We start from the raw sequence: 69484 nt of genomic DNA, 5'->3' as shown, positions 1-69484 counted from the left end.
GCCACTCTTCCCCCAGTCTGCAGCACTGAAGGGGTTGTTGTGACCCAAGTTACTCTTGGGCTGGGTTAACCCACACATAAATATTATTGATTAAACTAGTTGTAGTGAAAGAGCAAAATGTATTGATCCAACTGGATGTGTCAGTTCCTGATGAGGGAAGTTAGGGAGTTTAGTGTCCCTAGACTGAATTAAAACTTTGTAAATAACCCCTCAGGCAATAACATGCAAGTCAGTGCAGGAAGCCAGAAGAAAACAATTTAAAAATTACTATGCTTGAGGTTGCAAATACCAGCTTAAACAAGACTTAGTTGTTGAAAACATACAACTCCATGAAGAGACTCTGAGAATTCCACTTAAATGCTGGCTCTGGTTTTCATAAATAGAGGTGAAAGCTAGAGAAGCTCAGCTAGAGGTCTCAGCTCAAAGATGAACTTCCAAAAGTAAAACTGCAGAAATAAGCAAATATTTAAAAGGATGGAAGTTGTAGTAATTCCTGGAGAATATGATGAAGTCGTCTCCTCCAAGGAGTGTGGAAAAGGTGTTATTTCTTAATCAAAAAGGCTGAGTTGTGCATCATGGCAGATGTGTTTTGCAGCAAGGAGAGGGCACTGAAAAGGGACTGTCCCCACAGACTGTCTGCACACACTCTGCTCACTTGAGATCTCAGAGTCTTTGCAAAGAGAAGATCTGGACACAGCAGCCAGACAGAAACAGGAATAACAAAGTCATGTCCTCTTCCAAATTATGCATGATTATTTTTGGTAGACATTTCTGATAAGGACCCCGATTCACAGCCCTCCCCACATATCAGAAAATATCAGTGATTTTGATATATGGTACCAAACACAACCCAGTATTCATGTCCACACAGCTCCAAACACTGAGACATTTTACCTCTCAAAATAAACCACTACATAGTGGCATACTGGTTATTCAGAGAAATTCCCTTGTTCCTACAGATTCAGAATGTTCTTTATTTTTTCTCCATGTGGAAAGTAAAAATGAAGTTGTAGGACATTCTCACTGGGTACATCAAAACTCATACCCTGTTTCCTGCCAACAGGGGGAACTTGTTTTCTAGATATGTCCATATTTACATCAAATACATATAATAGTTTCATGGTGAGTTCATTTTTTTGCTTGAAGTTTCGTATAACCTTTCAGAAATGAGTAGGTATCAACTTCATCCTTCCGTCTGCCTCACTTCATGACTACTTTATTAAATTGAAAGTAAGTTTCACAAAGCAGTTCTAAAATATGATTCCCCCAAATCTGGGTCTGTCAAGATGTATAAACTTGGGCTGTTGTGAACAGATCATATGGCTTGATCTGATGTGCAGGAAGACGGTGATGAGCACAACTTGCTATTGTTAAACAACACATGAATAATGCACTGGGTTTGGGATCCGTCAGCTCTTCTGCTTTTAATCATTCATTTTCTTTTCTTCCATTTCGTAACTGGACTGTTGATGTAATCCTACCCCATGTGAATGCTAAGTTGAGGGTTTCACAATAAATGAGATGCCATCTAAACCAGCATGAAAGAGCCACACAGTGTAAACTAAGGTACCCAAAAGAGCTGGCAGAGGACCGGGCTCCTGATGTAGCCAGTGGAGTCTCCAGTAATTAAATAATAATTACCAATTAAATTCTCAGCAAAATGTTTTAATCTTGTCCTCGGTCTCCTTGCTTGCCTGAAGAAAGGCAGTGTTTTATTTCAGTAGGGAGGGGATGGACCATGAAACAAGTGGGAAAGCAGGAGATCTGGCTGGGACTGGGTGACATCAGGCTCCTTGAACTGAGCCCACTGCCGTGGTTTGACCAAGAAAGACCAAAAAGAAACATTAGGTGAGATGACTGCAGAGCACAGGCCAGGAATTCAATCAAGTAAGGGTTTTATCAGAATAAAAACTCTATTTGAGAACTTTAAAACAGTCTATCCTCATCCAGTGGTTGCACCTTGAGGATCTAAATGTTTACACTCAGGATAAGAGCAAAACCTTTGGGCAACATCTGTACCAGGGAACAAAACACTTTGTTTTCAAAGCTGATGAGGTTACTTCTTGCTTCGAACAATCCTGGGCTCGTTTTAGCCAACCTGTGCCTGGACAGTGCCAGCTGGCCCAGCCCAAGCCAGTGCCAGGAGCTGTTCTGTGAATTTAGCAAGGTGAGCAGTCAGATTCCAGCCTCTTTGTGGTGATCTGGCACTGTTTGATTGTAAACCAATACAATGGTTTTGTGTACTGGATTGTCATATTGTCAGTTTTACAGACTGTCATACTGTCAGAATGTGGCCATTTTCTACTTTCTGCCACAGGATCTGTGGCTGTGGCTACTCTAGCAGACATTTCTCCCTGTCCTTGTTCTGCCCAGGTGCCATAGAATCCCCTCCAGGTCCTGGCCATGCCCCTCCTGGCTACTGCAAAATTAACCCTGTCCTGGCCAGAACCTGGACACTCCCCCAGAATGCTATCAAACAGTAACCTCTCTTTCTCCCACAGGCTACACTGAATTGACCAAGCTGTTTGAAACTCTCAGCAGTGGGCATGTTTTTGAGACATCACCTCTTCCCTGTTTTATTCCGTCCTGGTAAAAGAACTTCCTAACACTATATATATACTACCTTCCTATGCTGAGTCTTGCCTATACACCCCTGGCTGGAGAGCATCTCAACAACCACCCACATTCATTCAGCTGGATCTCCTCAGCTGAGGGAGGTTCAGTGAAGGACACCTGCACTGAGCAGCTCATGAGCAGCTGCTGGATGTCAGTAGTTGGGTGGTGTCTTTATCTCAGAACTGTGTGAAACTTTGAACAAAAAGGAACAACTATTGTGGAATCTCCATGCTTGGAGATATACAAAAGCCTCCTGAAACTAAAGGCTTTTAAAGTCTCCCAGATTTCTAAATTTAGGCTGTTACTGCTCTGCTAGATGCACCTAAATTCCACCTAAATCACACTTGAGATGCCTCCATGCTCTTGTGAATTTTAGAATTCCTTATCACAGAATCACAGAATGGTTTGGGCTGGAAGGGACCATAAAGACCATCTAGTTCCAGCCCCCTGCCATGGGCAGGGATGCCACCCACTAAACCAGGTTGTTCATTATGGTGATTTTAGGCTCCTATATTTTAAGGAGAAGGAAATCACAGGGGCAAGGTGTTCCTGTGGCTGCTTGCCACGTCAGAGCTCTGGAGAGTCACAAAATGACCTCAGAGGTTGGTTCTCTCACTACACTGGACTGGAGCATCCTCTAGATGCATCCACTGGCATCCACTGGAGCAGCTCAGACTGTCCTGTCTTCAGTGGTGTGACTTTGACCCTGCTGAGCCCTTGCAGCAGACACCTTTCCTCTAACACTTCAACTCAGAGAGCCCTGCCCCAGCCTTGTGGCTCCCAAACTCAGCCATAAAGCTGGAAAACAGAACTCCCAACCTTCCTTCCTTTCCTGCCCACTCAGCCTGGCTTTATTTCCCAGGGCTGCTGATGGTTGAAGAACAATTGGTTTTGCTCATCTGAGGGGATTTGTGTTGTGAATTTTCCCGACAAGCCAAGGAGCAGAAGGGTGGGAGAGGAGGGGTGGGAGGAGAGATGCTCTGCCAGCCAGGCAGGCGGGATTGCTCTGGCAGCAGCTCTGCCTGGCTTTCACTCTGCCTCCCAGGGGGAAAGCCTTCCTCTCACTCCAGGCTTCTCCCCTGCCACACCAGAGGCAGGACAAGGAGGCAGCAGAAGGGTCCCTGCACTGCCAGCACCCAACACCAGCTCTCACCTGCAGCAGGCAAACCATGAGGACGAGCTCCTTGCACCTGCAGCGTCTTCACCTTTGATTAAAAACCTTCACTCACCTCCACAAGGCACCATGGAGGAGCAGTACATTTCCAAACTCCACCCAGTAGTGGATTATGGAGCTGGGGTCTTTCTTCTAATCATAGGTGAGTGCACAGCCTGTTTGCTTGGAGCCAGGGAACAGGTCAGGCAGAAGAACCTGGAGGGAAATGTCAGCAAGTGTTTCCCCACAGGTTCCTCTGCTTAGTGCCTTGGAGCTGGTTTGCAGCCAGGATTAATCTCCATGCTTGGATTTGAAATCTTGTTTTGATGCTGATGAATGGCCAGCACAAATTTACCTCTGTGGCATCACAAATATTCAAAATAAGTTGTCTGTCACTTTCCATGGCATCTCAGCCCTGAGAACTGAACCAGGGCAGCTCAATCCATGGGACTGGTCAGGGAAAGCAGCTGTGGGCTGACCCTTGGTGGGGGAAGTGTCACTCTGCCGTGTCTTTGTAGGATGAACTGCTACAGAACATCAGAGTGTTTCCAAATAGCAGTTCTGGGTTTTGCAGCAGCCTGTTTGCCCTGCTGCAGGCAGATTGAAAATTGAATACAAGTGGGGATGGCTACCAGCCCATGGCTTCAGTTAGGTGTTTTATTTCTTGCCTGCTTCTTGGATTTGTTTTTGTGGATTTGGAGAGGAGTGTAACTTGTTTAGGCATGCTTTCCACCTGAATTTTTCCTAAGATTCCTTCCTTCAGCTCCCTTGAAAATTCTGGTTTACATAAGAAAGTCAAGCCTAATTTTCATTTGCTTTAATACTGAGGCTCTGGGTAGAAGTGCTGGACTTTAGCACTTCTTATTTCCTCTTGTTCCGCACAGCAGAGCACAACTCAGGGTGAGAAAATCCCAATTTGGAAAACAATGAAGGGCTTTTCCCAGTCAGGATGCTGGTTCCCTTCTCTCAGAAATGTAAATACATAGATGCAGTTAAAGCAATGGGAAGGGACAGCAAAAAAGGGCAGGAAGCTGGAGCTCCTCCTGTTCTTGTTCCACCATGCTGCAGTCTCACATCTCTTCTAAAGGACTTTGAGGCACTGAAAACTCCAGGCACAGCTTCCAGCACTGGATCCAGAGCCCTGAGTGGCAGGCAGGTTCACTGCATCCTGTGGGGACTCAGAAATAAAGCAGTGAGCTGAATGGGAAACAGGTGGTGTATTTATCCATAGCTTTGCCACCTCACTGGGGCTGCACGTTTGTGCCCTGAAATGATGTTTTTGTTTAGGAACAAGGCCAGGGCATGGGCAGCAGCAGTCACCACCAGCTGTTTGTTACAATCCCACAGTTATAGTTCTGTCCTGTGCCAGCCAGCAGCCCACAGGCTGTGGGATGGAGGGGAAGAGCTTCTGCCAAGGTAAAAGAGAGGCTGGGTCCAGATCTCACCTCTGATGAGGTCTGAGGCTGCTTCCTGCATTTGAGTAAGGGTTGGGCTTTTACAGAAGAAAGTGAACTGGGTTCATTTTTCCTCCTGAAACCTGAGGATGTTCCATTTTGGGACTGTCACTGTGAGAAACAGAATGAGGGGCTGGAGTGACTCCTGAGAGGGGAATGGATCTGGGGAAGGGGCTGGAGCACCAGGAGCAGCTGAGGGAGCTGGGGAAGGGGCTCAGCCTGGAGAAAAGGAGGCTCAGGGGGGACCTTCTGTCTCTGCACAACTCCTGACAGGGCAGCCAGGGGGTCCAGGCTCTGCTCCCAGATAACAAGTAATAGGATTAGAAGAAATGGCCTCAAGTTGCACGATTCTGTGTCCCTGTGGAGAGTGCTCTGCCCACTGAGCTGCAGCTTTCTCTGTCAGCAAGTGGCCAAGCCCCCGTGGGCATCATCCTGTGTGTGCAGCCACTGAGATCCTGAGAGCCCAGGGAACCCTTCAAGGGCAGCCAGAGGTGAATGTCTGTGGTCAGGAAGTGAATGAAGAGGGACATGGGATCCCAGATTTGTGTCCCCATTCCAGTTAAGCCTTCCTCTTGACACCTCTGAGGTTTTTTGTACCAACACCAATACATTTATTCCATTTTATTGCATGTGCCTCTATTAAGTCCTCTGTGGGCACTTTAAGTGGCACCTGTGAGCAAACACAGCCTTTCCTGCATTCACAGCCACAAGGAAACATGACAGAATCTTTTTCTGTCTCCCTCTTTCACGTCTGACTTTAGAGGACACCTTTTCAGGAAAACCTGTCATCAAGATGTTGCTACAGCACCATGTTCACTTGAAAGAAGAGAGAAAATGAGTTGTTTGGTGCATGTACTTCTGACACTGCTGTCACCAGCGCTTTGAAGCCCTGTGGCACACCTGAATAACGTATGTCTGACAGCTCCTTTTGCAAAGCAAGCTCTGGGTGTGTTGCATGCCCCTGGCTAAACAACTCCACTCCTCTCAGAGACCACCAGAACAGTCATGCTGATTCTCAGGGATCAGGGAGACTCTGAGGTTCTCTGACTCGGGGAGTCAGAGCAAGGACTCTGAGCTGCCCAGCCAGCACATGCCCACCACTGAGGCAGCTCACAGCCCAGTGCTGGGGCTCCAGCTGATGATAAGGGAAGTCAGGGGGAAGGCTTTGGGAAGTGCTGGGGACAGGTGGGCAGAATGGCTGGAGTACTTCAGCAGGAAGGAGAAATTAGGATATTCTTTCTCAGTGCAAGAAAAACGTGGACCTGCTAGAGTGGGTTCAGAGGAGGCCACAAAGATGCTCTGTGGGCTGGAGTGCCTTCACTCTGGAGACAGGCTGGGAGAGCTGGGGGTTCTCTCTGAAAAGGCTACAGAGACACCTCATTGTGGCCTTACACTACTTAAAGAGGGCTCATAAAAAAGACAGAAAGTGACTTTTCACACTGGCAGACAGTGACAGGATATTCCAAACCCTGCCATGGGCAGGGACATCTTCTACTCTCCCAGGTTGCTCCAAGCCCCATCCAACCTGGCCTTGGACACTTCCAGGGATGGGGCAGCCACAGCTTCTCTGGGCACCCTGTGCCAGAGCCTCACCACCCTCACAGGGAAGTACACCTAATATCAAATCTAATTCTCTCTTTCAGTTTAAAGCCATTCCCCCTTATCACTACACAATCTTGAAAGAAGTCCCTCCTCAGCTCTATTGTAGCCCCTCTCAGGCACTTCACACACTCCCAGTGGATTTCACAGCTGTGTTAACTGTGTGCTATTCTTGTCTGTGCTGACCCTTCCCCTTCAGCCATCCTGACAATCCTTGGGAATTCAGCCGTCCTTGCCACGGCTGTGAAACGCTTCTCCCTGCTGAAGTCTCCAGAGCTGCTGACAGTGAACCTGGCAGTGGCAGACCTTGGGATGGCCCTCAGCATGTACCCACTGGCCATCGCATCCGCCTGGAACCACGCCTGGCTGGGGGGAGATGCCTCCTGTGTTTACTATGCCCTGATGGGTTTCCTCTTTGGGGTCTGCAGCATGATGACCCTGTGTGCCATGGCCGTGATTCGATTCCTCGTCACCAATTCATCCAAATCCAACAGTGAGTAAATTGCCCGTCTGGTCACCTGGTGGTGCTGTGTTTGGGCTGGGCTGCTCTGGGAGGTGCTTTGTGGAATGTGGAGTGGAATATCATGTCAGTAACAGCATAATAAGCCTCAACTTTTCAAAGTGCAATATCAAATCCTGGTGTTCCCAGAAGGATCTGATTAAATTCTGTATGAAGCAGTGGGGTTTTTCACTTCTCAGTTTTACCAAGTGAAACTACCTGAGAATGGAGAGCACAAACATTTTCCCAGACCAGACTGCCTTCCTTTCCTATTTGTATCCAAGCAGATACACTGGAATTTAAAAGAAAGGAATATTCTGGCATTCCTGGGCTGGGACCACAGCATGTTCAAGGTGAAATTGATCTTGCAATCCTCCCTGATTAACTAAGCTCTAGATGAGCACTGGGGGTTGTGTTCAGGTCTCATCCAGTCCTCTGACACTCTGTTTCTCTAGAAGCCCAAAGGTTAGGGGCCTGCAGAGCAGCCCAGGTGAATCTGTAGCCACCATCCTTCTGTCTAAGGAGAAGTTATGGCAAACCCCATGTGGCTGGGATGGGATCCATACACTCTTCCTCTTTCTTGCAGGTAACAAAATCACCAGGAACACTGTCTGCATCCTGATTGCTTTTATCTGGCTCTACTCCTTGCTCTGGGCCATCCTGCCCTTGGTGGGCTGGGGCTACTACGGCCCTGAGCCCTTTGGTATCTCTTGTACAATAGCCTGGAGCAAGTTCCACAACTCCTCCAATGGTTTCTCCTTCATCCTGAGCATGTTCCTCCTGTGCACCGTCCTGCCTGCGCTGACCATCGTGGCCTGTTACTTGGGGATTGCCTGGAAGGTTCATAAAGCATACCAAGAGATCCAGAATATTGACAGGATCCCTAATGCAGCCAAACTGGAGAAGAAGCTCACCCTGGTGAGTTATCCCTGTGATGGGAAGAGTGTGCAGTAATCAGGAGCTGGCAGAGAGCTGGCTCTGCTCATGCATAGCTCACAGAATCATGGAATTACAGAAACCTACACAGAAATTCTGTATGGAAATAGGATTTTAATACTTTAAGTATTAATATATTTTTTTACCCAAATTTGCACTTTAGTTGTGCATTTCTTGTGGAAAAGCAGAATTGATCCAAGCTTTCTAGAGGCAAATCATAGAATCACTGAATCATTAAGGTTGGAAAAGGTCTCCAAGATCATCAGGTCCAACCATTAATTCAGCACTGACCGGTCAAACACTTAACCATGCCCCTAAGCACCACAGCAACACATGTTTGTTAATATAGCTAATGACAGTGACTCCATCACTGCCCTGGGCAGTCTGTCCCAATGACTGACAACCCCACCTGTGATAATATCCAATCTAAATCCCCATGTGAAACCTGAAGGCATTTCCTCCTGTCCTTTCATTTTTTACCTGGGAGCAGAGCTCCCTTTACCCTCCAGGGAGTTGTAGAGAATGATAAGCTCCTCCTTTTCTCCAGGCTGAGACCCCCAGCTCCCTCAGCTGCTCCTCATCAGAGCTGTGCTCCAGACCCTTTCCCAGCTCAGTTCCCTTCTCTGGACAGGCTCCAGCCCCTCAATGTCTCTCTTGTCACGAGGGCCCAGCAAGCACAGGTTTGGGTGTTGCAGTTCAGGTGTGGTCCCACACACACACACCGCGTGTGCCAGGCTGTCCAGCCCTGTCTGTGCTGCTGCAAGCAGCTCTGTTCCCTTGCAGATGGCCGTGCTCATCTCGGTGGCGTTCCTGAGCTCCTGGACTCCCTATGCAGCCGCCAGCTTCTGGTCCATCTTCAACTCCAGCGACTCCCTGCAGCCCGTGGTGACGCTGCTGCCCTGCCTGTTTGCCAAGTCCTCCACGGCCTACAACCCTTTCATTTACTACGTCTTCAGCAAGACTTTCCGCTGCGAGGTTAAGAAGCTGCGGTGCTGCTGTGGCTGGAAGGTTCACTACTTCAGCTCCGACAACTCGGCGGAGAACGCCGTGTCCACCGTGTGGAGCGGGAGGGACAACGTCCGTCTGTCTGCGGCGGCCAAGGTGGAGAACCTGGGAGCTGCAGCTCCCTGAAATGCAGCCATGGGGTCACAGCACAGCTCAAACCCGGCCTCGCTGCCAGCTCCAAAGGAGCGGGGATGCAGCAAGCGAGGCTGTCACTGCATATCTTATGTCAGTACAGAGGTTTAAGTATATATTTTTAAGCAACTCTCAAATATTGTCTTTAAGCCTCACAGGAATAATTAAAAAAAAACCAACTATTTTTTTTCCCAAGGAATTCCAGTTTAGGGGAAATAGATTTATGTATGAAACATAAAATCATGTAAATTAAACTTATTTTCAGGTAAACAGACATTTATTATTTTTGTTGATTTTTTCCCTATACTTTTGATTTTTTTAATGCCATCTATCTGCCAGCTTTTGGCTCTACCAGTAAAACAGCCATCAGAGAAAAGGTTGCACACAGTTACAAAATAAACACAGCTGAGCATGTAGTTTTCCAGCAATACAGACTGAAAACCATATGAGGAGCAAGAAATTCCAGGAAATAGTGAAAATGCCAGGAAAAGGTGAAAATGTGGCTGCTCCCAAAATGATATGGAGATCTCTGGATCCTTGCTCTTTCAGAGCTGCAGCTCCAGCTCCTCCAAGCACAAGTCCAAAGAGGTGAGCAGCCTTGGTCGGATGAGGTTTGGCAGGAGTCAGTGAAGGATGCCTTCTGTGTATCCCAAATGGCACAGTGGGAAGGGAAGGAAGCTCCCAGCAGGAGGAATTGTGTCCTTCAGCTGTTGCTGGCTGAGGTACAACAGCTCTTCTGCCACGGAAGCTGCTGGAGCACTTTAGGATCAGAATTGCTAAGGTTGGAAAAGACCTTTAAAATCGTGTCCAGCCATCAACCCATGGCCACGCTCACCACTAAACCGTGCCAAATGCTACATCCACGTATTTTCGTAACACTTTGAGGGCTGGTGACTCCATCACTTCCCTGGGCAGCCTGTTGAAGTGCTTTACCCTTTCTCTGCAGCTGCTCTCTGCATAGCATGACAAAGGCATTCCCAGCAGTGTCACCCTGCAGATGCAGTCCTGGCTCTAACGGCTTCCATGGGAGCTCCTGAGATCCCAAATTCCCCCCTGGCTAGGGCACAGACACGACTGCAACTGAGAACAGCTTGCTGATTCAGTACAACTGTAACACCAGGTTTGTTTGGTTGTTTTCTTAAGTTTTGAGAAGGTAATTTATGGTCAAATTATAATTCCATGGTTATTTCCTACCCAGCCCTGGACTGTGCTGTCTTTTCAGAGATGGAAGCAGGATGCAAGCACTGAGTTCAGGAGTGAGTCTGGGCACCTCATGTTTGCAATCACCAGTGCAACCACCTCAATACAAAAAAAAATTAATTAAAAATTCCAACAGGTCTGACCTCTCACATTATTAGGAGTTTTCTCACCACTCTGAGGAGGTTTACAATGCAACACTCAACCTCAGCCAGCCACCTTTGGCTTCTTTCTTTCCACTGAAATTAAATGGAGCTCCCTATCCAGATGATGACATATAAAGTTAGATTATAAAACTAAAACTCTGATTTGTATTAAAATAAGTTGGAATTCAATGCCTTGCTTTGAAAAATCTTCTAGGCAGTCCCTGGCTATTGAGGCATAGGAATAACTTACAGAACTTTTATAGAAAATTTCTGTTAATGTTCAATTTTCCATCTGTAAAATTAATTGTGATTCACTTCAGAACAAAGATCAATTATTTGAGAGAGGTCATTATCCAGAAGTTAGAGCATGAGGATAACACTGCAAAGACTTGGATTCCACCCCATTACTTTGCCAGCAACACTGTGCAACTTAAACTTTGTCTTGGGTTCTTTTCTCATCCACATAGCTGAGACAGTTTTGCTACTCATGAATGTAAAACACAAGTTGTTTGACTAAGAGCTTCACAGAATCACGGAAACACAGAATCACAGAGTGGTTTGGGTTGGAAGGGACCTGAAAGATCATCTTGTTCCAACCCCTGTCCACTATCCCAGGCTGCTCCAAGCACCATCTAACCTGGCCTTGAACACTTCCAGGGATGGGGCAGCCACAGTGTAACTCTTTATAAAATCTATAGGTAGATAAACCATAAGTTTTGAATTTCATGGCTTAATAAGATACAAATGCTGTACGTGGCAGTAGCCTGTGTAAGAGCAGCTGTGCACTGTGCTCTGCCCCCATCACTGCCCTTCCCTGGGAAGCCACCACTGCTCAAATCAAAGTGCTGTTGGATTCAATCCCATCTCTGCTGAATGAGTGATGCTGCATGAAGACTTCTTGGTCTACTATAACTGCCAAAAAAGTTCAAAACAAGTTCTCTGCATGCAAGAGAGATGAGGCAAAAAAGACCAACCAAAGAGCTGCAGCAGTTATTTTATTTATCAGTATATCTGGAAAAAAAAACCCCAAACACACTTATTTTGAATTCTCTTCACTTCCTGAAGTCATAGCTCTAGAGATAAAATTATCTTGTGGGTATCTATATGAATAATCTTCAATAGAACACGCAGAGAGTTTAGAACTTTCTTAGAAAGCACAAAACACGAGGCCAGGGGGCAGTGGGAGCAGAGGTTTGTGGCTGGCCATCCCTTGCTGACAATCAAGTGGTCAGTGTAAGGCTGATTGTGACATTTCAGAGTTACATGGATTGCTGTCTCTTCTCCAGGCACTTCTCAATATCATCCAATACTTGCACAGCTGCTTTTGGAATACGAGTGCCTGGACCGAACACATTGGCAACACCAGCTTCATACAGGAAGTCATAATCCTGTTGGAAAAGAGATTTAAAATCTACAGTTAATAGTGAAAAAGAAAATGGATAATTGATTTATAACTGGTACATGCTCTGTCCTCTATGCTGGGCCTGAGAAAGCAGTAAGTCCCAGAGTGGCAGCACAGCTTCCAGGAAATGGGAAAAGGGTGGAAAGTTAGAAGGCAGAAAAAAATACTAAAAGGTATCCATAGGAAATAGTTTATTTCTTTAGAATCAGACTAATGGCAATCCTTGGAAAGTATTCAAAAGTCTACTTCATATGAGTCTCAATAACCTAATCTAAATTTGATCTAACTTCTTATTTTGAAAATACTACTTTAAACAAGGGCTTGGGACAGATGACTGCCAGTGGTCTCTTGCAATCTAGAGTTAATCTAATTTTATGACTGTCCTGAAATTTCAAGAAGTCTTGGGAAGCAGTTCTGTATTTTTTCTTCTGTATAGGATATATTACACCTTTACCAACCATAGTGTAGTAACATCCCATTGAGAGATACTGGAGAGAACACAAATTGTCTCCTAGAAAAATACTATGAGTTTTGTTTGTTCAGTTTAGAATTCTGCCCTTCCCAAATAACTACTTAACTGCCTAGAAAAGGGAGAGGTGTGGGAAAAGGGAATAACAGGGAATTTATGTGCAAAATCTGTTTGGATCACTATAGACAGAGGATGGTTGTAAGGTGATGGAGATGGGCAGATTGTGCCTTAGATAAGGAAAATTTAAAGATGAAAGCACAGATCTGACTGCAAGGGAATTCAACAAACTGCTTAACAGTTTAGGAGAAAGCAGAGGGAATGAGAGGTAACACATGCCTGATGATGGGGAAGGTGAGGAGAGGCTGAAAAGCGAGTGACATGTGCAGCCTATGGGTGATGGGACCTGCCAGGGGCCTTAGTCACTGGCTGTGGCTCTTCCCAACCATTGCTGGTAGTCAAAAAGTCTCTTAAGACAGAAGCCAGCCTGTACCAATGATATGCAAGGACTGGTGATGTGAAACAGCAGAGCATAAAGAACACCTTGCTGAAGCTCATCTTTTCACAACACAGCTGTATCTTCCATCCCACACACACTAAGTTAAACCAGGGCATGGTGTACAGAAAATCAGACTGGGGGGCCCCACCTTGCAGATCTGTGCTGGCCCTCGTGACTGTACAGAGGAGCCTTCAGTGCTCTGATGCTACAGAACAGAGGAAACAGCTCAAACAGAGATAAATCAGTCTCTTAGCTCGATGGAAATGATGCTGCCCATACCTGAGGGGGGATGACTCCTCCACACATGACCAGGATGTCAGGCCTGTCCAGGGCATTGAGCTCCTTGATGAGTTCAGGCACCAGGGTTTTGTGCCCGGCGGCGAGCGTGCTCACCCCGACACAGTGCACGTCTGCATCCACCGCCTGCTGCGCCACCTCCCGCGGGGTCTGTGAGCAAACAGGGCGTGGGACAGGGCACAGCAACAGCCCAGGGGCTGAGCACGCATTCCAGGGAGAAGGGATGCATTGGGAATGCTCTGGGTGCTGCTCAGTCCTACCTGGAAGAGGGGACCTATGTCCACGTCAAAGCCGATGTCTGCGAATCCGGTTGCGATGACTTTGGCTCCTCTGTCGTGGCCATCCTGACCCATCTTGGCAACGAGGATACGAGGCCTGCGGCCCTCACGGTCCATGAACTTGTTAACTCTTGTTGAAAACACACATTCTGTCAGAGTAAGTCACTGAGAATCGCTGGGAGTATTTCCACACATGAAAAAAGCACTTGCTGCAAGTGTAGTGTAATTGCATCAAATAAAAAGATTTTCCAAGTCATGGTTTGGCTGTGCAGTCTGCACTCTTTGTTAATATTCATGTTATGTTATTACTAGCTCACTTCTTGTATTTACCAGCCTCAAAAATAAAATATTCTTTATTTTAAAAAATCTTCCACTACTCTTTCGCTTTCTAACAGGTAAAGTACTGAATTCTCTGAGGGTTTAATGAGCTGAATTACAACTCACTAAAACACATTTTTTTAGTTTTCAAGAATAATTATGACCTATTATTTCAAAAGTACTCCACACAGATGGGTCCTGGACATCACATTCTACATTATCATTCACTGAATTAAAAAATTTGTCCATGGAAGGATTATTTTATTTCCTATTCTGTGCAGTCATTCCGCTGCCCCTCTTATTTTGGATAGTGGCAGTTCATATTTCTGTTGTATTGATGCTACCGTGTAATCACAGCCTCAGATTAACCTGTCAGACTTAACCTGTCATTTTACTGCTCATGATTCAAGTACCACCAGGATCTGTCTATGGTTACAGGCTGGACTTGCTGATCTTATAAGTCCTTTCCAACCTAAATGATTCTGTGGTTCTAGGTAAGAAAGGGAACTACATTTTGATTTTCAAGGGGTTAGTTCAGTTCTCTTTCACATAAAAGCATAATTTATAATAGTTAAATTTAAATAGCTAGAATAAAATAACAATGGTGACATTTCCTAGCACAACTACTTTCAAGTCAATCTAATCATCACCACTGCAAAGCCATCAGTAATCCCCTTTCAGGAGAGCCTGAACTCTTTAATGGGTAAACCCCAACACAGCAGGGACTGATGAGCATCGATTTGTGCTGCATCATCTCCCACAGCAGCAATTCAGGCTCTGTACCCTTGAGGGCAGCAGTAAAGGCAGAAGCTGAGAAAAAGCCCAAAGAGGCAACTGTTTTCACACATAACATTTCCGGATGCCTGCTCCATCGGGGTATGAGTAACACCCAAAGACTGGAGGTTGTATGTGGATATCCAGACAGATTTTAGCAGCAGTTTAAGCAACAGTAAGAGTGAGACTGCAGGAACAATTTATGGGCAGATCAAGATGAGGTTTTGTAGCATGAACGGCTGGAAATGTTTTAGAGATGACTATTACATAGCCTTTAAAAAAAGCAACCCAATGTACAAGGATTTCAGGCAATGTTTCTCAGCTTCTTAATCTTGTGGCTACATAGGCTATTTGAACAAAACCTTCAAATCATAACTTCAACTTAGTTAGTTTTGTTTGCAAGCAAATACAACTTCAATTAAGTTTTGACTTTGTCTTATTGTACTTAATGCTTACCATTCTACTTCCCTGCTTACGAGAGTGCTTTTGCAGGTCGTTGTTTTCCCCAGGGATGTCACTCAGGCTTGGGAAATGGTTTTTTAGGGCACATCCTGGATTAAATGTGAGGCTATTACACATCTGGCTACCTGGAAAGAGTTCTCACCTCTTGATGGCATGAAGGATTTCATCACTCTCCCCAAACTCCTGGCGATAGGCCCCGCTCACCATGCGGTCGCTGGCTTTGTGCTCCCCAAACACCTTCTTCATGGCATCTGTTATCTCCCCCACGGTGCACCTGAGGCACAGGCAGAAAACATTTGCATTATCAGCAGGCTGAAATGAAAACAGAACACAGAATAACTGGCACTGGCCCAACCACTTGCCTTGCTGCTGGACAAATTTACTTACACTGATTTCCCTTTCAGTGCTGCAACTCTGAACGTCTGACTCACCCCACTGCCACCCACAGATGGAACATGTAAAGGCATTTTTAAGAAAATACTTTATTGCTCATTTGAGAATGGATTTACAACTGGCAAGGCAATGGGGAATGGCAAAATGATTCAGAAAATTAAATCTGATTTTCTCAATGGGGATTTTTTTTGGAGGGGGCTCAGACTGAAAGATCCTGCATTTGGATTCATGCTAAAATATAAAATATAAATCAAGAGGGGACAAAAAAAGGAAGAACACACACAGAAGAGACTGAAACATAACATTTTAACAGGAATTTATTAGCCTTTCCCTTGATGCCTTTATTTTAGTGTTTAATCTTCTCCTCTACTCCTGACACAGCTCCTTTACCCACTGAGATGCAGAAGGATCTGGGAAATTTATTTACATGCAAGTTACAAGTTTTGTTTGCTACTGGACACACTGTACATGTTTGAAAAAATACTTCTGCTGTATTACAAGTTAGAGAAGCAAACTAGGCTGTGCTGTATTCCTGTACAAACATCTCTGTTCCAAAGCAATAAAAAAGTTGGTGCTGAATACAGCTTGCTGCGAACTTTGTCAAAGGTGTAACTTTTCCCTAAAAAAATCCTTTTTCTCTTTCTCTGATTCTGCTGCATTTCTTCTATATTTTTCTTTCTCTTCCTGGCTTTCTCAGTCTTCTTTGGACTGAATTCTTTTGGGATCCTCCCTCTTGGGGAGCCCTGCTTATCTCAGTTCTTTAGGTCTGAAGAAAACTGCCGAGCTCGTTAGAATCTTGTTTCTCGTGTTTATTGGAAGGTCATCACAAAACTCGGCAGGTCTCTCCAGACTAACTGCACAAACTTAAATCTTTGCAATCTAGTACATTTCTTTCTTCTGATGGTACAACAAGGCCTTGTGGCTTACTTTGTGTCTGACATACAAAATGGCCCTGAATTATGCAGTGCTTTTATCCTTATACTTATTTTTACCCAATTAACAATAGACACGTATATTATTTTTCTTAATGACCCAATGACCCTTCACCTGTGTGCCACACTGCAGAATTTTCTAACCAATCACCTACTATTACCCAAAAACCTCTAGAAGAAGAACATGAAGAAGAAAGGACAAGAGACAACACCCTAAATCCTCCATCTTGTCTCCTGTTCTCTAAACTAACTTTTTCACCCAGTGACTTAAGAAACTTTCTAATCTACACTCTTACACTTTTTCCATCTAACTTCAACATTTGTTCTCATGTATCACCATGAAAACATGCTCATGAATTTCGTATTATATGAAATTCAGTGTTTTTCTGGATCTTAGAACAACGTATCAGAAACAAGGGCACCCACTCTGTATCCCAGACTCCAACATTAGGAATGAAAAAAAAAATACTACTCTTCTAAACCACTTTAAAAGTCTGCTTACAAATACAGACACCAAAGTAGTATTAAGTATATAACTAATTAAGCTAGCACATTTCAAACCTCTGGGATTCATATTTTCATATTTCATATTACTGCCATTTATTGTCTACAGCTCCCTGAAAGGAGGGTGGAGCCAGATGGGGATCAGTCTCTTCCCTCAGGTAACAAGGACAGGACAAAAGGAAATGGCCTTAGGTTGCACCAGGGGAGGTTTAGCTTGGATATTTGGATAAATTTCTTCACTGAAACAGGTGTCAGGCATTAGAACAGGCTGCCCAGGGCAGTGATGGAGCTCCCATCCCTGGAGGGATTTAAAAGCTATGTAGATGTGGCACTTGAGGACCTGGGTTAGCAGTAGATTAACAGTGCTGGGGGAATGGCTGGACTTAATGATCTTAAAAGAATTTTCTAACCTAAATGATTCTATGATTTAACTACAAGCTACTCTGAGGCAAAATTAACTTAAACATTCTCTACAGCTTTTATATAAAATGCTCAGGAAAGACTGGATAAGATGCACCTTGCTGTCCACACACCTCTACAAGGAGATGGCCAAATGAGCTGTACTCACTTTTCCTTCCACTGTTTGCAGTTTCAGCAGCTACTGATTCCTACCATGTGCAATCTGCCACACATGCCCCCAAAGTAACAAGACATGGATTTCTGCTGCCTTTGCTGAATCATTTAGTAAATTTCAGAGAGAAGTTTTACTTCCTGTGACCCCTCAATTAATTTGCTCTTTCGCTGGCTCAAACTCAGCAAATGTAGCTGTAAACATAAACTATGCAAAGGTAAAATGGCAGAAATCCATTCATGATCACACAGGCAAGATCTGTACAGCTCAGATGTCTGAAATGACCTCTTACTTCTGCTATCACCTTTTACACTTGGCCAGCTTTGGCTAAAGACAGCATCACTCTAGAACACACATTTTTAACTTGTGTTATTGATGCTGTTTGGGCAATTTTTGTCATTTCCCTTTCCCTGGATTTCTGGAATTCTGTTTGACTCACTGTTAATCACTTGTGTCATCAGGTTTTGATTTCAGGACATCAAAATAATCTTATTAATATTATTGCTTTCTGTAATTACTAACAAAGAATGAAAAGTAAACTGCAAAAGTATATTAGGAATGGTCACTTCCCCAAGTTTAAAAAGCAAATTTGCAGCAGACTTGAAAACACTGTCTATAAATACTGACTGCTTTTCAGAGTGCCAGACATCACAGATTGCAGCCCAAAATAAATATACCCCATGCACAAACACTGAGTGTTTACTCCTGGCAGTGTGGTGTGGCAAAAAACACATCTTTTCTCCTAGAGAAAACTAAACTTAGACAAATCTTTCTCCTCCTCTTTTGCAGCAGTAGTATCTGAGTATACTTCAGTATTAAATAAAGCCTACCATGGCTGTGGTGTGCTTTTCTGCTCTTATTGTGTAGAAGTGTGAACGAAATTTTCATGTTACAAATGAAAAATAAATGAGGTATAAGCTGGTGGGTGGGATAAAGTTGTTTCTGCGTACTGTACAAAAATGAAACACACTTCATTCTTCTATAGACACTGCTTCTGAAATCCCTGTGTTTTGAAAATTGTATCCTAAATCTCTCCAACCCTTCAAATCCAAATTTAAGTAAAACCAGGAGTTTTGCTTTTAAACTACTCATAAATACTTTCTTGCTGTTTACCAAGAAATTTTTTTTTTTTTTTAATTTCTGCCACATATGCATCCACAATGGAATAGCTGTATCTGGAGCCAGGAATACAGCCTCTTTTCTTAACAGAGTCATTTTTTGTCAGTCTGTATTTGTGTGTGACTCTCTCCCAGTGGCTCACAGCCAGCCACAGAGCCTAAATACCAATTTAGAGAAAGTCAATGACCATAATGTGCCTGTTAGTGCTGGGACCCTGTGTCAGCTGAGCCTGAGCTGCTGCTGCTCCTCTCTGCATTTCCCCAGTAAGCAGAGGCAGCAGTGTAAAATCAGCAGAGGAAGTACCACAAGGACACAGACTGGGCAGAAAAAGAAGCAGCACAAGCAGCTACACTGCATTTCTGCCTACCCTTTCCACCACTGAACTGCAAGTCTAGAGAGGGACACAAAAAGAGCACAGCAGGTGAGGGAGGAGAGAAAGAATTTGGCATAACCCATCCTACTTTCCTGTAAGGGGGTTTCTCAGGAGACACGAGGCACAGAAGGGAGGTACCACTCTCATTCCCTGTAACTTCACATCTGCCTTATTTCTTGGGCTAGAATAACAACATTTACTTTTCTACTCGTGTTTGTCAGCACTGAAATCTCTGTACTAGTCCACAAAATCTCTTCCACAGTTCAGCACTAACAATTCTGCACTATTCATTTTATTCCAAGTGACTTAAATTACATCATGCTCCATCATTTTCCATTTAGCAGGAAAGAGGCATCTGTCCCTCTCAAGCTGGTGAAACTGGCCCACTTGTTTACTGCCTGTGAAGGGTGAATGTGTTAATTTGGAAACCTTTTCCCATCTTACCCCCAAAAGGAAGGCTCTCTGTATGTGCTCCCAGAGCTCACAGTCCTCCTTCAAACACTCAGTACCAGATGCCACGACAGCTTCTTTCTGTGCTCACATCCCATATACAGTTTTGGAGCAGAATTAAGTCTTGTGCTTGGAACTTACAAAAGTGCATCTTCAGTCTATCTACTAATGCTTTTACAGTTAACAAAAATGAGGTCACCAAAGAGAGAAACTAGGACTTAACTAGTCAATTTTGGTACAGAAGATATGAATCCCTTGTAAATCCATCACTGCCCTCCTGTGACCTTCCCAGTTCAAATACAAATGTAGACATACTACTGGAGATTCCTGACAGGCTGTGGTTCAATGTATTTAAAATACAGTTATTAAGTATTCTAGGAGGGGGAATGAAGGAATCTGAGACATGACAGTTAAAACAGGGCAGCAACCCAATAAGGAGTGAATTTGCTCATATTTGGGCCATTTAGTTAATTAAGAAACCGACAGACAGGATCTATCCTAGAGACTGATGCTGACCTTGAAACAGGAAAGAAAATAGCCTCAAAAGTACCTTGGGTGAAAAAAGAAGCTGTTCCACTGGACTCTAAGGATTCCTCACACTGCTTAGTAACATTTCTTACAACTTTGCCTGACTAAGCAAAAAGATTTCTCCTTCAGCCAAAAAATGTTTTCACGCCAATTTGTGGTGCAAAGAAAGATGAAGCAACAGAGCATGATGAAACTGTGAATATCCATTTTCACATCTCAGACACTTCTTAAACTCCTTCACCCATGAAACAACTGAGTGACAAAGAAACCCAGTTATGTCCTAGAACTGGTAAGAATATGAGTTGTAAACAGCAGAATGTGTATGAGCAGCCTCATATCATATCAGACTCTTTATATCTGCAGTGTTCCATGTGAGAAATCAAAGCATTGCCTTAAGAAGCTGTAAAATGTAATAAGAGTGTATCCTACAATGTGAAACTGCAGCCATTATTTATTCCCACCTCTAAAGAGAAGCCCCAAAACTCCAATCTTGCTGACATCACACCCAAGAAAAGTTAAAGGGTGAAAATGAACCATCAATTTTTAAACAAGAATAGTCTGTTCAACTCGACCCCTGGTACCTGGCACGTGCTGCTTCCACTGCCAGAGCAAGTAAGTTGCCTTCCCCAGTGGCAGCACATTGTGTGAGAGCAGCCAGGGACTGCTGGGCTGCTGCTTGGTCTCTGCTGGCCTTCACCTAAAGTGCAGGAGAGAGACATTCAGTTCAAAGAAACCACAAAGTGAAACGTGAAGTCGTGTGTGGAAGACTGTCTAATTTCAAATATTAATTCTGGATATGGAACTGTAAATATCCACTTCCTATTTCAATGAGATTGGAAGTCAAAAGGCATCTCAGACCTTAAAATGTGTACAAGTCCATAACATAACCCTAAACCAATTTTATCTACATTTTCATTAATTATGAAAGTGGAAGTTGACTTCTGGTTCTGTAACCCTCAGTAGCAAGCACCTGACAAAAAGCACTCAACAGTGAGTGATTAAGCAATATTACAGGCTTTTTGAGCAAAACATTGCATAGATGGTTTCTATCTTAGTTTCAGAACATGTAAAGCTCTCAGTTTTTAAAGTTTTTATATTCCTGTTTATCCACTAATGATCAGAGTGGACTCTCACAAATGGGAAAGTCAAACTTCTGGCAAGCTGCCTTTACTCAATCTGTGTCCGCAATTACAATAAGATTCATTTTTAAGAAGGATGTTCCCACCTTGTTGATTTTCTCAATCTGCTTGGCACGGACTACAGAGTTATCAATGGCCAGAACTTCCACGGTCTCCTCTTTCTCTAGCTGGTGCTTGTTCACTCCAACAATTACTTCAGACCCTATTTTTAGTGGAAATACCAGAAACTCAAAACACATTTGCAAACTACTCTGAAAAGACACAATGTTAACAGGATAAGAAGATTTTCAGCATTATTATGCATTTCCTTATTTATATAACCATACACATTTCAAATATGTAATATCTGCTCTTATAGAATGGCTTCAAGTTAGTATTTTCCAGATTTTATGATGAGAGATTAAATGCATGAACATGCAACTCAGTGAATACTGCAGCAGAAAAAAGACAAGAAATACAACAATATTTATCTTGCAAACTGATTTAGTAATGAGTCTCTAAAATACATTGGCTGTTTTTCTCTTTTTAAGCTTACATAAGTGTATCTGACAGAACTAAGCGGAAGTGCTGGTCTCCTGCTCTGCACTTACTTTTCTGATTTAACAGATAAATAAGAAAGTGAAGTTATTACCTAAAACTACTCTTTGTGCATTAAAATTAATTTTTCATGCTGTAAAATTTTATTTTAGGTTTAAATCAGTATGGACTTATCAGCTATTTTTATTTGCGGTTCCTGATAACAATAATACGCTCCTTGAAGCAACATGAAGTAATTTACCTTATGAGAGATAACACAGAACTTTACTGATTATTTTTTATTGATCTTAATTAAAACCTGCTTCAAATTTATCCTCCATACAAAGAAGTCCTTATAACTTCTTTCATGTTTGAGTTATCCCAAGTTTCTGCTCCTAGATTACTACTGGAATGCAGATTACAAAAAGTGAAATAGAGTTTTAAGCACTCATGTATAAATATCTCCACAAATATTTACTCTGTGAGTACATATACATATGTATAGCAAACAAGGAGCTGTATCATCCTCTGCTATGATCTGACCATTCAGGGAAAAAGGGCAGTTCTCCAGAAAACCCAGGAATTTGGCCAGCCATGGTGAGTATCGCCATCTGGTGGCATTTCTGCTTTTAAACTCAGCAATCACAGCTTAAAGCTCTTATCAGAAATCAAGCGATTCACTACTGAAGGCTCCAAACACTCCTTTAAAATGGTGTTTCTACTGCTTTGTCTAATCTAATCTTGAACATATCAAGCAAGACTTTCCACACTGGTGCTGTATTTTGTATGCACTGTCTCTTTCCAGAGCTTTCACTAATATAAAACCATCACCATTTTTTCCTATCACTCACAATCTGCTACCCCCAAACTGAGAAATAAAAAACCACAATGAACATGTGTGTAAAAAACCTTTCTACCGAAGTATTCTATTGGAAATTTTTTCTTCTTTCATCCCCCTGCTCCTACCGGAGTCAATCCTGGCTTGTCTCCGGGCTGCACACTCTTCAATACGAAGTTTGGGGATCCCCTCAGCAACAGCTTTGGCCATTCCACCCATTTCTTCTATTTCCTCAATAAGCTGAGAAATGAAAAGGTTTGAGATAGTGAGTAGTAGCAAGGTTTAAAAATTGAGCTTTGTACCTGTGCTATCACCCACATTTTAAATTTTCATTAAGCCTTTTTTATACGGTTCTGTGCTCTAAACTATTTTGTACAGTTTATTTACAAAGACATCACTGAAGCAGAAGTGTAAAATAATTCCTAGATTAAAAGTTACCAATTTATCCAACAGCTCCATAGAAGACATTTTTCAAAACTCTTATCCCTAAAATTTTCCCAGAGAAGGTTTTGAAAATTGACCTTTAAAGCAGCTTCATAGACATCATTGGTGAGGCACTCCATGAGGTAAGATCCCCCCCAGGGATCTGCCACTTTGGGAATCCCTGATTCCTCCTGGATTATGATCTGTGTGTTCCGGGCAATGCGAGCACTCTTCACTGTGGGCAGCCCCAAGGCTTCATCAAAGGAATTGGTGTGCAAAGACTGCGTCCCTCCAAACACCGCAGCCATGGCTTCGATGGTGGTGCGGATGACGTTGTTGAAGGGATCCTGGAAGGAAAAGGGGAGCTCTGAAGCTCAGTGGTTCTGCCACGGGGCTGAGGCAGGTTAGTCATTATTGCAAAGAAACACATGCAACATTCCCCACTGAAAGACTGTAATCAGAACAAAAAGCTGAAAGAAACCTAAATCAAATGGATTTATCACTTGTCGATATCTTATGAAAAGAGATTAATCCATAAAGAAAGCCAAAATGATCACTCTGCAAGTAAACTGCTCACAGTAACAAATCAAAGCCTAATTTATATTTGGTGGTATTTCAAAGAATTTAGTGAATCCAAATCATAGAGGATGGAACAGTAGACCTGATGTCTTCCATGCTCCAAATCCAGAATTCTTGGGGCAGTGAACAGTACATGTGGCAGACAAATTACTAGTCAAGATGTGTTTTGGAACTAAATGTTCCAAATATTGGAATAAATATTTCATTAATTACATTATTATTGTTTATTAGTATATAATAAATAAATCATTAAATATTAATAATGTAAAATATATTATATTAAGATTAAATAATAATACACTAATTATTAAAATAATAACGATTAATTTATTAATAAATTTATATTCATTAATTAATATTTTCATTAATGACAACATCACATAAGGTAATTATAGAAAACTGTGATTTGGATAAGTAAGAATGTAAAACATAATTTATGAGTAGATACCTATCAAAAGACATCTTAAGTATGTTTGCTTTCTGAAACTTAAAAGGAGAAAATACTTCACGCTGAGAAGCTATATTAAGGTAAACCACAATGTTTAGAAAAAAATAAAGAGTTTGATCTAGCCAGAAATATAGTTACACTGCACACTGGAAGACAATTGAATATAGTTTTGGTAATAATAACAGTTTTTCACTCCCACAATACTTTTTAGTTGGAGGACCCACAGAGGTCGCTGTTCAGAAAATTCCACTGTTTTAGTTTGACTGTGTTGTTGTCATGTAAGTAAACATTAAATTTATTAAAACAAAAAACAAACAGAAAAAAAAAAACCAAGGCAGAGAAGTCAACAATGCTTACAATCACAACCTAAAAATAACTCCCATTGCATGACTTTGAGCAACAGGCCTTGGGATCAGAGCTGGAACCCAGCTCTGACCTCACTTGGGAAACTGTATGCACTCCAATGATTTATCTCCTTGCTGTAATGTAAATCAGCAGAAAGAGCAGAGTGCACCCAGTTTCAAAGGAGCTGTAACCATTACTTCTCTCTTCATCACTGAGCATCAGGGCTGTGAATGACTCCCTTGATTGCTCAGATGAATTCTCAAGCCAGTGATCCTGAGAAAACAGTGCCTCTACTACTTGCTGACTGCACTGTATTTGGAAGAATAACTCACAGGACAAATCCAAGAGAGAGCTTCATCCTCTGAGTCCTGAACAGACATAAAGGTGTAACCAATGCCAGAGTGTACATTTGTCAGACTGAGAGGACAGCTGCTGCACCTTTGTGAGTAACACCAGCAGCCCCCTTTAAGACATGTACCACGATAGCACCTTTAAGTAAGGAGGTTGATGAGAGTCCAATTTCTAACCTGCTCAGTGAGTGACCAGCCCGAAGTCTGACAATGAGCTCTCAGCAGAAGAGATTTGGAATCCTTGGGCTTAAACATTTTCTCAATCAAGTGAGCCCACAGCCTCCTCCCAGCTCTCAGCTTTGCTATTTCCATATAGAAGTTCATGCCAATTCCCCAGAAGAAAGAGAGCCTGAAATAGGAAAACATGAACAGAACATAACATTGAATCATTCTAATAATTCTGGATCAGTAATGGAGAGGCCCTACAGCAATGTCTCTGATTAACATATTTTCACATTTGATGGGAATGTTCCTATTTGCTTGTATGTGTAAAAATACTGAATTTGGTATTAAACTCTATAGAAGTTTTACCAAAAGTGAGTTTTATATTTGCAAATTTCTTGAGCTCACCTAGGTGCAAATTCATCAATAGTGAGGCCAGCTTTAAGCCCAGTTCTGCAGTACTCCAAGCCATCTGCTATGGTATAAGCTAATTCCAGGATGGTGTCAGCTCCTGCCTCTTGCATGTGGTACCCACTGATGGAAATGGAATTAAATTTTGGCATATGCTGAAAAAAAGGCCAAAAACAAGATACAAAAGGGTATAACAGCAGAGGGAAGAATCAAATACTTTTTCTATCAACATTCACACAGAATAACAGAATGGTTTGAGTTGAAAGGGAGTTAAAGGTCATCTAGTTTCAACAACTTCTGCCAGGGGCAGGGACACCTTCCACTATCTCAGGTTGCTCCAAGCCCCATCCAACCTGGCCTTGGACACTTCCAGGGCTCCAGGGGCAACCACAGCTTCTCTGGGAACCTCTGCCAGGGCCTCAACACCTGCACAGGGAAGAATTTCTTCTAATATCCAACCTAAATGCTTTTAGTTTAAAAATGTTCCTCCTTGTCCTGTCACTATCTGTGTAAAAAGTTGTCACTATTGGTGTAAAAGACTGCTCTTAATCTATTTTATAAACCCCTCTTAGGGATTGAAAGGCTGCAGTGAGGTTCCCCTGGAGCCTTCTCCAGGCTGAACACCCACAGCCTCTTTCAGCCTGTCTCCAGGACAGAGGTGCTCCAGCCCATTCTCTGAATTCCTTGTTGACTGCAAATACAACCCATCTCTACAAAGATGTGCTTGCAGATCTGGTCTGACTCAAACTTCAAATTTATATTATAAATGATATTGGATCTTAACTTCTCCTACTGGCCCTTTCCACAACCACAATGCTCTTCTCTATGATGTCTTCCCATCTTTTCTTTGTTCTCCAAAGTGCCTCATAAACAGTTAACCTAATAATAAAAGTTATAAACAATGAATACCTTTGAGGTGTACTGGAAGATGTCAGCAATGATCCGCATGGATGGTTCTGGGGGGAAAATGTAGGTATTTCTGACCATGAACTCCTTCAGGATGTCATTTTGGATTGTCCCTGTCAGCTTGGCCTGAGGCACTCCCTGCTCTTCTCCAGTCACAATGAATGTAGCCAGCACAGGAATGACTGCCCCGTTCATTGTCATGGAAACTGACATTTTCTCCAAAGGAATTCCATCAAAAAGGATTTTGGTGTCTTCCACTGTGTCGATGGCAACTCCAGCCATTCCAACATCTCCTCGAACTCGTGGATTGTCTGAATCATAACCGCGGTGAGTGGCTAAATCAAAAGCAACTGATAATCCCTGTTGGCCAGCTACATGAAAAAGAAAGGAAAAAAAAAAAAAAACAAAAAAAAAACCCCAAAGAGAGATAGTTAGAAGTGTTGAACAGACTTGCATTAGGATGGGATCTAAATTTATTAACTTTATTTTACTTGATTCAGGTTTGGATGGCAAACTAAATTTTGATTTAAACACTGTTCCCTCCCCAAACCTGTCCAAGGTCTAGTAGTCTTAATCTTTAAATGAAAAAGTTTTTAACTGGGAAAAAAAAAAGCCAAAAAGGTAGTCCTTACTTTAAAAATTACTGAATAACAGCTCACCCACAAATTATAAATATGCCTAGACAGGCAGGGTAAGAGCTTATACACATAACTCAGCTTGGCTTAGCTGGGAACAGAAGTGTCATAAACTCTGTCATGTTACCTTCTCTTTATCACAAACTAAACACACACTGTTCCCTGGCTCTGCTGACACACGTTGTTACTTGTAAATCTGCAAGGAGAGAAAATTATTCATATGAAGCAGGGAACAGGATGGCCACAGTTCTTGTTGCTGCAACCTGAAAGCAGAACCCAAAACTCTGCTGTGCCCAGGCATTCCCTCCTCTGACCAGTGACTGGGCTGTGCTACCAGCTAACCCAGGTTACCACTTCTGCTTCAGCTCCATGACCTCAGCTGCTTGAATCCTGGGATGGATCCAAATTATGTCTATGTGTAAAGGTGCAACAACTAAAAGCAGTATTTAACTCATTCATTCTCCACAGCAAAATGAAACAAAGGCACTTCCAGAAATGAACTTCCAATTTCCCAGTAATAAAGAGTGACACTGGGAAGGCCTTATCAGAAATCCAAACTCACAGCGTAGAATAATCCCATTTGCCATGTAACTGACTGAATTCATGTCCCCCTTTGCTTCACAAGGCAGTGTGGTTTCCCAGACCAGCTGCCCCACCTTTGATGTTGTCCTTGTAGAACTTGTTGCTCTCCTCCACTGTACTGAAGCCAGCATACTGGCGGATGGTCCACGGCCTGTACGTGTACATGGTGGGGTAAGGCCCTCGAGTGAAAGGCTTCACCCCTGGCAGCTCCTCAGGGAAGTCCTCTGTGTCCCTTTTGGAGTATAAAGGCTTGATGTCGATCCCCTCTGGGGTGTGCCAAATTAAATCCTTTGGGTTCTTGCCTTTCAGCTGCTTCTGAGCCAGGGCAGCCCACTCGGGGTGCAGCGGCTGCCTGTGCAGGGAGCGCCAGGCCAGGAGTGCGCAGCAGCGCGGCTGCAGCCGCAGGACGGCATCCCCGGCCCTCAGCATGGCTCTCCTCACAGTGTGGGGCAAGCTGGACAAAATAAAAACACATATTTTGCATTATCATATGCACCTAGCATAGGAGATGTGAAGATGTAGAGGTAAAGCAGTTTGCTAAAGCCAAAACAATCCCTCAGAAGAAAAATGAAACATCTTAATCACACACTGATTTGACAGACAGCCCTTCCTCTTGCCTTTCAACCAGGAAGAGAGTTCAGGAAAAATCCTACATCTTCCTCTAACCAAAGAAAAAGTTCCCTCAACTTCTCTACATCCACATCTGAGATGTGTAAATTATTTCAGTCCGTCAGCATCACCGTCATTAATCACAGAAAAGCCACTATGAGGCATGAAGATGGCATGGCCAGCTACCCTCTCACCTTCACATCTCTCTCATCTAGGAATTCCTTAATGTCAAACAGCGATGCTTTTCCAGGGATGGGGCAGCTACAGCTTCTGTGGGCAACCTGTACCAGGGCCTCATCACCCTCACAGGGAAGAATTTCTTCCCAATATCCAACATCAAGGAGGTGCTCTGCAGGAAGTGAGCTGTCAGAAAATTGCTGATATAACCTTACACTTTGGAAAAGATGGCTTGGGCTGGATGGAAACTAGAGATAGGCTGAAAAAGAAAGGAGAAGAAAAAATATGGTATGTGAGAACACAGGGACAATACAAAGCTGCAATACAAGCTTGTCTCACCATGCATGAGACTGCTAGGGGCAAGAATGTGAATAATTCCCTTTGAAGGTGGTGAGGCCCTGGCACAGGTTGCCCAGAGAAGCTGTGGCTGCCAAATCCCTGGAAGGCCAAGGCCAGGTTGGATCAAGCTTGGAGCAACCTGGGATAGTGGAAAATATCCCTGTCCATGGCAGGGGTTGGAATGAGATGATCTTCCAGGTCCTTTCCAACACAAACCAGTCTGTGAGTTCAGTAACTCCTAAAAGCTGTAAGCTCCTTTGCTTCTGCTCTCCACACCCTATCCTTGCACTTCTTTACAAAAACAAAACTTTTACAGCTTGGCTCCAAGGTTCAGTCACCTCCTCACTGCCTCATCTCTTTCACAATTCCCCAGAAATACACACTTTCCTGACACCTTTATAAGAAATTCTGCATAGAACTGAAAAGCACCTGTATCACTTGCAGCAACACCTATGTGCTTTAATACTATATATGGTAATGTGGTATGCCTATAGCCTGAGGAGCACAGAGGAGCTCCTGAGGAGAACTCATGCCCTGTGGGGATGTGATGCTGCAACCAGGATTGAAGGCAACCTGTGCCCACACACCTGTATGGGTTACAGGACAGGTCAGACTGGAAGGGACCACAGTGGCTCATGTGATCCAACCTCCCTGCTCAAGCAGGGCAATCCCAGAGCACAGGGCATGGGCAAGTGTCCAGGCAGTTCTGGAATATCTCCAGTGAGGAGACTCCATACCCTCTCTGGTCTCTGTTCAGTGCTCGGTCACTGCACAGGGAAGAAGTTCTGCCTCCTGTTCAGGTGGAACTTGCTGGGATCAATCCCTGCCCATTCCTCTGGTGCCACTGCTGGATCCCCATGGAGCAGAGCCTGGGCCCTGCTCTGAGCCCTCCCTGCTCACAGGGACAGCCAGGGATGAGGGCCCCTCTCAGCTGGGGCTCCCCTCGAGGCTGAACAGCCCCAGCCCCCTCAGCCTTTCCTGGGCAGGGAGATGCTCCAGTCCCTCCATCATCTTTGTCACTGGGCACTGGACCCATTCCAGGAGCTCCAGGTCTCTCTGGTCCTGAGGAGCCCAGAACTGGACACAGCACTCCAGATGTGCCTCCCAGGGCTGAGCAGAGGGGCAGGATCCCCTTCCTGCTGGCACTGCTCTTCCTAACTCGCCAGGATTATTCCTGCCCCGGTGCTGAACGCTGCATTTACCCTTGTTCAGTTCCAGACAATTCTTCTCTGCCCATCTCCCAGCACACCCCGAGGGAAGCCCAGAGATGCCCTGCCAGCCCCTCTCCGCACCTCTCCCTCCTCAGCACCCACACCTGACACGAACGCTCCGCTCTCCGTCCCGGGACAGCGCCCGCCGCCACAGCCCGCCCCCAACACGCCCCTCGGGCGGCCAATGGGGAAGCGGGTCCGGGCCAGGAGCTGGAATAGGGGATAAGGACATGGACAGGGGCAGGGTTCGGGGCCCCGAACATGGACAGGGACATGGAAAGGAATCGGGATCAGGACAGAGATGGGATCACCCCCCATTACCTGCCACCGGCCCCTCCGTCAGCGCGCGGCCCATGCGCACGCGCGGTGGGCGGGAGAGGCGCTGCGCGTGCGCTGCGGGGAGCGCGGGTTTATTCAGTAACGTCCCGGCGGGCTGAGGCGGGACCGGCGGCAGCGCTGAGGAGGTGGAGACAGCGCTGGGAAGGTGAGGCTTGAGGCGAGATGAACCGGGAGGAGAGGAAGGGTTTTGTGGAGATGTTATCCGCGATGCTATCCGGCAGCACCGGGGGAGTAGGCATTTGGGGTTGTGAGGGAGTCTGGGTGGGAAGGACTACAACTCCCAGCATGCGCTGCGACTGGGTGCTGTTCCTAGGCGTCGGGGGGAGCGATGCATGCCGGGAGTTGTAGTGTTGTAGTCCATGCCGTTTTTGCGGTTCGCTCTGAAAGCTGTCCCGCAACATCGGTAGTTATGGGGACGGGATTGGCAGGGCTTATTTACTTGGTTCAGGGCTTATTTATCTGGTGTGGAGCTTATTTGCCTGGTATATGGTTTATTTACCTGTTTTAGGCCTCACTAACCCGGCCGGGGTTTATTTGGTGTCAATTTCGACGGTTGCCTGGTGAAAAGTGACAGGACCTGGGTGAGGGAAAATGTGGCCTGAGGGAGTGAGGGAAAAGCTGAATAAATCTGGGTCGTGGTGCTTTTGAGAAGGGTGGTGGGGTTTGTGGTTACTCCCTTCTGTGTGACCACTTTTCCCTCTGTCTCTAGTAATTAAGGACAGAAACTGTAAGTTTAAACTGGATCAGGGTTACCATGCGTAGATGCTAAGGTCAAATATTCCGGTAATTGGATGACTGCACTGAAAATTAAAAAGATAAATCATAGAATCACAGAGTGGTTTGGGTTGGAAGAGACCTTAAGGATCTCTATTTCAAGCCCCCTGCCATGGGCAGAGACATCTTCCAAGTGGGGATGCTGTTTTAGTGGTCCTAAATTTAGGTAAATTTACAGGCTTTGGGTTCTAGGTTAGCAAATATTCAGACATTTCATCTCCTTTAGCCTCATTTGGGGCTTATTGGGTTGAGCCCAATTTCTATAATTTTGTTTTTTAAAGTATGGTTTGCACTGTATGGGTTATAATTTCTGGATTTTAATTTTGTCTTTTTTTTTCCTCCTGTTCCCATTGGCTTACAGATAATGAAACCACGCCACACATCTTCCAATAAAATGGGGAAACCAACTAGTGGGAGATCAGCAAAAAATCCTTTTAAATCGCAAAATCAGCAAGGGCCTTCCAGCAAAAAAAAGGGAGCAGATGAACAAGGAAGAAAACAAGGTCAAAAAAGACAGGTATTCGTTTTTTTGGATCAAACAAAGTAGAAAAGTAACTGGGTGGGGGGGGAGGGGAAAGAGGTATTTTTTCCCACTTTCTTGAATTGCAGTTTATAGAGAATAATTCATTAATTAAGAACAGTCCTCTTGAGGAAATGCCCAGTGTGAGGAGCTCTTTTGAGAAGTCTTCAATAAAGATGCTTTTTTTTGTGGTCATGTCAAAGACTTTTGTCAGACACTGGCATAGTGAGTTCATGGGAGCAGATGAATGATTGCAGTGCAGAGGATGTCTCAAAATTGCCACATATGCTGTAAATTTTTCCCTTCAGCAGGTCCCTCAGAAAGTCAAAAGGGAAGTTAAGGAATTCAAGGACTATTCCCCTGCAGGTAGGGTCCTATTCTTTGCTGTTAAATCTGAGCTGTTTTACACCTTTGACTCCAGTCTGACTGAATTGAGTCACAAAGCTGTCTGTCTGGATTTGACAAGTCATACATTTCCCTTTTTTCCTTTGTGATAACAGGAGAAAATGGTTCTTCAAAAAAGGTGAAGCTGTCCAGTGCTACAGTAGGATCTTGGCGGCCTCTCTCAGAGAACAGTAGGCTGTTCCTGGAAAATATAGTGGATTCAGTAGTACTGTAAGTGCCAAATATTCTAGTGGTTCTTCTTTGTTTTCACAAAGAATAAAGTAAAAATCATAGTATTACTTGAACTGCAAGTCAGTGTGTTTTTTGATGTGTTCTCTGTGCTTGCAGACTTTGTGATGGAAATTCTGCCTTTATTTTCTTTCCAGATCTGTTTTGTCCCAGCAGAGGAAGAAAAAAGATGATGTTCAGAAGCACCTCAATGTACTGAAAAAAAGGTATGAAATTATAAATTTAAAAAAAATGAGGGAGAGAAGAGAATTCTTCTACCCAGTTGTTTTGTACACACTTGAGGGTGAGCTAAAACTTTCTCTTTCTGACTTAAAGCTATGTATTATGTTTCATGAAGGCAGGTTCTACTAAAATGATCATCATTTGGAAGCAGTTAAAAATTCTCCTCTTGGAACTTAATTTGAAAAGCAGAAGGGTCAGAACTGGGAAAATATTAATTAATGTCAGTTTAGAGTCAGGGAATGTAGAAGCCAATGGAATATAAACCAGAGGAGGTCAGTGCAATAGAAAACATGAGAAATTGGGATTTCTTGTTTCTGGTTCCTTCCTACTCCACATGATTTTGGAAAACAATTCAAGGCAGTTTTTCTTTCTCTCTGCAACCTTTTACTTCACTGGCAGCAATTAAATTTAAAACTAAAGTGAGATTAGGTTTTCCCCAGAATTTTCTTTTTGCTTTGCAAAGAACTCCAAACAAACCTTGCTTTCCATTTTCTGTAATTAAAGGGTACTGAGAAGTTTCAAGTCTTTAAAGGTGCCTCCAGGGGAGCTGGGCAACCTGAAGAGTATCCTGAGCCTTCAAATGGCAGAGAAGCAAATGCTTGAGACAAATGAGGAGTCTCTGGTACAACTGCAGGTATGAAAAGCAGGGAAGGGTGGGAATTACTTTTACCACACTGCTGGCCGTTCCTGTGCTGTTATGGAGGAATGTCCAGTGTTCATCATTGCCACCCACCTTTGCTACAAAGCTCTGTCTCTTCTTGGATGTTTTTTCAGTGATTCAGTGTGGTCTGTGGGAAAGACTCACCATCTCTAAAGTAAATTTTCTTCTGGTTTTGTTTCTGTTTCGTTTTAGGAAGAAATAACTGAAGCAGAACGATCAGCAGAGCGCACTAAGGAAAATATACAGCAGCTGAAGTACAAAATCCAGGTGCTCAAGAACCAGCTGAAGGAAGATGAAAAAGATGCCAGGAAGGTATTTCTCATAAATACTTGTGTACTCCTATAACCTAGACTTCCAGAGCTTTCTCAAACAAACTGTTTCTCAGGCAGTGTTGCTTAAGGAAGGCCTCATTTGCCTTTGGAAATGGATCTTCTTAATCTTTCCAACTTCAGCTGCAGAATTAAGAAGTTTGGTTTCAGAAGTTGGATAATGACAGGTTATTTTCCTACTTGTGTGCCTGATATTTGGGGGTTTGGATTGTTTTTTCATTCTCTTCTTCTTTTTCTAGATATTCCAGGAAAATGACAGTGGAGCACTCCACCTCCCAGAACTCCCTAAGCACAGTTTGCAGGCACCCATTTTGCAGGTGAATGTGGAATATATATTTGTCTTTTCAGAGACATTTTGGTTATGAGGAGGAAGGCAGAAGATATTGCTTTTATCCCTTAACCTCTGCCAGAGGGAGCAATTCTGAAAATTCAGAACATTTGAATAGGTTTTCATTTTCCTTTTTTAATGTTTTTTTTCTTTTCATTGAGAACTATATGCTTATGTTTTAAAACCAGGACAAAATCCTAAAAAACTTCTCATCCCTGGAGGTGTTCAAGGCCAGGTTGGATGGGGCTCTGAGCAACTTGGGATAGTGTAACCTTGTGGGAGGTGTCACTGCCCATAGAGGGTTGTAACAAGCTGGTCTTTAAAGTCTCTTCCAACCCAAACCATTCTGTGATCTTATTTAAAACATCACATGTCTTTTCCTAGAAGCCCTATGGCCCTAGGGAACTTGTAATTTCTGAAATATATCTGTAATTGCTGGAGGAGGGACTCATTCTGTGACGTTGAATCTCTTTTGTTTTAGCTGTAGCTGGGCTGCATTAAAGTGAAATTCCTGTTGCACTCAATGAAAGCTGGTTTTTATTTGTTGTCTATCATTCTGTCATTCTTCAGGAGGAAATTTTGAAGGTAAAGAACCAGAAGGGCCTTTTAAATGATATGAATGCTATTCAGCAGTCAGCTGACTTGAAGAACTTGTTAACCCTCATTGAGAAGACCTATGAGAAGGTGGATTTGCTTTGAGAAGCCAAATGTGTGGAGTGTCCATGCTGAGTTTCTGAGAATCTGCTTTCTTCCTAATGGCCTTCCTGTTGTGACTGCTGAATTTCTGTTAAAACATTTTCTGTTAACATTGGTTTATAAATCTGTGGACACATTTTGGGACTCAAGTGATTTCAGTCATCTGTCAAGATTTTATTGGGGTTTTTTTTGACCTGTGCTGATTTCTAATGGTGACGTGTCTATCCTGTCTTAGGGCAAGGGAAACAAATGGATCCTGGGTTATTTGGGTTTTTTTTACAGAATAAGGGAGCTATTCCATTGTATTTGCACTTCTATATCTGTAAATCACTGAAGGCAGTGTCTTTAACCAAAGTAGTTTTTATCTGGTAGTTTAAACCCAAAACAGGTAAAAATAAGCTTGTCTAATACTCAGTTGTAAACCCCCTGTTCAACTTACTATTTTCAAAATAAACTCTCAGTTGAAGAAGTAATTTTCATTACTTAATACAAAATACCAACATTTTCATTACTTAATACAAAAACCAACATCAAACAACATAAAGTACTTTCTCAGGTTAAATTACCTGCTGGAAGATAGCAGTGCTGTTTACACTGACTATCTTCATAAACTCTTGTTTTTCTTGTTTACAAGCTGCTGCTATTCTTTATGAGACAAAAGCTAATTATCTTCTGTGAGGGCTTGAAAGCTTCTCTGGAGTTAGAATCATGGAATATCTTGAGTTGGAACAAACCTGTAAGGATCTCGGAGTCCAGCTCTCTACTCCTCACAGGATTACCTAAACCATGTAGGATCAGGAAAACCAGACTAAGTACTTGCTTTATACTGAATCACAGGAAAAGGAATATAGTTATTTAGAAATACTTCTCATATTTATGATTACTTGGCAAGGGGAGCATTTACTGATATAACCATTTCCCCCAAATCATTTAATCCAGAGTATGGGTTAAAGGTTTTCCTACATGCCAGGAAAAGGTTAAGTGAAGGTACAATCCTTTGCTTTCATTAAGGGTGATTTACTGTGTGGGTTTTGAACTTTCTGAACCACATAGATACCTTTTCCTTTTTAATTATTTTTTATTATGGAAAGAAAGTGTGGAGAAAGGCAATGAGTAGGAGTCAGATTCAGCTTCCACACAAGGAAGTTGAAACAGTAACTGAATGAGCTTCTGCATTACAGCTCTGGGTAGTTGCAGAGGTAAGCCATAATTGCTTTAATTTTTTTTCCCTGACCACCACTGGGTGATTTATAATAGGCTGGCTGTGGATGTTGTTACTTTGGGGTTTTCATGCACATATAAACAGGGCAATGTGAACCAGGGAACATGAATCCAAACATTTAGGAGGTTGTCTTTGCTCGACTTGATGGTGGACACTCTTGGTCAAATTTGCAGAATGATCCGTTTGTTGGTTTTGATAAGACTTGAGGCCTCTTCCAGAAGGTTCACTCAATCTGTGTGTGTGGAACTGTGACCAAGCTGTGTGATTTGACCTGGGAGCACCTGAAACTTCAATATCACAAACCTTGGCTTTAAGTAGGTAAGACATTTTCCCATGTGTGTATGCTTTTATTTACTGAGGTTATCCATTTAATGAATACTTGGGGAAAATCGCAATGAACTCTGAATTCAGGTCAACTCGGCTTAAGGTTTTTCCACTAAATACAAACTGTGATTTCTTTGCATATGGAAATGAAAGGAGAAGGGAGAAGAGCCAAGTGAAGAAGCTGCACTGAGGCACTGGGACCATCAGGGTATCCAGCCCAGCTGACTGCCAAGGTCAAACAGCCCTTCTGTTCTGACAGCCTGAAACTCTGAACATCCCACATTTATCTCTGTGTACATCCTAAGCACAGCTTCGTGGTCCTTGTGTCTTTTGGGAGAAACCTGGACTTGGAAGCATTTTTTGGGATATGTATTCAACAAACACTCCATGAAAATGGCAGCAAGAATAAAAAAGCTGAAGGTCTGTATTATTTAGTCAAGATTAGATGATCTAAGAGATTAATCCATGAGCTGTCAATTACTTCACACTTCTGGTCCATTTCTGCCCTCTCTCAACCACTTTGGTTTAGAAGTACTAGAAACCTTAATTGAAATATGGATTGTTTTGGTCAAAGAATTAAGACAGATGTCATGGAAAAATGATTTAAACATTTTAGAAACACAACGGCTTAAGAGCTCTAGGAACGTGGTACAGCACACATTTTGTAGGGTTTGGGGATGACATTAAATGAAATGGCAGGGCTGAGGTCCAGGTCTGAGTTGGAAACTCCAGGTGGAGGGTGGAAGTTGAACCTCTGCAGGAGACTGGTGAAGAAGAGGAAGAGCTCCATTTTGGCAAGAGTCTCCCCAGCACAGATCCTCCGCCCTGGAACAAAATGGAAAAGGGCCACAAGAAAATCAGTGAGGGCTGCTTCAGTACTGGAAGGAAAAAAAGCTCATTTTATCAGCTCTTGCTCTGAAAAAGTTCAGTGGGAATCCAGAACCTTTGAATGTTATATCCTAGGTATGAATAAAGAACACAATAGATTTTAAGTCTGTTTGGTACAAGTTATCAGAGAGAGAGGAATTCTGATCTTGAGAGGTATCATTCTAAAGCCAGCTGGTGATGGCTTTTATTTTCCTTTACCTAAATGCTCACATTTGGAGAGAAATGTATGGAAATGTAGTCTGAATTCCTTAACTCCAGTGTTCAATAAAATCTGAATTTTTACTCCATTTTCACATTTTTCCTCTACTTGGCTCAATTTTCGGCTACCAAACCAACTGGTTTAGTCTACACTTTAGGTCTATTAGTTAATTCATAGGCAATTTTTTATACTAACATTTGTCAGCAAATTCCTTGATACTGGCCAGAGTGGAACTGAGAAGCAAGGTGGAGGAGATATTCTATGGATATTCAAAACTGCTGAAAATATAAGTTCTATCAAATCCAGTAGCTAGTAAACTGGTTTCTTCATAGCATGATGACTTAAGGCCAGAACTAATAAAAACCTCGACTATAGAAGTACCATAAATTCTCAAAAAAAACCCCAAAACCAAAAAGGTGTACTGCATGTGATTATGTATGTATGTACTGGTGAGTATGACAAGAAAAAAATCTTATTCAAATATCATACAGAGTTGAAAATATACAAATAAAGTTGATTAAAAACTGGAGAGTGTTGTGGTTATGATAGATAAATTAGAGACTGGTGTATGAAAACATAAAGGGCAATTACAGAGCCCGCAAAGCAGGAGAAATGCCAGAGAAGGAGCAGAGTTGGAATCTCCCATGAATCTGGCAAATGGTGCAGATGTGTAAATTCAGGTGAATATCACACTCTGGGGAAGCCTCAAAAGGCAAGCCCCTTCAGTTCTTTGCTTTTACATGGAATGTGGGGGTTTCTATGGCAACTCCTCGTTGTCACGCTAGATGAAATCTTGACTCAGGCAACATTTTTTGTGCCTTTTTAAAAGGGATGTGGAAAAATGAAGCAGGAAATGCACAGAAACATCTTTGCTGTGTGTTCTGTGTAAATGAAAAAGAGAAAGCACCTGCTGAAAAAGGCATGAAAGCATCTTTCTTCACAAATTTCCCATTGGCGTCAAGGAAGTGCTCAGGGTAGAACATGTCTGGTTTCTCCCACTGTGACTGGTCTTTCAGGACTGAGGTCAGTAAAGGGATGATGTAGGTTCCCTGCAAAATAAGACAGAGGAATGAATTCTTGAACCAATTCAGAAAGAAGAAATGCTAAAAGAGGCAATCCTGTAGGCATCTCACCTTGGGAATGAAATAGCCTTTGAGGGTGACATCTGCAGCAGTCTCATGGGGCAAATCCAGTGGCAGGATATTGGCAAACCTCTGAATTTCATGGATGACAGCATCTGTGTATGGCATCTGAGCTCGGTGCTCGATCCGTGGCGGGTTGGACCCTATCACTTGTTCTATCTCTTGTTGGACCTTTTCTGAAGAAAGAATCAACTCTAAGATATAAGAACTCATTCACCCCTGAGAAACAGTGTGCTTTACTAATATAAAGTATAATACATCTAGAGTAAAAACCAGAAGTTCTCAAAAAAAATATCTATTTTTCCTTTCAGAAATAATGGGAGGTGAGTGGGACTACAGTGTTTGATTGATTCTTTACCAATAAGAAACCTAAAGACTTTTTTCTGCCATCTCTTCTGTTTAAAGATCCATGTTCTGCTCAAGGGTTGTCTCAAAACCCCCACTTGTCTCTGAACAACCCTGTACCATCAGCTGGAATGGAGATGTCAGACAAAGGGCAATTCCATGAATCTTCTCAGGTGTCTAAAGCCTCAGTACAGTTCATTTAACATCTGCACAGGCATTTGGTTTATTGACAGTTTCTGAGGGAAACCTGGAACAAAACCATTGACCAACACAGGACAGTTCATTTCTTATTAATTAATGAGATTTCCCTAAGCAAAGGGCCTGGCCTGTATGAACTCTGTGCTCAGCTGTTGGCTGACCAGTGTGACCCTCACTGGGACTGAACCACAGGGCACAGAGACAATAATTGGCTGGAAACTTCAGCTTCTTGTAACTTGGCCTATTAACAGATAGGTTGATCCTCCAGGTTCCTGTTTGGTCCCTAATGCCCTGAGTGCAGCAGTATCTATCATTAAACCACTTACTCTGGATTTCAGGGTACTTTAGCATCAGCAGAAAGCCCCAGTTTAGTGTGGTGGAAATTGTCTCAACACCAGCAGTAAACAAGTTGCTGACCAAGCTTAGCAAGTTGCCATTATGGAAATACCCATTGGTAGTGGATTTCTCCTGAAAAAAGTGGTTGAGATAAAAGGATGAAAACTCAAAGCTTTCCATGTGAAAATGAAATCTATGTAGATAAACATTTGCTAAGAAATAAATCCTACACTTTGAAAAAGTGTGAAAGACAAGGAAGAGCTTTGGGCTTGTGCCTGGAGGAGAGTGCTGACATATCTTTGTGTTTACTGGGACCATCTGCAAAGGGAGCTGCCTTCCCCATGGGAAAGGAAACCCAGACATATCAGAGACCCCAAATAAATCCCAGTAAAGCCCTAAAGCTACCTAAAGGTAGTGATTCCATTCTGTAGTGCATTATGCTTTCAAAAGAGCCAGAAGAGATGGGACAACAGAGATAAAAAGATAAAGCAGGTAAAAAGACACAACCTTGGTGAATATATTTTTACAGTCTGAACAAAATAAATAAGGATAAATGTTCACTAACTAAAAGAGGTTGTAACTTCAACAGCGTGAAGTATCTGTCCAACTCTAATACTTTGTCTACCACTTTGTCATATGTATTTTCTCAAAGACATCTTCCCTAAAGAAATTCAGCTGTAATTGTAAGGGCTGAAAGAAAATTGCAAATGTCTTCATAGAACCATAAAAGACAGAATCAGCAAGAAAATGCTCAGTTACCTCCTGCTGTTTAACCAGGAAAGCATCAATAAAACTTCTTTGGTCATTTTTGTCCAGGTTTTTGAGGTGCTCTACAAAAGTAACTCGTACAAAAGCATGGAATTCATCTCTGTTTCGAAGGAGAGGCTTGTTAGCCCTTAGGAGGAATCCAAGGTATGGGAAGATATTGTATATCTACAAGAGTGGAGTTGTTAGAGTTTATCAGCCAGAGCTTTGAAAACACTACAGAAAAAAAATTATCAACATTTGGCCTTCTTTGGAGATACAAAGTCAAAAACTTAAGATTAATGTTTTCCTTTTTAGAACATGAGAATGTTCTAAATGACTAGATGTATTTGTGGTAGAAAATTCATCAAGGACCACTGAATAGATGTAAACATTTTGCCCTGAATTACTATTTTTCAGGAGTAGTGTAGATTTCAGGCTCAAACAGCTTCAAGCTGCCACCAGGCACATGGAATGTTGGCCAGCAACTTTTTTTATTGTTTTATCCAGTTTTTCCACTAACATTTTTTTTTTTCTTATGCAAAACCTAGATAAACATAAATCAATCCAGGGTGTGGCAGCATTGCATGCAAGTATCCAAAGGTATTTTTCACTCACTAGCACTCTATATCTTAAATATGTTTGTGAGAGACTGGGGGCTTGATTGTTGACTTCATGATTCCCTTTGTCTCTCAAGGTTTTTTTTTTTGTCTGAGAAAGTGCTTTATAAACCTATTATCTCTCCAAGACTCTAATTTTCCTCTTTAAAAGAAGAAACTGATCACCAGTATTGCTATTTTCCCATGACATCCAGTGGAACAGCAACATAAACTTGAATAATTACCGTAACCAAAGGTTTCCCAGCAAGTCTCATGCTTTCATTGGTCAGATTTTGAAGTCTCACAAATCTGGAGTCTTGGTAGTCAAATCGTTTTCCAAGCAATATTGACACAATTATATTAGCAACTGCTGCATTAATTATTTTGCTGGCATCGATGGGATTTCCTAGACAAAGAACAAGAGAATTGATTACACTGTAATAAAGAGATGTAATTTGTAATATATATATTATTAAATATTGCTATTTATTTATTATGATTGATTGCAATCATTGTTTATTATCCAATAATCCATTGATTATTATCCAGTACCCATTGATTATTATCAGAATTCCATACTAAGACACAAAAATGCCAGAGGAGCCAAATTCATAAAACTGACATACATTTCATAAAAAAGTCTGAACTTGAGAAAGCTCAAAAAGCTTTTGCACGCTTGGAAAAAACCTTAGAGGTGGTGAGGCCCTGACACAGGGTGCCCAGAGAAGCTGTGGCTGCCCCATCCCTGGAAGTGTTCCAGGACAGGCTGGACAGGGCTTGGAGCAACCTGGGATAGTGGAAGATGTCCCATGGCAGGAGGTGGAACTGGATGAGCTTTAAGATCCCTTTGAACCCAAACCCTTCTGTGATTCTGTGATACTATGGGTTCAAAGAATGAGCCATCCACCCACCTTCCTGTGAGGCAATGGTGTCTGCCAGGTGCCCATACTCCTCCACAATTCGATCCTCGATGGCCTTTTTGCCCATCCCAAAGTCTCGTAAGGCTGTGAGGGTAAATCTTCTCATCACCTTCCAGTTTTCACCATGAGCAAAAACAACCCCTGGGACCAAGAGAACATTTCAAGGTGGCAGAAGGTTTTAAATCATTTTGTAGGCATAGAATGGAGCAGTTTAGTAGCAGTCACTTTTAAAACAAGTTAAATTGCATCCAGATGAGGAAAAATGCAACTGTGCCTTACGTATTTTCAATCCTCAGCAATAGGTTGATTGCAAAAGCAAATGATAAATATTTAAGGTTAATTTAATCAAATCTTAAGAAGTATATATATATCCTCAAAGACACTTGTCACTGAAAGAAAGTAGACATTGGAAATTCAAATTCAAACTGCTGGTCATCATAGTTTGGAAGTGGAATTGAACTGAGATCTCTGATGACTGCAGGAAAAAATAAGCAGGGAAAAATGTCTTAAAAAATTAAGTAATGTCTTAAAACCTCCACCATGATTTTTTTTTTCACTGAAATTGTTACATCTTTTAACTGATAACCTCAAATTTTTTTTTAATCCAAATAAATAAAGTGAAAAGTAAACTTATATGCAATGATATCATCAAAAAATGCAGCTGTTAAAATGTTCACAGAATTATTTCTGAATTTGTCCAAGGATCTTTAGAGATAAAAATATAAAATTCTTATGCTAAATTAGAATGATGTTTGGGTGTGAAATTCTTATTTTGAAACCCAGCACAGTAGACAGTATTCCCCTTTTAAAATAAATTCACTATTCTCTATATGCTACATGCCATGTATTGTCATATTCTGACATTTAAATTTAAATTTAATTTAAATTTAAATTACATTCTAATTTAAAAACATTATTTACAACTGAAATGACGAACAACAGCAGAATACTAATTTCAGAAAAGGTGTTTCTATAAGCCCAAAAACCCACAAGTCCAGAGCCATATCATGAGAGCTAGAAATGCTTCTCTGGCAAGGATGTCCTGTTCTAAATCCTGAAATTGTGTCACAATCTATTATCTGGTGCTGTGGCTATTTTTAGAGTTGTGGTTGTTTTGTTGCCACTGTCAGGAGTTTCAAAGTTGAATAAGTGTGTTGAAGTCAATGAAATTTCTCCCTACTTCCAATGCCTTTTTTGATCTCTAATCCAAAGTGTTGTCCCAGCTCCTGCTTTGTCTATAGAGAAAAAAAAAATAAAAAAATAAGTAGTTCAAGCTGATAAAGAAGAATAAGACCAACTTACCATTTCCCTTGGTCAAATCTTCAAAGACTGGGATTTTGGGTCTCTCTGCAAATGCATCTGCCTGGTTTACGAGAGCTTCCTTCACTGTCTCATAGCCAGAAATCACTACAACTTTCCTGTGCCCCATCTGAACACTGAAGACTGGACCATATTTTTTGGACAGCTTTCAAGAGAAGAGAACAGTGATTTAAAACTTTTACAACCTACAAAGAAATTCATCACCCTTTCCAGTGCTGCTTATTTTCCAGTCCTGCCTCTGGGTTACTAACATGACAGATACTTCCCTGCCTACAGGGAAAGACATTGATTTGAGTGATGGGAATGTGCCAGACATTGTGGTGGATGATGACTAAATGGCACAGTTGGGAGAAGAGTTCTGTAGTGTTAAACACAGCAGAAGTGTCAACAGCTGAAACCCCAAGTGAGCAAAGGATTGCACTGAGAGTTCTGTCTTCCCTCGGAAACCCTTGTAAATTCAATTTTTGACTCATATTTTCACACTTATCTGTACGCTATTTTGTTTCTTTTTGTGCACAGGCTACACCAAACCAACCTGCTCAAATGTTTGGTACCATTATTTTATAAAAAATAAATCAGTTTGTTTCTGGGACAGGATTTAGCATTAGATACATTCAAACTTTTTACACACGATTGCATGCACCATGAATCTGTCTCAGAGACAATGTGGTACCTTTTTAGCTGGTACAGATAGATTTATTTTTATGTAATTCAGTGTTCCTGATTCTTCTGAAACTGGAGGGGGGTTTTGTGACTACACTCATTTTCTAGTGGGTTTGCAGAGACAAACAGAAGACATCTGTTTAGCATCAAGATGCAAAATGTTCAGCAAGTGGAAAGCAAGTACATTCAGCTGAAATAACATGAGCAGTGCCCCATATCTGGGATATGCTCAAGTCACAGAACCAATATCCAGCATCAGCAAGGAATCACTGAATTACAGCAGACACACGTTGGTTCTGTTGGCCTGAAAACAGATGGAACTTGCTTTTGTCAACACAATTGGGTTGTGTCCAAGAGCTACAGTGACATTTGAGATATTGCATCTAAGCAGTCTTTTGATTTGTTGGTGCAAATATGTATATGTGGGACCAAATAAAAATCATCAGCAGGGAAGCTGTGTACTTTTAATGTCTAAGCAGAAAATCCTCTAAGAAAGGAGCAGGTTCATAGAATTCTTCTGACTCAAAGTCAGCAAAGCCCTGCAATAGATTAGGTAAAGAATGCACTAGAAGAAAACTGAAAGATTTATTATTTTGGCAAAGGCTGGCCCTGAATATTAAGAGTATATAGTTATATCTTCAGCTTTTGGGGAAGAAGAGAAGAAAGGGAGATGAGAATGTTGATAAATCACTGAAGCCAAGATGCTGTAGTCACAGCTTCAGGTACAGGGTTGCACCACATATCAAAATCATTCCTTATTCAGTTGCCTTTTTCTCAAAATTACCACAAAAATAAGATGGGCACTTGCTATTAATTTGAAAATTGTTGAAGGCTGAAACCTGGAGGCATGGAGAAAATATTACAGTAAAAAAGACATGCTGCAATCAACATTTTCTGCTCAAATAACCATCTCCAGATCCCTTGCTAAAGGCTCATGCATGGATGCAATATATTGGGTACCATAGGAGAAACTCTCTGACATCTTGGACTATGGGGCTTGGTTGATAGGACCAATAGAAAAGAAAATGAGTACCTGTAGATAAGTCCTGTAGGGTCTCTTCAAGTCAAACAAAAGAAGGTTTCCAATTACAGGTAATGGTCTTGGACCTGGAGGAAAATTCCATCTTTGGTTGTTCCAGAAACCTGCTGTTTTCAAAATGGAGAGAAAAGCCAGGATCAACACTAAAACAATGGAAGTGCTGCTGTTCCAGAAACCTCCTGTTTTCAAAATGGATAGAAAAGCCAGGATGAGCACAAAACCCATGGAAGTACTGCTGTTCCAGCCCATCTCTATTCAGCCAACTTTGCTTGAGAGGCTCTTGTGTTAGTCCATACACCTCTTTCCCAGTGAAGGGTATGTTTTAATTGCAGTTGGTGTCTTGTTCTCTTCCCATGTACCTCCTAATGAATCCTCAGAGGGGTACAGGGGCAGATAAATGTTTGCTAAGCAGTGTGACTGGGTGAGAGTGTGGGTCACTGGGCAAGTGTGAAAGTCCAAGAACATGGGTAACTGCAGGTCATCAACCTGACATTTACTATAACAGCCATAAATTCTGCATGCTGTCCAGGTTACTGATTAATCATGCTTTTGCCTTTAGCACAGATATCCTTGATACCCTTGAGAAATCAAAATTCCACTGCCCAGGGTATAGTGCACAGAGATTAATTTTTTTAAAAAGTGTGATGTATGAATGTGAGACTCACAAGATGAGAGCAAATGAATCTGTTTGTTGCAAAGTTAAGACAGCACTTACACACTTAATGTCAGAATCTCTGTTCAGTTCTTCACACACAACCCAGTTGCAGGCCTCTAATAAATCCATCAGCCTGGCACTCTTTATTTTTCTCAATGTTTGTAGGCTTCAAGGAAACAGGATGCCTTTCCTATTTTCAGATTGTGTGTTATCTGCTTTCTCCCATGCTTCCCAGGGCTTTTCAGGCCTTCTGTTTCCTCACAAAACTGTTTATGGGTGGCATAACTTTGATTCCATTGAATTCATTGGGAAATTTAAAGCCCAGAATCACAGGATTATTGAGGTTGGAGGGGATGCTGGAATTTGTCCTGTCCAATCCTCCTTTCAAGCTGGGCAACCAAGAGCCACTTGTCCAGACAGGTTTTGAATATCTCCAAGGACTTACAAACTTATGTGCTCCTAAGTAGGGAGATTCCACATCAACCTGTGCCAGTGCTTAGTCACTTTCACAACATAAAAGTGTTTCCTAATGCTCAGAAGGAACATCTTGTGTTTCAGTGTGTGCCCAGGGACCTTGGTCCTGGCACTGGGCACACAGTGAGAAGAGTTTGGCTCTGACTTATTTGATCCTTCCCCCAGGTATTTTTACTGATAAGATCCCCCTGAGCCTTCTCTCCTCTAGGCTAAACTCCCACCTCTCTGTGATTCCTCATATAGGAGATGGTCCAATCACTTTGGCATCTTTGTGCTCCTTTGCTGGACTCTCTCCAGTCTGTCCATATCTCTTTGGTACTGGGGATCCCAGAACTGCACGCAGCACTGGGGAAAGATGTCCTTTTTTTGGCTAAGGGGGCTGAGGTACAACCTGACTCAGGTGTCTCAGAGTCCAAGAGAGTTAACAGCAGAGGAGGAGGTGTTGAAAGAGGAAGCCAAGGGGAAGACTGGACAGAAAAGTTGAGTCACAGCCCACAGAACAGTGTTTGGAGGAGTTTTCTAGAAGAAATCTAGAACACTAAATTGCATGTGGCCAAAACTGAAGGTTGTGTGAGGTGAAGTGCCTCAAGGCTGAGCCCCTTGTCCTTCTCTCCCAAAAGTGTCACTGTCCCTGCAGAGACATGACCAGAGGCAGAGGAGGGAATGGAAGAATTCCCCAGGGAATGTGGCTGCAGTGACCTAGAGGAGAAGAGCCCTGGCACATGGCTGGGAGATGGGGAGAGAGTCTTGAGCAAGGCTGGCTCACCCTGAGCCTGTTGCTGTCCCCAGGGGCTCTGAAGGAGAGACCAGGACATTTCACCTACCTGGAAGGTGTCCTGGGAAAAGTCCAGGGCCAGTGTCCAGCTGTGCTCCTGCTACTTCACCTTTCCCAAGTGGGTAAAAAGGCACTGAAAATGTCGAGTTTTCCACATATATCCGGAATTTAACTAAGTTACAAGGACCTGAGAGGAAGTTGAAAGGTGAACATTTTCCAGGAGGTTTGAGAAGAACAGAAAGAGCTCTCCTTTGGCAAGAGGAGACATATTTTGTTAATATATTTTGAGAAAAGGTTGATCCCAGTAAGAGAGAAAGAAGATATCCCCAAGAAATGTCAAACAAATACAGTTGGTCATCTGATCATTCAGTTAATGCATTTATTCAGCAACAGATTTGAGCACAAGTATTAAAAGAAATTTTGTAAGCAAATATTCAGCCAACGGCTTTCAAATAAATTTTCCTTTCAGTAATGAAATGCAAAGGTACTGCTCTGACAGAGGTAGGAATAGAGAACTGTAAGACTGCCTTCAAAACTATGGTTACCCACTGGTATTCTGAAAATTCAGGAAAAAAAGGGTATTCTGAAAAGGGGTGACATTAAACTTGACCTTTAGTTAGTTTAAAGAAGATATCATGAATGTTTTTACTCATTAAAAAAAAAAAAAGAAATAACAAATAAAAAGACCAAACAAAAAACAAAAACCCCACACCCTCTTATTTAAGCTCTTTTAATTTAAAAACAAGTTAAAGTGAGAACAAAGGTAAGACAGAAAGCGTTGAGCAGTTGTTGGGAGGGATAAAACATTGCCAGTCTTTTATGAGAAAGAAAAGAAATGTTGATGATTGTGAGCTTCAAATTTAAAATAGTTGTAGTTTAACTTTTGTTTACTTTTCAGTCCCATCTTTTAAGCTCATCCTCCACTCTGTGTCTTGTTTAACTCCTTACTTTCCTTTTCTGCCATTGTAAGGTTTACTCAAAAGGGTTCTTAGTAAAGTATTTTAAGCTTCTGTCTTTTAAGTGTCCAGTCACATATTACATAGAAGTTGGAACTAATTATTAATGAAGCTCTGCTGATTCAAAGCAGATTTGATTAATTGGGAAATAACCAACCAAAGAAAATACCCTAAGCCAGAGAACCAAATGCCACTGGCATCTGCAACATAGAGATGGGCAATTAGGGTGCTTTGGAGAAACAAATTGTATACTTCAAGGGCACAGTCACATAAAAAAAAACAGCATTTAAAGCTCTGATTAGACGAAGAGATACATCTTCCTACTCAGTTTTTTGAGAGAACCTAAGGGACTGATTTCTCTGAGGGAGGAATATTCTGAAAAAGAAATTCAGGGACAATAACGAGTACTTAAGAGGACGAAGGAATGGATTACTATGGAAAGATTTTAAGGAGAACTAGAGAACAAAACAGTATAGTTCATTTTTTCCTTTATGGATTTAAAAAAAAAAAAACAAACCCTAAATGTTATTATTGAGGGTATTATTCACTAGGGAAAATTTAGGTTGGATATTAGGAAAAAAATATTCACTGGAAGAGTAGTTGAACATTGGAACAGGCAGCCCAGGGAAGCAGGGGATTCACCATCCCTGGAAGTGTTCAAGAAGTGAGTAGACACGGCATTGTCAATGTGGCTTACTGGCCATTATGAAAATCCATCCAAGGCTGGACTTGTTGATCTTGGAAGTATTTTCCGACCTTAAGGATTCTATAATTCAAAGATTTGCTGCCAGTGGGTGGTGCTTCCTCGCTCAGGTACTCCTGTGTGGTCAGCACTCAAAACTGGTGAAATTGCCTCACCCCCTTTAAGGTGAATGTAAGACCTTCTGAACTCCCAAGTAGGAATTTGAGGGGAAATTCATATATTGAAGGTAAGATTTTTACAGGCTGTCCACAGATGGAATATTTTTCAAGTACTTCAGCACTTCATAAATTATGCACAAAATACTTTAAAAATCTTTAAAAATGTGATATTTACATTGTTAAATAATTCCCCAGTTTTTACAAAAATGAATGTGTGACATCTTAGGGAGGATAAAGGACATCTTACAGCCAACAAGGTAGAAGAGAATCAGTCATTGCACATCTGCAAAAGAGCTTATCTGGACTAAAGTGAGATACAACAAGTGTATTTTTATTCATGGATAGAAATCTGACATATGTAGGAGTATACAGCAGGTATAACATATGGGACAGCCCTGCCTAAAGATTTCAAGGAAAAATACATCAGCAGAAATGAAAATATATGTGCTATTTTATATGATAGGAGTTTTCCCCTTAAGTCTGATAAGTAAGACTTGAGATAAGATCCTAATATAAAAAAAAAGATTGAAAGTTCACCCACTTTGGCCTTTTATTCAGAGACATCAGCAGTATCTTTCTGTGAATGATGGATTGAGGCCCTGTGTTCCTTCTGTTTTATTTCCACTTCCCATCCATTGTCTCTCAATGGAATATCCCATGCATGAAGGCACCTCATGGAGTTCCTCCAGCTACCTCAATTTTTTGTCTCTGAACTGAGCAGCCACTGTCATCACTTCTCCAATTAAGTTAATTTTTCTTAATTTAGCTTCAGTTTTCTTCTTTTTGCTTTCACTTTCAGGAGAAAAAGTGACGTCAGAGTCAGTGACTCCCCCCATGGAAGTTCTCTGCCAAGTCTTCTGTAGGTTGAGTGCAGTTTCCAATCAGTTCCAAAGAATTCATATTTTTCTGGAGCTGGCATAAGTTCAGGTTATATTTCTTGACATTAACACTGCTACAAACCACTTATTACTGTTGAATAAATAGAGTAATTATTATGCAAACTATTATGCAAACACTTGGTTTTCATAGCTCCTACTGAGCTCCTTTATTACATCTTTGAAACTAACTAAATCTATGACAATAAATAAATCTATGACAATAATGAATTTTTTTACAATTTCACTTTCTTTGCCCTTTCAATAAACATATTAACAATGACTCTTGATATTCATAATGCCTTATCAATCGCTGTATTTTGTGCTTTGTCATAAGAATTATTTCAACATTTTGCTTCCTGTCATAGTCAAACTTCAAAGTACAGCACATTTTCTCCTCCATCGGAAAAGAGGACAACACACTTCCTTAAAAAGTTAAGCTGGGATTCTCTGGTGAAAAGTTTGTTTGAATCCATATAAAAAAATATCAATTAATCTTTTTGATTACCCCTATGCAGTTGGAGGATGTAACTCAGAAAGCTCACAATTAAATATATCTTGTAATAATCTTGAAACCCAAAGTTTATTACAACAGCTATACTGCTGTCAGTGACAAAAAAAAGATAAAATATAGATAATTTTAAAGAGCAGTTTGTGGTGCCTTTTTCTGATGAACAGATATATTAGAAGGACCTAATTTATTCACCTGAGCTTGGCATAATGACTAAGTAATCTAAAATCAAGCTTGCTTTCTTTTAAAAAAATATAGCTATCTTCAGCATTTTCTTAAAAACCTGGTGTGGTTGGGAAAATACTTGGATGTTGTTTCATTGTTTCTTAGCATTAGAAACAAAAAAGAGCATCATTAGGACAAACATAGCAGATTAATTATTTTTCTACATGGCAGCTTCAAATCTGCTGTGCTCATCACGGTGGCTGGAGTGAATTTCGGGTACAGTCTCCTCCTCTGGAACCTGCCATGAAGAACAAAAAAGAGCTCATTTAAGGATATGTAGATTTGATTTTGCCATAAAAGAAGAATAAAATGTACAGAGAATGTATATATTATATGTCTGTTTATTAACACTGGCATAGCCGGACATGAACCTTCAATTCTGGGTACTGAGGGACAAACTCAGGGTTTTCTTCATAGAAGGAGTTTAATTCATAAAAAAAACCAAACCAAAACAAAAAAAACAACAAAAAAAACCTATTAAAATTTTCTTTAACTTCACATTTTATTTGCAAGGAATGTATATTGCATATTACTTCTTGCCTTGCTTTTTGGGTTTGTCCTGGCATAAAGGATAAAGTTCAGATTGCTTAAATTAAGAATACGTCATCAGTCTCTGATAAGGAAGAGGGTACCTAACACAATGAGCATGTAAGAGAGAGATAAAGGCCACCACTGTGATATCAATTTGTCTCTATTTCTGCTTTTTGTTCAAGGCAAGTCCAATGAAAAAGGCATGATTACCTAAGAAGTCCAAAAATGTTTGTGAAGGTGCCCTTGATAAATTCACAGCCTGAAGTAGAGCAGCATTTTTTTAATTTTGAAGAAGCAGCCTTTTTGACTCACGTGTGCAAACCACAAAGCCCAGGAGAGCAGGGCTGTGGTGTCTGTGCATCCTCCAACATAATGAAAATTATAGCAGATTGTGTCTTACCTCCCAATAAGCAGAGTCATCAAAGCAGTTCTGGTCAGACACTTGTCCCAGGAAGGGCAGCTTTAGAATAGCACCTGCAGAAAAACCAGCACTAAAGGTTTAAAAAATGAAGAAAATGACCAAATAAATGTCCCTCAGATGTGCCCTAGGCAGCCAGCTAAGTTTTCTGACTGATTTCCTCATCTACAGAAATGCCCAACCATCCTGGGACATCAGGTTAATGATTCTGAGATGTGATGTAGATTTCTTTATACAAATATAAATAAGAGCTTTTTTTAATTGACCAGATTTCAGAGCAAAGTTTTCTATTTCAGCCGGAATTTTTTGGTGTTTTTTTTTTTGTTTGTTTTTTTTTTTTTTTTTTTTTGTTTAGAAGTATTCACAAACACATGGCAATATGTGACACTTCATTGAGTATATCTTGATCTCAAACTAGTTTCTGTTCAGAATTTGAAGTGTTGGAATGTAGAGAAGAATTCCTTCCAGAACAACACCTTATTATTCCTGTAGAAATAAAACTCAGTATCTTTGGAGCACTTATTCAGTAAGATACATAGAATCACAGAATCATAGAAATGTTTAGGTTGGAAAAACCTCCAAGATCATCATGTCCAATCCTAGACTGAACACCATCTTGTCAATCAGACCAGATCCCTGGTGTCACATCCAGTCTCTACTTGGACACCTCCAGCAATGGGGACTCCACCAGTTCCCAGGGAAGCTCCTTCCAATGCCTGACCACCCTTTCAGTGGAAAAATTCTACCTGAGAAACCTGAACTTCATTTGAAGACAAAACCAATGGAAAACTGCTTTTCCATATTTGAGTTTCTGGCATCAGGACCCATTATTTCAATTTTGTATTATTTATGCAAAGCTGTTGATGCATTTAAGTTCTCCATGGAGGAATCTCTAAATTCACATGCATTGTTAGTCACTACAAGCATCACACTGACCTGTGAGAGCTCCTCCCACCATTGCAATTGCAAGTGTACTTCCCAGGGCAGCAGTCTGGATGGAAGGAGTAAGCAGGTGTCCCTCCCTGAAAAAGACAGAAAACCAAACCATTGCCTATCAAAAAATAGTTACACTTTGAGGCTGATGATCAGTCTTACAACATTGTGCTTGCTGCATGCTGGACAAGATGATTCATAGGAATATATCCTAGGATCTTTATGGCTGGAAAAAGATCTTCAAGAGCATCGAGTCTAACAAATCCTGCCATTGTTGGGCAAGAAGGAACTCATGACTTTAATTTAGCTTTGTTTTAGGCTACAGATGAAAACATGCTCTTTGAGAGGCTACTAATGTCCTGTAAGCCATTAGAGAATACTCTCTTTTGTCAAAAAGACCAGCATTTCATCTTTTTGGAGTCTTATGAGATAGTGAAAAAACCCCGTTTTTCCTTTTTTTTCTTTTTAAATTTTACAAATGCCAGCAGTGTAATTGTAGAGTCACAATAAAAATTGTTCTGTTTGAATGGTTCAGGGTGCTGTTTATTTATGATGTTTTAATTAATTTCTTTTTCTTTGAGCTTTTAATCTGTAACAAGCTTGGCATTTTAACAGTTTGTTAAAGGCAGGAGATCAAGAAGACCCAAATTAAATGAGAATTACAATGCCTGACATCAATGATGCATTTCTGAAAAAAAAATCATAATTAGATCCAAAAAAGGTAGCAAATTAGAATAGACCTCCAAAAATCTTCTTTCTCTCTTCTCCCTTTAACTCACCTCGTTTCCCTTTTTATTGCTGTTACGATGATGCCAGCAACACCCCCCAGAATTCCAGGTAAACCATGTAAGTTATGAACTCCACAAGTGTCTTGAATTTTCAGCTTGGATGCCATCACAGGCTGAAATGAGTGGAAATAGGAAGTTTATAGTGAGTTTATAGCTTTCCATGATCTCTGGATGGATATGCAAAAGAAAAAGCCGAAGTACAAGAATCAAATAATTATTAAAAGTCATCATTACCTGGAATTTACTGTATCTATCCTCCCTTTGTAGCAAACCAAGGGAGCTCCAGGAAAGCCAAAGAGAAATAAAAGATGGGAGCAGAGCTGGGTCCCCAATACTTACAGTCAGGAACTGGAATCCAAGGACAGAGACAATTCCAGCAATGACCCCGATGAACATGGCAGAAAAAGGGTGGATTGCCAGGTCAGCACAGGTACCCACTGCTACTCCTCCTGCCAGGGTGGCATTTTGAATGAGGACCTGCAGAGGGGACACAGAGCGAGGCAGGGGTGACACATGAGGAGCAGAGGCTTGTTTTAGGGATGAGTGTCTCTGAAGGCTCTCTTGCACATGCTGGGCTCATAACTGCAGCTGCTGGAAAGGAGTGGGTGAAAACAGAGCTGGATTTTAGGGCCAGGGGAGAGAAGCTGGTTTGGTTTTGTCTGTTGTGCAGTTGCATTGAGATTTCCAGGGAATGGGTCATTTCCTTGATAGACCTATTTTGCTGCTGTAATAAGGTAACTCAAGTAGGAACATCTTTGGAATGAGATCCAAAAGTCCACCTGAACAATGGACTAATGTCTCTAAGGTCCAGCAGGTTCTGTGGACAAGAGAGAATCATCACACAATCATTAAGGCTGGAAGATTAATAAATCCAACCATCAAAGCAGTACAACCACCATGTCCCCAGTCTACTTCACTGCTTTCCAACCCTTTCTGTGAAGAAACTTCTCCTAATATCCCGTCTAAACCTGTCCTGATGCAACATGAGGCTGTTTTCTCTCATCCTGTCACTTGGTATTTGAAGAAGAGACTAAGCCCCACCTGGTTTCACCTTTCTTTTTCAGGGAGTTGGAGAAAGTGAGAGAATGAGTGAGCCTCATTTTCTCCAGACTGAGTCTCCCCCATCTCCCTCAGCTGCTTCTCATCAGACTTCATAGGTTTTACAAGTACAATAGCTCTAATTCTGGCTGCAGTATGGGGAAAGGCTCCAGATTGCCTGGACAGATAGATGGACACTGGGAATCTGCCTATTCATCCTTATCAGAGAGGGTTGACTCGATTTAACAAGGATTGTGATATGATTCTTACCATACTGAATTTGCCTCTTTTATCAACCAAGCTGGAGAGGGCGAATGTTACGATGGTGCAGGCAGCCAAGGAGTAGTAAGTGTTGATAATGGCTCTTGGCTGAGCTCCTTGGCCCTCTGCAATGGCAGAGTTAAAACTGGGCCAGAAAAGCCAAAGGAACAGGGTACCTGGATGAATAGGAGTCAAAACAAAGAAAAGCTATTTAGTCACAAGGGCCAATACAACAGAGTGAGCTATAAGAAATGAGGACAATGATTAATGAGAAGCATGGAATAGCCAAAATTCTTTCTGGAAGAAACAATAGAATATGCAGGAATTTTTCACACTGGCAGCTGGGATTTTGATGCATGGTCTCTTGTCAAATCTTGCTGGAAGGCTTTAATGGCCCCTTGCCCTGCCCCACTCACTGTCAGAGCTCACCACCATTGTGAAACCCCAGCCAGAACAGGAGGCATAGGCAACACAATTCACATGCAAATCCTTTATCATCTATCAATACAACTGAAAGTTTTAGCTGGTGAATTGGTCTATGAACAGTTCTCATGGACAGACAGATATATGGTTTCTGACATTCAATAGCATATGACATGCACAACTCAATCCTTTTAATTATGGACATTAGTTTTGGAAATACTGCTGAAAAGCACAAGACTTAACAGAAAGGAGGTCACCACTAATGTACTGTGAAAACACATATCTAATTTCATCTTTCCATCCTTGGAAGCAAGGAAAAACTCTAAAAGTATGTGTGCCACTGAAAATATGGTGCATGAATGAGACTAAAAGGAATTTGCCTCCAGAAGTGTGCTTAGGAAAATGAATGTAGCATAATAATAGGTAATCAGGAAAAAATAGAGATGGAAGAGAGATGAACAGCTGGTCAGCTCTTGATATTGCTTGACTTACCAATCATTGCAAACAGGTCTGAGTGATAGGTGGATTCATCATTTTCATGTTTGTTTGTCAGACCAGGACGGTACAAGACGAAAGCTGCAGCCAAACCAAAATAAGCTCCAAAAGCATGGATAGTCATCGAAGCTCCAACATCTGTGGCCTGTAATAGGGACCCAAAATAACGCCACAGATTTTATTCAGCATAAAGACAAGGGTCTGATGAACAAGAAGTCTGGAGGACTGAATGGTTTAATTCTGTGGTAGAACCAGAGCCTAGCATAAGCAAACTGGAAGTATCACCAAGTGAAAGCATTTGTTATGAAGAGAAAACAATGACAGCTAAATAGTTGTACCTTGAATACTTCGGTAACTAGGTGTTCATTGCATGCAAAGATAGTGATCTCCAGAAGAGTCAGGATCAGCATCTGAATGGGACTTGTTTTCCCCAGGAGAGCTCCAAATGAAATCAAAGCAGTTGCTGTACTGAAGTCCGCATTTATCATGCTGAAGAAAAAGAAAAATAACAACAAAAAAACCCCAAAACACATAAAAAAAATTAGTTTAAAAACTCTAATATCAAATATGCCATTAAAATGATATCATAAAAATTATAGAGCTTTAAGTCTTCAGATACAAAATTATCAAGCTCATCTTCATGGATAAAAATTAAATCAAACCTTTCCAGATGGATCTTGTAAGGATCTTACCAGCTAGTGAAGAAGGTTTCCTCCTGCTTATACCATACATGTCCTTAGCTGGTTGAAATTATGGTAAAAAGGCAGATGACAAGTGTATTGGGATATGCTGGGATGTCATGGAATCACAGAATAATTTAGATTGGGAAAGGTCTCTACCATTGAGTCCAACCTTTCACCCAGCACTGCCAAGTCCACCACTAAACCATGTCCGTCAGTACCACATCTGCAGGTTTTTTGAAACACTTCCAGGGATGGTGACTCTACAGCTTCCCTGGGCAGACTGTTCCAATGCTGAACACTCTTTCTGTTGAGAGATTTTTTCTGATGTCCAGCTAAATCTACCTTGGTGTGATTGCCTCTTGTCCCTTCAAGCCATTTCTTCTTGTCCTGTCCTTGTTCCCTGGGAGCAGAACCCAACTCTTCTCCCCTCCTGTCAGGGAGTTGTGCAGAGCCAGAAGGTCCCTCCTGAGCCTCCTTTTCTCCAGGATGAGACCCCCCAGCTCCTCCCTCAGCTGCTCCTCATCAGAGCTGTGCTCCAGACCCTTCCCCAGCTCCTTTGTCCTTCTCTGGTCGTGCTCCAGCCCCTCAATTTCCAGTCCCAACTACCAGCTAGGTTTCAAAGATGACAGTGAGGTCTTTGGTCAGGTGGTTTATATAACCCTGGGAGCCTTCCACATCTGTCTGTCTCTTTGCATCATCTTTGCATGAACTGTCAGGCAGGACCAGTGTTAATATATTTTGGGGATTGGAAAAGGTAAATAAAAGCAGAAATTGATCAAAAACTTAGAGTAGAGAGGCACTAACCCGTGGGCCCCTCTAAAAATGTCTGCCTGTAAGCATTAAGGAGCTACTTGCATCATTCCTGCTTTCCCTCAGTAATGTTTGGATGCTGTTCATTTCAAAATTGTTTACAAATTGTCTCAGAAAACAGAACTGCAGATGTGGAAAACACTCTGAGACCTTGGAACTGCAGGGCAGGTGAATAGGAGGGGCATTAAACATGCTTTGAGATGTTGCCCATGAGGTCTCCTATTCTGTGATCAGTGTTCAGACCCTGCTGGAGTACGATGCTCATGAAAATCATCCCTTGAGTAGTAAGAGAAAACCTCATGTGCATAGACATGCTGCTCCAGCCTTTCTTCTGTGACCCCTTGTGTCATGGAAAGACAGATCCTTCCATACCTGCTGGATGCAGGATGTGTGCTGTGCTACTGCTGGAAATCTTCCAGCTTCCACAGCTTCAGAGGTTCAGAGCAACCTCTTAACAGGACCCACACCTCCACACATAATGTAGCACCTCAGATTTCTTCACAATCTTTGGTTACCTTGGCCCAGTGCACCAGGAGTGGGAAGGTTGTGGAGAGGTGGACAGTAAATCTTAATGAAATTTAGGACCCCTTAGATGTGGTTTATGGCTTCTCCTGATATCTTTAGGGATAGAAATACCAATTTTTATAAATTCACATATACCTTTTGATGTTAATAGGAATTTTCCCTTCTTTCATGTGCCAAAATCCTTGCATAAGAATTCCCCACTGGAGACCGAAGGCAGCAATGAGCATGTTGAAACCAACACTGCTGAATCCATATTTCTTCAGAAAGGTCATCAGGAAACCAAATCCCACAAATATCATCACATGGACATCTTGAAAGTCTGAAAGGGAAACATGTCTGTGTAGAGACTGTGAAGAGTGACTGTGAAGGGTGACTGTGAAGGGTGACAAGCCAGGGACAAAGGCAGCTTGAGTAGAGTTCCAAACTCCAGTCATGCATGTGATCCACTCTTCCCACTTCATGACCAGACTGCCTGCTGAAAACTGAATGTCTGAAAATGCCACCCCTGATTATTGATTATATTGATGCCTATATCATTATGGAAAGCCACTGGATCTCTATACTTGCAAATTTACTTGTGTCTGGCACTGTCCTCTCTTTGTGCAGCTACCTGGAACATCATCACAGCTTCATGTCCTTACAGAACATCTATGTTCCCCTTCCAATAAAGGTGGTCAGAGCCAGTGTGTTCTGACTAACTCCAAAATTGTATATGGGATTTGTCTGGGTGTCCCAGTGTAAAGGAATGCTTGGGATCCCTAAAAATTACTGTCCAAGACATTGGTCTTTTTTGCATTGATAAAAGAAAAATTCATTTTAAGGCAAAGTTTAAATTTAACAATTGATATAGTTAATCTACAATACAATTAGTCTTCAGTAAAATATTTGTTTGGTTTTGAAATATGAATTTTCTTAAAATATGTATGGTTAGTTATTTTTCTACTTTTTAAAGTTATTACTTTAATTTTCTTTTTTTGTGTTTTTGGTACAGAGTCATCACCACAACAGCGATACTTTTTATTTTAATTTTTTTTTTTTTAACTTTTAAGCTTTATGTGATTTAATTAACTCTAAACCAGACAGCTTTGAGTCCTGTAATTACAACTTTTTGTCTGATTTTACCGTTAATAAGAACCTCCAGTACAGAGAGATCGTTTTTAAAACTTAATTTCTTTGCTCTTGCATGCCAGTAAGTGTGAAAAACTTGAGCTTGTTAGTGTAACATTTGTCTTGAAGTTGCAATTGCCATTACCTGAAGCATTCCTCAGTTTTGCATTACCAGGCTTAGCCAAAAGAGGGCCCAGAAGTATAAGAAGTTACTGGGGATTACTAAAAAACTCTTACATTTGCAGTGTCATATTCCAGCCCTGCCCTAGCACACAGTAATACAGTAATGCAGAAATATGCAGCAAGAGCCTTGACTTTGCATTTGAAAAACAGCATCGTTGGCTGGCTTGGGATTAGATGATAAACTTTAATGTCCCTTCCAACCCCGACTATTCTGTGATTCTATAGAAATGCAGGTGGCTCACAAACATCTCCAGCCCTTTTTCTTGCTTCTCAGGCTGGACATTTTAAAGCTGTCTGGACTTACACAAATGGTTTAAAGTCCTGGTTAAAACATGGTTAATTCATGGGTGTTGAGGACAAATTCCTTCTAGTTTAGCATGTACCTTTAACTTTAACTATCTTTTATGCATGATTTTAAAGAAGAGTAGGTCTGGAGTGATTAATGATGAAGAAAACAGCATGGTTTGAACGGAACTGTTTTAGTAACTAGTTGTGTTTGATAAAGTGTAGAGAGGAAAGTAAAGATTGGGACAAACACCCCAGCAGATCCTGAACAAAGCCACTACACAGATTTCTGCAAGGCTGGCCAAGACCAGCATATTAACTCCACTGCAAGGGTCAGTCTCAACACAAAGATGTTTGTGAATACTCTAAAGCTGATCTTGCTCAGCCTAAAGTTGTAAACCATAGAACCCTGAACAAGAGGAATGCATAAGTTTCCCTAGGCCATGAGTCATGGATACTCACAGGACAACGTAGGATGCCAAAAAATACAGGATTACGAAAGAAATCCTCTTGTAGTGCTCTAAGAGCCATCACACCCCCTTGTTCTCCCATTCCAGTGGCACAACACACCTGAAATTGTCCATCCAAATTGCCATGCCTGTACTTGTATCCACCAGAGACAGATGTAATGCAAAGCTACGCTTTGGGAATGATCTCAGCTTAGCCCTCCTTACCTGAGTGCAAAGCTATGCTGAACCTCCACTATTATTTTCATTTTTCTTTTGTCCAAAACCACTGAAACACCTTTCATTCATGGTTCTAAGGTGTCTAAGACATTCAAAATCAGGCTTTGCACTGCAGTCCTGAGAGTATAAATTACCTCCTGGATGTTAGAACTAAATCTCAGCTACAGATGGGTTAACATCCTGAGGCATAGCATGGGAAGCAGTTTGAAGCCATCATTTTGGGGACTCAAGGGAAGTCCTGGCTCAAGATTTTTCCTATACAACCTATACAACCATAGCATTAAATTTCTGCCAAGTCTGCAGGCAAACTGCACTTTTGTTTGCACTTTGTACGGGTATAAATTTGAGAGTAAGGGGTCCTAAAAGTGAAAATATAAGTATTGCGAAAATCTGCTTTTATTCCCATTCTTTATTGGGAATGACCTCTGTGAGGTCAGCATTTGAAAATTGAACATGACATTGGTGGTGTTTGCTTGGTTTATGTTTCTACTGGTAATCTGAACAGCCTGGCCAAAAGAAATACATGTTCTTCTCTCCTAAAACACTTCTCCCACCTTAAAAATAGTCCTTTATCCAAGCTATGCCTAAAGCCATGCCTGGCAGGAGGTCAAGGGGCCAGTTCTCATTAGCTTAAGCCATTTCAGAGGGCTGCTCACAGGTCAATAGTGAGGACAGCTGAGGGACAAGTGTGCAGGAATAACACAGTCATACACTGCCTGTGAAGGGAGGCATGGAAGACTGCAGGAAATTCCTCCCACACTTTTTAGACACTGATATTAATGAAGAAATCAGCATAGGTGATCTCTGACTGGGTAGGTTACATTTAAAGACCTATATTGTAGTGTTGTCACTGTGCTGTCAAATTATTCATGTGAGTTTTGGCATAACTTTTGCCTAGGCCAACAATCACCTCCTGGGTGGCAGTGAATCGAGAGTAATTCCCAATACACTGTCTAGATACAGCTACCTAATTTAGGGACTTGGATGGTTCAGTGCATTTGGGATAGTTTAATATGACACCAGCTAAGAGAGCTGCATTTGTTCAGCTTGGAGAAGACAAGGCTCTGGGGAAACCTTAAAGCACCTTCTAGTACTTAAAGGGGCTTATTAAAAAGTGGGAGAGTGACTTCTTAAGTTGGAAGATAGTGACAGGACAAAAAGCATCAGTTTAAATTAAAAGAGGAGAGATTTATATTGGGTATTATGAAGAAATTCTTCCCTGTGAGGGTGGTGAGGCCCTGGCACAGGGTGCCCAGAGAAGCTGTGGCTGCCCCATCCCTGGGAGTGTCCAAGGCCAGGTTGGATGGGGCTTGGAGCAGCCTGGGATAGTGGAAGGTTTCCCTGCCCATGGCAGGGGGTTGGGGTGAGATGATCTTTCAGGTCCCTTCCAACCCAAACTTTCCTTTGGCCCTATGAACGTCATTGACACGGCCAAACTGTGTCACAGAGTGGACTCTGGCACAGCCCAGGTTACCATATCTCAGGGATTCTGCCACATCTCAGTGGAGCTAACCTAAATGGAAGTAATTAGCCCCTGATGTCCATCAGCTGACTTTCATCTGAAGCTGAATAATGCCTTCACTCGCTGTTCTCTGACCCAGACAATGCTCTCTGTGAGAATACACAACACAAAGCTACTCCAGCCTGAGATCACATGCCCCTGTAACATCCACTGAGAGGACAGAATGAGAGAAAAGAGGGATGCTTTCAAAATGACACAGGTGCTACCTGCAGGCAGGGAATTCTGTACTCTATGATCCTTATCAAGCCCTTTGCAATCAAGGATTCATTGAGGCCTCAGAGCCAGAAAACAGAACAACAAACCTTCAATTCTGCCAGGAAAACACAGTTGGTAGCTCTGCAAACTTTGTTTTCTATTTATTCACAATAGTCTTATCTTTGCATAAGATAAGGAGGGGGTGAGAGAAGTAACTACTTCTGAGGCCAAGAGCTTTTTCTGGTCTTCACCAAGTATTTGCAGAGAAACAAATCAACAGAAACATTTTCAGGCTAAACCATTGCTGCCTGATGGAGTCACTACTTTGGAAGATAGCAGGGGTTTATCTACCTTGTCAGCAAAACTGTGGCCCTTTTTGGAGTCCAGCTTTCACAAACATTTTATAACAATGATGCATATGCAGCTCAATTTCCATGTTTTCATAAGACACCTTTTCCAAACCTGGATGGTAGTAATGAAATGTTCTATTCATTTAAATTATTTAATACAGTAATCAGGATAGAAGGTCTGGCAAGAAACACCCCCATCTCTCTCTGGAAAATGCTGGACTCTTTCAAAGTAATACACAGTTCTCCAAGTCTTAACCTGATGTGTAAACACTAGAACTATTTCCCAGGCTCTTCTCTCCCAGAACAGTAAACTTCTTAGCAGTGAGGTACTTGCAGAATTTTATATGTGCTCAATTTGGATTTGTCTTTGAAGCCTGCTGCTTTCACACCTCAGAAAAATGTGTTTGCCCCAAAACACAACTTTCTTTTCCAGCTTAATCAGTAGGTCTCGTAAGGTATTCAGAAATCTTTCTTACGATCAGTTTAAAGAAATTTCAGCTTGTATAAATCTTAGGCAGAAATACTTACGTGGGTATAACTCCATAGCGGAAGAATTTTTGTCATATTCCACAAATATCCCATACAAAACAATGACAATCACTTCCAGAAGAAGCGCCAGGATGGAGAACTTGAACTTCATGTTGGTGTCAAAGTCTGGAGGCATTGCTGGAGAGCAGCTGGCTGTGAGAGCTTGATAATGGGTGTTTGCCTTCACAGGAGCCGACTAATTCTGTGGATCTGGGTGATATAGCAAAAAAAAAAAAAGAAACAGAGACGTGAACACACCGTCACACCCACTATGGGAGGGAAAAAGTACAGGTCAATATAGTGATTTCCATTTCCCAGGGTACTTCTGTGTGTGAAATGCTGGCTTGCATGTGGGTTTGTTTTTTTTTTCCTTCCAGTTTGTAATACAAACCAGCTCATTCAGCCACAGTTGTACTTCTCACTGACTATATGTCTTTTAGAAAGGAAATAGTCTTCAAGGAAATCTCACAGAGCCTGGCTTACTGCATGAAGAAAGGAACAGTAACTCTCAATTGTGTTTCCTGTAGTCAATAATATTTACAAGTTGTTGCTCTTCTTCCAAAATTTAAATAATTTTTCATTGCAAATAAAACATGGAAAATTACCTCTCTTCCTATAGGCTGTGATAAGCAAAGAGAATCTCTTTCAACAACTTGAAGTTTTTGTTTCTTTTTTTTAATTTCACAGTGAAGTACTCTTTCTCAGAGCACAAATTCTCATTGTAAAATTTTATTTAAAAAGGAAATTATTGTAGTTCTTTATATGTAAAAATGATATTCATAGTTGTTAAAGAGGAAAGCTGTAATTACTAAAAAGAGGAATTTGAAGAGAATATCTCCATTTTTCATTTTGAATGATTGTTTTTTTTTAATATTCCTCTTAGCTCAGACAATGGAAATAGGTCAGTGAGAAAATCTGTTATATGTTTTAAAAAGCTTAGTTTGCAAACCTCACAAATTGAGGAGTAACTTAAATTTCACTTAGTTTACTGTTCAGTGATCTCTTGCTCTTGAAAGTCACATTCATTGTCAAAATTTGTCTTGAGTCCTCAAAGTTTTGTTGATAAAGTATTGCATCAATGTGAACAAATTCATCTTTGTTAATCCAGTAGTCAGAAAACAGGGCAAAATGGTACATCAGGAGCTTCTTTTTAATGAAAAATTGTACCTATTGAAAAGAAGGATGATATTGTAGTAGTTGACTAATTGGTCATGAAGAAGTAGTGCCAGGGTATGGCAATAAAATGCTGTGTCAGTCCTTGGGTACAAAAACCATCTTAATACAGAGATGCTGGGAGACGTTGCTAAATTGGGCTGCTGTCCTGGTGAGATACTGCTGGAAAACTTCTCACATGCTGTGACATTTAATTTTTCATTTTTCAAATTTCATTTTTCATTCTGGTGTACAGGGCAGTGCCATGACTTATTCTCTGTTCCTAAGTCCAGTTACCAGTTCTCTAATATAAAGGTAGAGTTAGACCATTATTCAAACTAAGTTTGAAATTATCACAGCTTTTTCTCCCTAAAAATGAGTCTGTGTACTTGGAAGGGAAACCAGAGTATTTAGCAAGAAAATGCTTGTCTCTCACATAATCAAGCCTGCAAATGGCAAAGCTAAAATAAGCACATATATGTGTTTTTTTTTCCTTCATAGCATCTGTATTTCATTTGAGCAGCTGAAAGAGAGGAAACAGAGCTTTGATAAAAAGCTATCAGTCATCCTTACTGCAGCACAGGATAGGACACACAGCCAGGTTTGATTGTGAGGACCTGTGAGCTCCTACATTTGCTCAGGAGGTGATTAAAAAAGGACAAACTCATGAACAAAGTTCATTGTTTTGTTTTTTTTTTTTTACTCATAGCTCAGCCATGAATGTCCTGTGTATTCATTGCATAAAGTTTTTCCTAGTGAAGGTCTCACATGACATATGTGCAATCCTTATGATCTTTCAGGGCTGCAGAAAAGTTTCCTCGCTGAAATCTTACCAGGAAAAAAGCCTTTTAATAGTGTTTTGAATTTAAAATGGGTCAAATCCATTCAATCAGGAGTTTTTCTGAGGTTATTGTTTTATGTCTTAAATCTCATACAGGTACATGCACACACAGAGACACACAATCTGTATTGGAAGAGTATTCATCCATGTCTTTTTCCTTTTCCCTTGGCCAAGAAGAATAACTTAGCTCTTTTCCAGTGAGGTGAACTAGTGCCCAGCAGCCAGAGAAAGGCTCCTAGACATGTACAGGTTATTTACACACAAACAGGGATACTGAAGAAATTATTTTCCTATATTTATGCACTCTAATATTTGTTCTTCTAAATAAATGGAACATTTCTCTCTCACCACTAACAAGGTTGAATCTGTCACAAATTATCTTCAGATATTGCCATCTTTAAGCTAAAAGGACTGACAACACAAACTGCCAGGAAGAAGGTGCTTTATCCAAGGGGTGGAGCTGGACTATTTTGCTCTCTGGACCTTTTGGTAAAATCCAGTTTGTTCTGACTTACTGCCTTGGTTTTTGCTTGCCCATTGAGATGGGCTTTGGCGTGTGTCATATTTGGAAATGGGCATTGCTTCAGGAAATGACAGGTGCTTTGGATATTCTCGAGCCTCTCCAAGGGAAGAACTGAGAATATTGAGTACATAAATACCTTGTCATACCATCTGTGGAGAGTACGGGACCTCTGTCCTGTTAAATCATGAAAATGTGATTTCAGCCCTACACCACAGTTGAACATAGGAGGTCCTAAATTTGTGTCTGATGTATTTCCCAGCAGAAGTAACTTCCATGTCAGTGGCTGTCTGTCATTCCCATTTTTTTCCTGATTGCTTTGTTTCTGACACAGGCTTTCCAGGTGATGGGGGACAGCCACCTCCAACATCTCCTTTCAAATGCCTTTATGTGTCCATCCAGCTGCTGCACAGGGCAATCAAAATGAACACATCCTGAACTGTTCCTCTTTAGGAAATTTTTGTGTCTCCTTATTTGCTTTATCCTAATCCTGGTGGCTATTAAAGCAAAGGAAGGAGTGAGGGTGTTCTTTGACAAATATTGTTGCACACCTGGATCTACTAAGTAATTTTACATATTTGTCATTTAAATAGCTGTTGGATTTTTTTTATCCAGCTTTCCATCTAAATAGGACGTTGGTGGACAAATCACAAACTTGATTTAAATAAATATGAACAGCTATGGCAGAGTTTCAAGCTTCTGGAAGGATAAAAATCAGAAATAAAGGGTTTGTTTGGGCAGTATCTTACCTGAAGAATGAGAAAGAAAGTGAATTTAATAATCTTCTTACAGAATTCCCTCAAGCATCATTAGGAGTGGCATTCAACTGACCAGACACTCTCTGTGCATTTCTGTACCTGATGTAACCTGCAGTGTTTTCCTTTTAAATCACAGACTCATGGAATCATTAAGGTTGGAAAAGACCTCTAAGATCATGAAGTCCAGCCTTAACCCAGCACTGCCAGGTTTACCACTAGACCAGCACCACCAGCTACACTCCCTCAGCACCATATCTACATGCTTTTTCTATTTATTTTCTAGAAGAATTAGAAACTTCCAAGAGCAATTGTTTTCAGGTTAAAGGAAGTTACCTAAATACCTGGCTAAATAGGCCAGGAGAATGGAAGTGCCCTTTTTGGTAATGTTTGTTGGCTGACACAAGTTCAGATCAGATTCAGGATGTCTCCTAGAAGAAGCTGATGTTATTTAAGACTCTGAGCTCAGCTCACTGAAGCCTGGGCTACAAGGATTCCTCAGTCAATGTGGATTTACAGAGCATGTCTTGGGTGCACACTAATCTTCAGTTTTCTTCTTGGTGTGTGTCTTGCAGACACAGCTATGGAGAGCAGGGAGGTGGAATAAGGTGTATCTTGCCTCCACACTGGGACAGAAATATTTCTTTGACCTCCTGAACTTGGAGCTAAGTTTTTTTGAGAACATTGACATTTATCCCATTTCTGTGGTGCTGCGGTAGAAATATTTTTTTCATTAAACATTAACTTCAATTCTTCAAGTCAGCAGACCCTATCTCTCCTCAAGTTGAAAGCTCAACCAAGAAAATGCAGTTTTTTGATGCAGTCCTAAAATAGCCTCCTTCACCTTAAAGAGGGAAGCAACATTCTGTGGATTTTCTGACTTTAGAGAGCAGCAATAAGATCACAGCACAGGTCAGGCTGGAAGGAGCCACAGTGGCTCATCTGGTCCCTCCTCCCTGCTCCAGCAGGGTCATCCCAGAGCACAGGACACAATATCTGGAATATCTCCAGTGAGGACACTCCACACCCTCTCTGCTCTCTGTTCAGTGCTTGGTCACTGCACAGGGAAGAAGTTCTGCCTCCTGTTCAGGTGGAGCTTCCTGTGCATTGGTTTCTGCCCATTCCTTTGTCTTGATGGGATCCCAATCACCCCCACCAGCCTCTTAGCTGATTTCTTGTGCATGTGGGTTGATAATGCAGTGTTTCTTTCTAAAATAAATATGTTTTATTTTCCCATTTGAAATCTTGCAGACTTTGTTCTCTAAGACCTTACTTGATTACTAGACAGTATTTTTAATTTTTCCAGTACACAAAGAACATCAATAAAAGGTAACACAAGAAGGAATTAGCCTTTTTCTTTCCTCTGAATAGAATAGGCAAAATAATTAGGCTATGTTCAGCTAAAGCATGACTTGTTGAAGAGGAGCATGTTTCACTTAAAAACTTCACTCTTTCATGTCTGCTTTTATTGCATGAGTGTTACAAAAGCAGGGCTTAAATGCTGAAACAGAAACTTTTGGTGGAGGTGTATCCCAGAGTTGCAGGAAAGCTGTTTTCTAGAGATAACAGGGTTCTGCTCCCTTCTACAAGGGCCAGTGGGCCTGTCTGAACTGCTCTTGTGATAAAAAGGAACCTCAGCTAAGATGGATGCTTTGCATAACATCTAGAAGCTCTACCTATTATTTTGAGAAAGCAATAAGAAATACTAGCAATTAGATGTCTGTGTTTTAGTTTAGATGGTATGAGTGATGAATCATATATTGTTATTGACTTTTCTTATGTTAAAGTGATTCTCTTGCTCCCCATCAGTCCCCTGTGCTTGTAACAGGGCACTTGGTGTGGCTGTTCCTGCCTGTGTGAAATCCCCTACAGAGTCTGTTTCAAAAGGCAAGGAGGAGTTAAGCTTCTGAAAAAGCACAAGGAGATGACTTCAGACACGGCAGTGAATCATCTCAGTTGTCTTCCCTTACAGAGGACTGGCTGCTTCTAGGTTTCAAAATCCACTCTACAGCTGGGAGTACACCTGGATTTGTGTTCACTCTATGTGTCATGCCGAAGAGCACTCGGAAAAGACACTTGTAAAGGAAGTTGAAGAGAATTGCATTGAGTCTTGGATATTAGGAAGAAATTCTTCCCTGTGAGGGTGGGGAGGCCCTGGCACAGGGTGCCCAGAGAAGCTGTGGCTGCCCCATCCCTGGAAGTGCCCAAGGCCAGGTTGGATGGGGCTTGGAGCAAGACCTGGGATAGCAGAAGGTTTTCCTGCCCATGGCAGAGAGGTTGGAAATGGATGTTATTTTTGGTCCCTCACAGTCCACACCATTCTGTGATTCCATGATTCCAAAAGTCTTTTGTTCTTCGCTGACTTTTCATGATGCATTCCTTTCTTAAATCAGCAGACACAAGCATAGGTCAATCTGAGCAATCTCAGAAAACCTCCAGCTAAGTGTGACCCTTCTATCATTTATACAACCACCAGCCTCTGGAGGCTGAGCTGTGATGTTCTCAGTGGTACAGCAGCATCAGGATTAGTGGTAGCATGAAATAGTTGGTCTGGTCCACATAAGGATTTGTCAAGCCAAAGAGAGACAGTAACTATAAAATTTCTTGAGTCAGTGGGTGCTTGTAAACTCTGAGCCACACCACAAGTTAAACCCCAACACAAACTGTGTGTGTTTCATCTGAGTGTCCACACTGACCCACAAGCTCTAATCCTTCTGACCTTGGCAGAAGTTGCAAATGTGGGCAGAACAATTAGCACATAACAAATTCCTATAAGAAACTCCCATATTGTTTGTTTTTCCTGTGTACAACTGGCTGAATGTTAGGCAAGTAGGGACTTCTTTGTTGGCAGCTCGAAAGCTGACCTGATGGACAACATGATTTGTGACCTTCATAATTAATTTACATGCCTGTTTTTTAATTGTCAGGAAGTAGGTTCTTAATCACTGACTATCCCCAAGTAGTCCTTTGCTATTGAACTGACAAGATGAATTTATTATTTCCTCACAATGGGCCAAGGACAAATTCAATGAACAACTACAACTCAACTTACTGTCTGAAATACAACACCCCTTCCGGGACAAGCCAGCGCAGGAGGTACTACAATGAACTGGGAGCAAATAAAAATGAGTATGGAAGGAAAAATTACCTCAGTGGAAAAATCCAATCTCTGAAATTCTCTTACTAGGCTGTGAAAGTACAAGTTTTTGTGCTATAGCTCATTAGATGCCACATTCTCCTTAGATACCTCTCATTTACCTCTAAAACATGTGTAGAGTGTTAAGTAACTAACTTAAATGAGGATAAAAATCTTTATACTGGTTTGTTCAGCTGGTCTGTCTAGATCTCCAATGACTCTTAGTGCAAGGCCACTGGAATAAGCTAAGATTCAAAGGTTTAAGCTTGGTTTATGACATGCTATGGTTAATATTATGCCAAAATGGTCTGGATTGGTTTTCTGTTTCCAGTGCACCCATCCTTATGCTTACTGATTACAGAAAGGATGGTCCAAGGCTCATCCAGGAGGCAGGACAAAAACCAAGACCAGAGAGAAACTGGGCCAAAATGGTGCTCCTGGGCCATGGTGGAGGGAGAGGCTTCAAAGAGGCTAAACCCTCCACAGTGCTCATTATTAAACACTAGGTTCTGATGATTGTTGATATTTCTGGCTGTTTTACCTGCCCAGCAAATTTCCACATCTTTGTGTGGCTTCTCCCTTATCACAAAGTTTATCTTCCTGCCTTTACACTCTACAGCTTGTTTTTGTTTCACCTTTCCCTTCCAGTTTCTTTACACAATTCTTTTCCATTGCCATTTTTCTCCTTTTCCATTTATAAACTGATTTCTTCATGCACACTGAGCCACTGCTATCTGTGGAAGAAGCATGATCACTGCTTCCAGCATTTAATTTATTGTGACTGACATTTATTCCCTGTGCAATCACCCAGCATTTGTCTCTTCAGAAGCATGGAATTTTTAGGTCATTGAGGACTTTTCCTGCTATTGTAGGTGGGTTACCACATAATACCTTGAATAAATATTTTGCATTCTGTTTGTAAAGTTTTTATGTCTTCATTCAGTTGGAAAGGTGCTGCTGACCTGTCCAGTTATAATGCTTAGAAATGGGCTTTTTTCAGTTAATTTAGTAATGAAGTCTATCTATCTATCTATCTATCTATCTATCTATCTATCTATCTATCTATCTATCTTGGTTTTCTGCTGACAATAAAGCATGAAATGCAAGATGTTGAGAAATATCTCTTGCCATAAGAAATAGTGGCACCTGCACAGGAGCCACTCCTAGAAAGGAAAAATCAATTTAAGAGTCTCTTTTCTGAGAAATTTTCTGGTACGTTGTTGGGTGAACATGGGAAATCACCCCCATCATCTGACTAGAGTTGCACAGCCACATTTAAATAAGAGGTGAATCTATTCTTGCTTTGAATTTACAGAAATTCTGTCATTTCTGTGCTTCAGGAGCAGTAGTGCTCAGAAACTGTCCCTGACTCCTCAGTGTGCCAGTCCTGTGCAAAAATCGCAAGGGCTACAAGGGCTGCAAGTTTCATTTTTGCCAAAATAAGCCTCTTTTGACCCTTCTGCAATCACTTTGTGGGAAATTTATCATATATGCCTGTTGTATATCAGAAGATAATTAAAAAAGAATGCTGTATATTGCTAAATAAAAATAACATGTTTAATATAAGATAACACTTCCTTTGTTATCTTTAATGTAGTTTTCTGCAATTTGTTTACATTGGGAAAAGACTTTTTAAAGAAGATGAATGGTTTTGAATGCCCTAAAAACCCTGGTGGATTAAAAACAGTGAATGAAACAAAAAATCTTGTGGTTCATTCAACAAAATAAATAAAAAAACATAATTTGATTTTAGTGTGGCATCCAGGAAAATCT

General features: G+C 41.5%; 5 protein-coding genes across 15 annotated transcripts; 2 read left to right on the top strand and 3 right to left on the bottom strand.

Moving 5' to 3' along the window:
* The first annotated feature begins 3596 nt into the window (after positions 1-3596).
* LOC111927405 (opsin-5-like) lies at positions 3597-9668 on the top strand. 2 transcript variants are annotated; one of them, XM_023924246.2, is made up of 4 exons: positions 3597-3932; positions 7022-7315; positions 7908-8239; positions 9041-9668. In XM_023924246.2, the coding sequence occupies exons 1-4, from the start codon at positions 3860-3862 to the stop codon at positions 9386-9388; spliced, it is 1047 nt and encodes a 348-aa protein (XP_023780014.2). In that variant the 5' UTR covers positions 3597-3859; the 3' UTR covers positions 9389-9668. The 2 variants fall into 2 exon arrangements, with proteins under 2 accessions (XP_023780014.2, XP_086731724.1); XM_086875598.1 differs by lacking the exon at positions 3597-3932 and adding an exon at positions 5928-6132.
* Positions 9669-11715: 2047 nt separating this feature from the next.
* MMUT (methylmalonyl-CoA mutase) lies at positions 11716-30208 on the bottom strand. 4 transcript variants are annotated; one of them, XM_086875596.1, is made up of 14 exons: positions 30095-30168; positions 28241-28482; positions 27512-27891; positions 26224-26591; positions 25312-25469; positions 24919-25090; positions 23118-23366; positions 22725-22836; positions 21329-21444; positions 20685-20800; positions 15376-15507; positions 13662-13809; positions 13384-13551; positions 11716-12125 (listed from the first exon to the last, which is right to left on the bottom strand). In XM_086875596.1, the coding sequence occupies exons 3-14, from the start codon at positions 27864-27866 to the stop codon at positions 11997-11999; spliced, it is 2223 nt and encodes a 740-aa protein (XP_086731722.1). In that variant the 5' UTR covers positions 27867-27891; positions 28241-28482; positions 30095-30168; the 3' UTR covers positions 11716-11996. The 4 variants fall into 4 exon arrangements, with proteins under 4 accessions (XP_086731722.1, XP_086731721.1, XP_086731719.1 ...); XM_086875595.1 differs by lacking the exon at positions 28241-28482 and having other exon boundaries at positions 30095-30208; XM_086875593.1 differs by lacking the exon at positions 28241-28482 and having other exon boundaries at positions 29855-30114.
* Positions 30171-34748, top strand: CENPQ (centromere protein Q). Of its 7 annotated transcripts, none has more exons than XM_086875599.1 (9): positions 30171-30257; positions 31248-31403; positions 31718-31772; positions 31907-32021; positions 32177-32245; positions 32766-32895; positions 33115-33234; positions 33491-33568; positions 34150-34748. In XM_086875599.1, the coding sequence occupies exons 2-9, from the start codon at positions 31251-31253 to the stop codon at positions 34276-34278; spliced, it is 849 nt and encodes a 282-aa protein (XP_086731725.1). In that variant the 5' UTR covers positions 30171-30257; positions 31248-31250; the 3' UTR covers positions 34279-34748. The 7 variants fall into 7 exon arrangements, with proteins under 7 accessions (XP_086731725.1, XP_023780017.2, XP_023780016.2 ...); XM_023924249.2 differs by having other exon boundaries at positions 31715-31772; XM_023924248.2 differs by lacking the exon at positions 30171-30257 and adding an exon at positions 30415-30515.
* Positions 34749-35823: 1075 nt separating this feature from the next.
* On the bottom strand, positions 35824-44587 carry LOC111944124 (cytochrome P450 2K1-like). Its single transcript, XM_023946918.2, has 9 exons — positions 44209-44587; positions 42495-42657; positions 41184-41333; positions 40518-40678; positions 39689-39862; positions 38920-39061; positions 38042-38226; positions 37816-37957; positions 35824-36646 (listed from the first exon to the last, which is right to left on the bottom strand). Exons 1-9 carry the CDS (start codon positions 44461-44463, stop codon positions 36459-36461), a joined length of 1560 nt encoding a protein of 519 aa, XP_023802686.2. The 5' UTR covers positions 44464-44587; the 3' UTR covers positions 35824-36458.
* A 1890-nt stretch (positions 44588-46477) lies between these two features.
* RHAG (Rh associated glycoprotein) lies at positions 46478-61575 on the bottom strand. Its single transcript, XM_023946922.2, has 10 exons — positions 61308-61575; positions 56587-56770; positions 54772-54922; positions 54431-54578; positions 53525-53691; positions 52556-52693; positions 52208-52329; positions 51432-51517; positions 50478-50551; positions 46478-49784 (listed from the first exon to the last, which is right to left on the bottom strand). Exons 1-10 carry the CDS (start codon positions 61441-61443, stop codon positions 49707-49709), a joined length of 1284 nt encoding a protein of 427 aa, XP_023802690.2. The 5' UTR covers positions 61444-61575; the 3' UTR covers positions 46478-49706.
* Positions 61576-69484: the final 7909 nt, after the last annotated feature.

The sequence above is a fragment of the Cyanistes caeruleus genome, chromosome 2, assembly GCF_971803275.1.
Source record: "Cyanistes caeruleus chromosome 2, bCyaCae1.hap1.1, whole genome shotgun sequence".
Lineage (NCBI taxonomy): Eukaryota > Metazoa > Chordata > Aves > Passeriformes > Paridae > Cyanistes > Cyanistes caeruleus.
Note: the sequence above shows the minus strand (reverse complement) of the source record. Positions and strands in the feature narration are given on the sequence as shown.

Coding starts and splice junctions, on each gene's coding strand:
- LOC111927405 (XM_023924246.2), top strand. CDS start 3,860: ATGGAGGAGCAGTACATTTCCAAACTCCACCCAGTAGTGGATTATGGA. Junction 7,316..7,907: donor CAATTCATCCAAATCCAACA/GTGAGTAAATTG, acceptor TCTTTCTTGCAG/GTAACAAAATCACCAGGAAC. Junction 8,240..9,040: donor TGGAGAAGAAGCTCACCCTG/GTGAGTTATCCC, acceptor GTTCCCTTGCAG/ATGGCCGTGCTCATCTCGGT.
- MMUT (XM_086875593.1), bottom strand. CDS start 30,048: ATGTCCCTGTCCATGTTCGGGGCCCCGAACCCTGCCCCTGTCCATGTC. Junction 20,801..21,328: donor AGATTGAGAAAATCAACAAG/GTGGGAACATCC, acceptor CCTGCACTTTAG/GTGAAGGCCAGCAGAGACCA. Junction 13,810..15,375: donor ATCCTTCATGCCATCAAGAG/GTGAGAACTCTT, acceptor GTTTTCAACAAG/AGTTAACAAGTTCATGGACC.
- CENPQ (XM_023924247.2), top strand. CDS start 30,441: ATGCATGCCGGGAGTTGTAGTGTTGTAGTCCATGCCGTTTTTGCGGTT. Junction 32,896..33,114: donor AGTCTCTGGTACAACTGCAG/GTATGAAAAGCA, acceptor GTTTCGTTTTAG/GAAGAAATAACTGAAGCAGA. Junction 33,235..33,490: donor ATGAAAAAGATGCCAGGAAG/GTATTTCTCATA, acceptor TTCTTTTTCTAG/ATATTCCAGGAAAATGACAG.
- LOC111944124 (XM_023946918.2), bottom strand. CDS start 44,463: ATGGGCTGGAACAGCAGTACTTCCATGGGTTTTGTGCTCATCCTGGCT. Junction 42,658..44,208: donor CCTACAGGACTTATCTACAG/GTACTCATTTTC, acceptor TTCTCTTGAAAG/CTGTCCAAAAAATATGGTCC. Junction 40,679..41,183: donor CACCATTGCCTCACAGGAAG/GTGGGTGGATGG, acceptor TTCTTTGTCTAG/GAAATCCCATCGATGCCAGC.
- RHAG (XM_023946922.2), bottom strand. CDS start 61,443: ATGCCTCCAGACTTTGACACCAACATGAAGTTCAAGTTCTCCATCCTG. Junction 54,579..54,771: donor TAGTTACCGAAGTATTCAAG/GTACAACTATTT, acceptor TCCCTATTACAG/GCCACAGATGTTGGAGCTTC. Junction 49,785..50,477: donor ATGACTCTGCTTATTGGGAG/GTAAGACACAAT, acceptor TCTTCATGGCAG/GTTCCAGAGGAGGAGACTGT.